Source organism: Gossypium hirsutum, chromosome D13 (assembly GCF_007990345.1).
Source record: "Gossypium hirsutum isolate 1008001.06 chromosome D13, Gossypium_hirsutum_v2.1, whole genome shotgun sequence".
Lineage (NCBI taxonomy): Eukaryota > Viridiplantae > Streptophyta > Magnoliopsida > Malvales > Malvaceae > Gossypium > Gossypium hirsutum.
In genome coordinates, this window is record NC_053449.1 from 15,523,877 (window position 1) to 15,595,000 (window position 71,124).

Below are 71,124 nucleotides of genomic sequence, written 5' to 3' on the forward strand. Positions count from 1 at the left end.
ATATTAAATTATTTTAGATTTATTATTTGAAATTTATGTTATTCAGAGACTGTATTGTTTTATTTTTTGAATTGTGGCATGGGACTTAGGTTTGGGGTTATATAGCATGCATGACATTTAATTTGACTTTAGGATATTGAAATACATATTTGAATTATTTAGGCATGAAATTTGGTTTTCATTAAAACTATGTTAGATATCAATTTTCCTCTGCATGACCATGTAAATGAAGTTTGAAAAATACATAAATATATATATAAATCTAGAATCCAACTTTTACAAAACAATCATTAAGGATCAACCAGCTTCCAAAATTAAAGCAAATGTTTTAAACAATTGTTTTTAAACTTTGGTAGTTATGTTAGGCCATCTCGGTGGCCAATATAATCTCCCGAATTTGATTTCAACGTTCAAGCCGGGTTGAGGAGGTTACAAAATTTTTTATTAAACTAAAACATAAATAAATAAATTTAAATTATTTTCACATAGAGATCATTATAGCAATAGAAAATTAATTTAAATTTATGTGGAAATAAATTAAAAAACATAATTTGAATTTATGTAGAAATATTAAATTTACTTATTCATTTTTTAATTTAGCAAAATGTCAATTAACAATTTCCACATTACTTCAAGGAAAATAGCATCACATAAATAATGTTGCTAAGTGTTATGTGAAAATTGAATCAAAATTAATTTTTCATGTATAAAATTGTACTAAATCAAAAGTTGTGCATGATATTACACATTGAATCAAAGTTTATATATACTTTTGAGATTTATCCCTTTATATATTTTTTCCTCCCTTTATTGTTTTTATGTATTTTTAATATTTCTTTTGATATTTTGGTAATTTTAAATTATTTTATATATTTTAATTTTTAAATAATTATAATTTTAGTTATTTTATAATAATTTTTATTTTTGTAATTATGTTTTTGAATTTTTAAAATTAAGACCAAATTGATAGAATTTGTAAATATTGAAGATTAAATTTATTTAAATTTTAAATTTATGACTAAATTGACAGAATGTGTAAAATATTAAATACTAAATTTATTATGCTAATAAAAAAATGTCACATTAACTTTTTATTTAATAACCAAATATATTTTAATTTAAGAATGCATAGAATTTAAAATTGACCTAACTGAAATTTAAAAAAAAAAAATTGGTGATGAAAATAAAAATACACTCCAACATGAGAAATGATAATTTTTCAAGACTTGGGAAAAGAAAAACTAACAGCACGTTTGGTTCGCTGTATTGGATTAGCGGTGTATTGGATTGGATTAGAGGTGTAATGGAATAGAGGTGTAATAGCAAATCAACTGTTTGGTTGAATGTAATGGAATAGAGGCGTAATAGTAAAACTGTGTTTGGTTGAATGTAATGGAGGTGTAATAGCATAATGGAGAAAAGTAAAATGACCAGAATACCCTTAGCATAAATTTGTTTTGGTAAATGATTATTGTTATTGTTATTTAAATTTTAATAAGATTATTTATTATCAAAATAAATAATTTAATCATATTTAAACATAATTATTATTTAATATATTTTAATTAAAATATATAATTTAATAAAATTCTTAATAATTAGCAGAAATTTGTTTTGGTAAATTATTTTATTTAAATTTTAATAAGATTAATATCAATAATAAATAATTTAATCATATTTAAACATAATTATTATAAATATATTTTAATTAAAATATATAATTTAATAAAATTCTTAATAATTAATATTCTTATATGAATTTACTCAAACCATATTATTAAATATGATACTGTAAAATATAAAATAACATAATTATTATTAAATATAATATAATTAAAATATATTATTTAATAAAATTCTTAATAATTAATATTCTTATATGAATTTACTCAAATTATAATATATGATTATAACTAATATGATTTAATTAAATATATGATTTAATAAAATTTAAAATTATTATAACTAATATGATTATAGTTTATGAATTTGTATAATTTAAAATAATAATTATTACATATAATTTAATAATAATATATAATTTCATAAAATTCTTGATAATAAAAATTTTCTTATATGAATTTATACAATTTAAAATAATTAATATTAATATAATTATATAGTGATATATAATTCCATAAAATTCTTAATAATAAAATGTTCTTATATGAATTTACTAAAATCAATATATAACTTGAGAATTATATTATGCATAAACATAATTAACTTATATTAAGAAAAGGTTAGATGAAAATGAAATTGTACATTAAAATCCATATGTTATATAGTTTTACAACATCAAAAAGTTTGAACATTGATATTTAATGGTAAGAAAGAAATCTCCTAACCCATTCCAATCGGGCAACTGAAGGTAAACTAAAGAAAACGATCATTTGAGTTGGATGGTCGGGAATTTTACTCAATGCATCATATCGTTGATCGTCGGTTAAACCTTCAATTGACCATAAGGCTGAATATAAATTTGAAGCTCTCTCTTCCATATGTTGTTCTGACTTCTGCTGAACTACCACCTCGGAGGCAAAACTCCTACTGATTTGATCGCCAACGGCCTGGATTTTCTCCCCGAACAAAGTGGCAGCCTCATTAAATGAAGAAAACATATTATCACGAGCATCAGATTTCTTCTTTCTCTTGTTTGAAGATGAGGAACCCCCTTGGTCTCGATCTCCTCGTGGATCCGTACCAGAAACATCCATGTCATCTAAAGAGACGTCAGCTTCGCAGTCATAGAATGTGTTTCTCTCTTCATTCATATCTGTAGTACGTTCATCATCAGCATGTATTTCTTCAAGAACATCAGCAGCTGTTTGAGCATCTCTCCCAGTTGCTCGATCTCTTGCGTATATGGTAGTAAGCTGGTCATAGTAAGGGAAAGTACGAAATCTGAATTGGGCGGCTTCTTTGTGACTCTAAAAAAATGAGGAAATCATATTAGTCGTAAGTTTGGTAAAAATAATATAATAACCAGGAAGAACATAAACAAATTGCATCTCAGGTGTACAAACACCTAGCATATTTGTTGCTATGTCACCTTTTCGCGTCCGATATCTAGGTTTATCAACTGTTGGAACCCTAATCTTGATGTGGGTTCCATCAAGAGCACCTAAGCAATTCTATATCACATGATATAAAACCTTGAGTTAGAATACTAATTTAAATCTAAATCAAGTAAATGTTGTTGAAGCTATATATAAAACTTAGTCCTATACCTTAAACCATTTCCACCTTGTGTCAGAAGAATCGGCTGTAATTGGCTCCGGGTTTTTAAATAACACATCTTGCAAGCGTATGACAGCATTTAAAACACTATGAAATGCTCTGCTAACAGTTTCCCCGGACCTTCTAAAGTGATGCTTGATAACTCGATTTTTCAGGTGATGGGAGATGATATGTAAAAACATTGCTACTTGCTCGTCAACAAGCATGAACCTTGTCGACTTCAATCCCCCTATCGATTCTAACATCTCACATAATTTAAAAAAGGCAGCTCTATTCATCCTAACTTGTTCAATACAGGTCTCGTCACTAGCATATACAAGCCTATTCACATAATCCCGTTTTGCATAAAAATCTACGGTATAGGACCTAATCCTTGGTCTATGTAGGCTAAGGCTGGCACCCATTCTAAATAAGAACCAAACCGCGATTCTACAGATTTCCAACCATATTGTCACAGCAATACTAATTCTTTTACGCCTCACACTTTGTGCAATTAAAGGCAGACGAGCCATTACTGCAACATTTTAAAATTAGAACACACTATCAAAGAATTGAAGTTGCAATTACACATTATCGAATAAAAATAAACAGCACAAATTTAGAACACACGAAGCAAAAAATTAGACGACTAAATGATATCGTTGCAACTTTAATTTCATTTCTTTATCAATCACCCAAATAATAATGAAAGAGTATATTTAATTACTGATGATTAGTTTAATTAAGGTTTTATAACTTTTATAACATTTTAAATGGTAATTTCATTTTGTAAAAATATAATTAACTTTGAAGAGGACTTATTTTTTACAAGAATTGTTACTTAGCTGTCTAGTATCAAGTTTAAAATACATGTTTAGCATTTTTTCATCAAAAAATTATTATTATTAAAATTTCAGAATTCTATAGAATTTATTAATTTAACAGCCAAATTTGACTTTTTAAGTAAAATTTGTATAATTTTATTTATCATAATATATATACGTTAATTTTAAAAACTTCCTTACACTTTCACAATTATAATTTATGTATTATAGGGAAATCATATTATGAATGAGGAATATTTTATGTATAATGTAATTGACTTAAAATCTAAGATAGAATTAGACAATAATAAATTTCAGTCCATTTATCCATTTTTATAATTAAGATAACATTATTTCCATTATAGGGGAAAAATAATGTTTGAATCAATTAACATTTGTTTTAAATAACATGTATTGCGTGCATAAAAGGTTAATTATAATCCATGAGCATTTAATTTCTTCAAAAACTTATATTAAATTTTAATATATTATGTATAATTGAGGTAAAATTAATTTTGTTTAATAATGAAATTGAAGTTTTAAAACTAGATAATAACATTTTAAATGGTAATATAATTTCATAAAAAATATATAACTTTTATCTCATTTACATGTACAAATTTATCTCATAAAAGATGTGTAGGCATAATGCTCTTTAAACAAAATGTTACCTAATAGTAAAAACATATAACTTGGCTGATAAATTCAAAAAGAACAATGGTCATGCAGCAATAACCATAACCATACAAACAAAAGCTTTAATGAGCATTACAAACATACAAACAAAACCATATTCATTTGGGAAACAACAGAACCTACTACATCAATACTAACTTGTAATGCTCAAATCTGGGACGACTGCGATGTGGAAGTGTTGGAAAAATGTTACCTGTAATGAGAAAAGTGCTCGGATCAACCTTTTTTTTTCGGGGAAAATATTTATGCCATAAACCAGCAAAAAAAAAAAGAACACCTTAAACAACTTAACCCAACTTTTAGGGGACAATAACAAAATCTAAATCGAAAAAGCCAACCAAAACAAAGAATCAGTGCACAAACCAACCAAACAATGCAGCAGCAAAACAGAACAATCCACTACTGTACAGAAAAAAACAAAGCAAAATCTGCAAACAGTTTCCTGTTTATTCTTTCTCCAACTCATAGCAAAGAATAACAAAAAATGGAAAGGGAGTGTCTTTTGTAAGCTTTCTTAATTTAAATGAAGTCCGCAAGGCAAAATTTCAATGTATATATGTATATAATATGGTATTAAAAAAAACATGAATACACAAATGTACCACAATCCATATAACAGAAATTATTTAAATGTTCAAATTTGTATACCTATAATACCTTAAAACACGAATATGACACGAAATCAATACGAATATGCAGATTGCCAAGCATAAAGTATACTATCCTGTTGTCTACCTAAAGACCCATGTCTCTCAATCTACACCGAAAAGAAAATATAAATATATATTTCTTCTCAATTCATCTCCTTAAATAGTCCTTCAAATAAGGAAGAGCAGATCTCCTTTGAAACCCAAATAAGAGTGAAACCATGTTGGACTCTGTGGAAGCAAACAACTTTGAGGCATTGCCACTTCTGTCATTGAATCATGTCTCATTGTTGTGTAGATCAGTCTGGGATTCAGTGCGGTTCTATGAAGATGTTTTCGGCTTTGTTTCCATCAAACGCCCTTCTTCTTTCAAGTTCAATGGAGCTTGGTAACCTTACTGCTCTACCCTTGTTTAGTAAAATCCAGTGTTGAATGAAACAGGATACTAACTGAACAACTGATGCAGGTTGTATAATTATGGCATTGGGATACACTTAATTGAGAATCCATCAATCGATGATTTCGACACTATCGTTGAACCTCGACCGATTAATCCAAAGGATAATCACATATCCTTCCAGGTATAGCAAAATGAAACCAAGTTGAATCTTTCAGAAACCAAGCAGCACTAACAAGTTTCTGTTTGAAATAGCAGTGTACTGATGTTGGCCTTGTCATGAGGAGGCTGCAAGACATGGGAATGAAGTATGTTACGGCGGTGGTCGAAGACCAAGGGAACAGGGTTGATCAGGTATTCTTTCATGATCCAGATGGTTACATGGTTGAGCTCTGCAACTGTGAGAACATTCCTATCATTCCTCTTTCTTCATGCTCATTCAAGCAAAGGCTAAGCAGTTTCTACAAGTCTGCACCGGCTAAATGCGGATTCATGGAAAACGCCATGATGGAGAGCTTAAGCATGGAAATATTGAACATTTCATTTTGAATCAGCACAAGGAAAAGAAAAACTGTAAGCAACTTTCATTTTTCTTTTTCCCTTCCTTACAGAAACCTAACATGATTGCCGTATACGTAATCACATTCGGCATCACCCCGTCTTTCAACATCTTCTTCAGAAATCCAACAACCTTCCCAACACTACCTTCCTTCGAAAACCCATCAATAAGGACAGTGTAGCTCACAGTATCAGGGTTTATTCCTCTTTCAACCATCTCTCTATATTTTCTCAAAGCCTCCATTAAACACCCATTTCTAAATTACCCTAAAATCCAACAGCTATAAAGAATAGCATCCAAAGCCAGCCCTTCCTTTTTCATACTATAAACCAACTCACAACCCTCATCAAATTTACCCAACAGATTAAAACTGCTTAAAAGAGCTGTATAAGTAACAACATTAGGCTTTAAAGCTCCTGAATTCATACAATTTTCGAAAAACCGAACTGCAACTTCAGGTTTCCCAATCTTACAAAAACCAACAATCACTGAACTACAAACAAAATTATCAAAAGGGTATCTAACATTATCACCTGTCATCAACTCCAACACCTCAATTGCTCTATCCATATTCCCTTGAGATACAAAACCATGAATCAACGAGCAAAAAGTAAAAGAAGAAGGCAATGTACCAGAATCACTCAAGCAATCCTTTAACAACAAAAGACCCTTCTCTGGGTTGTTTCGGATGACAGCAAAAAGAAATCAAACCCGTTAAAACCAAACCTGTTCTAACACTAAATTCACATTTTTTATCATCACTCATAAACATATATGAATAGAAAGTAAAGCAAAAATTAACAAAAAGATTCAATCAAACGCAGCATAAAATCCAGTAGGAAAAAAGAGAAAAGAAACTGTAAAAATAAAAATAAAACCCAGTAACATCAAAGCTATCCCAACACTAAATTCACTGTGTTTATAATCACATAAGCAAAATTAACAAAAAAAACAATGAAACAGAGAAGGAAGAAAAAAACGGAGGAAAAAAAAAAGCCAAAGGACTGAATGAAACAGAGGGTTAAAAAAACCCAAAAACAGTAGGAAAATAATTTGAGAATACCTTGATTGAGAGGATCAAAGAAGGGAAATTAGTGGTAGATCCTTCGATGTAATTCAATCCAGATGAAGAGAAAGGACGGCGAAAATGATTAGGGAGAGGGTCGGGTAGGGAGGGAGGGTAAAACAGGGAGATGGGGAGGGAGGCCGGAAGTAATAGCTAATACACCGAAAAGGGAAGGGATTGGAAAACACGGGAATTTGGGGATTAGGGGCGTAACCGATTACGCGCGTAATACCTATTACAGCGAACCAAACGCCGGAATAGGGGCGTAATGTAATACGCACGTAATCGGGGCGTAATGGATTGGGTAATACGGCGAACCAAACAAAGTGTAAAAGCCTGCCAAATATCACGAATAGAAAAGGAGGAACAATGCTGGCAGACTTTCATTATTAAAAGTGGGGATTGAGATGAGATGACCCTCCACTATACTTTGCTTTATAAGTTTGTCATTGGATTTGGTCTATTATTTAAATAAAACCATTTCTTATATTCTTCCATTTATTTTTTTGTTTATGTTGTTTCTATTTGGATATTTGATTGTACATATATGTTTTATTTTTATTTTTGCAATAGATGCTTCAAGCTAGCTATTTCCTAACTGCCTTTATGACATTAATAAAGATTGAATTTTTGAAGTAATATGGAAATGTATATTGTAGGGTAAATTTTGTTATTGGCCTCTACATTATTTGTAAGTTGTAATCTTATAGATTACTCATGAAATCAAATTCTTGGTGCAATAACAGAGGAGTTACATTAAAATAAAATTCCAGTTGACATCTAGATTGAGCCCTTAGTCACCTTTTAATATTGTACCTTATTCCCTTTATCCAAAAAGAAAAATATTTGTATATCACAATTCGAGTCGTTGTAAATTATAAAGGGTGATAATAGCTGTTTTGAACAAAAATTATTATTCGAATTTCACCAATTCAAATCGGTGAGAGGGAGAAAAAAGGAAGTTAAGTTTTCACCCATTTTGAAGAGGTTGGTGAGAGGGAGACATAAGCCTTTATTTATTTGTTGCTTCGGCACTTAATTACAGACAAAATCAGACGATTACTTAATATGGTTTGGTTTGCCTGCCCATCCTTTCTAAAACTCATACCTAAAACAGCTTTTTAGTTTACTTATTATTTCATAAAAAAAGAAGAAGCCAAATTGCATCCATTGATTGATACCATGTAATAAAATACATAAACAAAAACTGATTAAAAACCATTGAATTTCAACGTAAAAACATAATACCAATTTCAGTATGATGAAAGTAATTGCTTTTCATTTTCTTGTATTGTTAGTTTATGGGAAGCAAACTAAAAGTGAGGGTATAAATGTCACTATCTTTATAAACAAAATATAATTAAGGTTGGTCTTTTTCATGGAGTCCCCAAGTTAGCCAGCTGCCCACGCAACAAACCATAATGTGTTTTTTCTTTAATCCTTTTACCACACTATCCACTAACCTACTTATTTGAGTTAAGACTCAATTCACCTTTAATTTTAGAGTCTTTGATAAATCATCAAAATTTCCAGTTTATTGGAAAATAAAACTTTTAATTTCTACTTTTTTATGTGTTTGATAATGATATTAAATTTTTAGTTAATACTAAATTTTCTACCAAAAACACATGTTGAATAAGATAAGTAAAGCCTTGTTTGACAATTCAGTCAAAAAATTAAATAACTTAAAATTAATATTTACACACCTTAGTTCCTCTAATGAGTTCCCTTCATTTCGCATCCTGAAAAGACACGAGAGACCCTCCACACACTAGATAAAGTGGTAAGGAGACAATAGATCACCCTAACAAAGCTGAAGACCTAACATTCTTCGCATAGAGCCTAACCAATTTCACCCAATCTTCATGAAAACCCAAAGCTAACATTCTAGCTCTCAAAAGCCCCCAGTTAACTATAATAACCCACTTTTCAATAGTATCGAAAACGGTGGTTTTAAAATCCTATTTTTGATAAGTGAGTCTGTAAATATTATTATTTAATATTTACGAGGTTAGTATAAAGTTTAATTAAATTTTGGTTCTTTAATTTTGTTGATTAGATAGTTAATTGAGGTATAATGACTAAATTGTAAAAATTCCAAATTATAGCTTCATAATTGGCCAAAGAATTAGGGATTTATATAGTAATTAAACCAAGTCCTAAAATGGCAAATAAGTCATTTTAGACAATAGTGGACGGTTTGGTATAGTTTTAGTTAAAATAATGTTAAATTATAATATAATTATAATTAAAAGAATAAAATATGTATTATATCATGAAATTAAAAGGAAAAGAGGCCATTTTTCTTCTTTCATTCAAGCTTTGGTTCTTCAATTGGTAAGCAATTTCAAGTTCGTTTCTTGTAATTTTTATATTTTTGAAATCTCAGGTATTTGATTTAGTTGACCTGTGCACTATTTTGAAAAATTGTTAAAGTTTTCAAAAATTTTCATTGATGATTTCTTGAAGCTTTTGGTACTATACTGCTAGATTTTAAGCTTAGGAGTGAAAATGACTAATTTGTAAAGTAAAAATTGTTAGTTTTGAACATAGGGGCTAAAGTGTAAATATTTTAAATTTAGTATGAGATTTCTATAAGTATGGATATTATAGGGCTATAGAAGGATGAAATTGAGATCAATTTCGAAATCGAAGCTCAAATTTGAAAGTCATAGCAATTTTAATTTTAGGGACTAAATTGAATAAAATGTAAAACTTTAGGAAAATCTAAAAATGAAATTGAACTATCATATGCATAAAATAGAATGTTATAAAGAATTTGGAGTTGATAACTGAAATAAATTATTATTATAGATCAGGAATTGAAACAATCGAAAGATAATTGAAGAATGGGGAAAATTGCATATTAGTCCCTAACATCTTTTTATTGTAGTCTTTTATATTTAAGTTCATATAGTGTAGTTATGGGTAATTCTAATGTAAATATGTTTGAATTATGAATTTGTTTGTTTGTAAATGTGATTTTGAATTGGTTACAATTTGCAACAAAAAGGTGATGAATGAACTAAATTGTAAAGAAATGGTAATATGTTCCATATGTGCCTAAGAGGATACAAACTGTTTTATGACGAGATTATATGTATATATTGAAATTAAAGTGATTTAAATGTTACAAGTACAATATTAATGCCTACGTAAACTTAGCAAATGATTAGGATACGATTAACATGCCAATAGGGTTATTTATGCACTTGTACGGGTTTAGCACTTTTATGCTCTCTGTTCAACACTTTTGTGCTCTCTGTTTAACCTTCAATGCTCTCTGTTTAGCACTACGGTGCTCTCTAGTGTGGTGTAGTTACTCGCGTATCTGAGTTTATTTACTAGAGTTTATTAAGCTAATTAATTAATGGGAAGAGAAATGAAAATGGTAAGTTACGAGTTTGGTTCTCAAATGGTATATGATGATTTGATAATGTATATGGTATTGAATTCTGAAGTCTACGTGAAAGGTACTAAATTGAATAACATGTTAAATGTTGAATTATTATGTGACTCGGTTTATGAAGAACTCCCTATTTATTGTGAATATGATATGTCAGTTATATTGTGTCACATTATTTACTTTAATACGATTAATTATATATCGAGGTAAGTTATCTTTTATTACCTATCAACTTATTAAGCATTTGAAATGTTTAGTTGTTTTCCATTGCTATAGATTGTCGGTCTGTAGAACTCTTCATTTAGATCAGCTCGAAGATCACATTATCCCTCTACCAAATTGATAGCCTTTTACTCGTTGTAAGCTCGATATTGTGGCATGTACTTAGCTTATATATCTCATATCTTGTGAATGGATGGTTTGGTTGAAACCTTGTTTTATGCTTGAATTTTGGAGATCTAATGTCTATATATGCATAAATGTGATTTGGAAATATAATAGGCTTTTATGTGTGCCTTGTTGAATAGCTCATTTGAATGTAATAAGGTATGACTTGAGCTTAGAATTGGCATGGATGAATGTTACTTTGAATGGCTTGAAAGCATAGAAGTTTAGTTGGTGTTTTAGAGAGTTATTTGATGTGTTTTGGTGCCAAATTATGGCATGATGAATTGATTGATTTTGTTAAAGGTTAAATGATGAAATGATATACATCTTTAGTTAGTTTTATATAGGTTTCTAGTGTGCATAAATGCACCATTTGAATACATTTTAGATTGAGCATGAAATAGGGACCTTGTAAGCAAAATCGTAAAATGGTATCGATACTAGAAGTTGGTATTGATACTTGTAAAGGAGTATTGATACCATAATTCAAGTATTGATACCATAATTCAAGTATCGATACTTGGAGATTTAAGGACGAATTTTTCCAAACATTGAGACTAAATTTTTCCAAACATAATTCAAGTATCGGTACTTGTTCTGAATTTCATGTACAATTTAACAATTAATTTTTCATATGTTCGATTGAGTCACATGAAAGTTTATTGATTATATAATGACTGAAATTTTGAAATGTTTTATATGTTTGAATGGTTTAATTTTAATGTTTTCATCGAAAGTTGCTCCGGCAATGGCTGTAGCATCCCATAACTCAGATTTGACGATCAAATCGAGAAAAGGGTGTTACATTAATCCTATTATAATCCTTACTAATGTCAATTTTGGGCGTCACCTCAACCCTTAATCTAGCAGATGATCTATTCGTATGATGCAAGATCTCAAAAGCAACTAGAACATTATCCGTTATTCATCGACCAGGAACAAGTGCAAACTGATAATCTGAAATAATATGTGACAAAATTTATTAAAGTTTGTTTTCCAAAACATTAGAAACAATCTTATACAGAACATTACATAAATAAATTAGATGAAGATCTTTCAAAGTGTTCGAATTATTAACCTTAGGAATAAACACAATGAGAGTGTTTAAGTGATTCTAAAATGCACTTGTCTGAAGCCAACTCAAATAAGCCGCCACAATGTCGTCTCCAATAAGCCCCTAATAATTTTGGAAGAAAGCAAGATTCAAACCATCCAAACTCAGAGACTTATCAAGATGCATTTTAAAATCGCATTCCAAATTCCATGAGCTTGAAAAGGAGTCAATAAATCATCATTATATCTATTAGTGACTTTATGATCAACCAATCGAATAATCAGTTTAAAATTATCTTCATCTACACTAAATAAAGATTCAAAGTATTGGCGAATAACCTGATGCAAAGCAACATTCTCCTTTACTAGAACACCTATATCATCCCTTAGAGCTTCAATCATATTGTTTTTCTTTCGTTCGTTAGCAAAAGCATGGAAGTATTTTGAATTAGAACCACCCACTCGAGGCCAAAAAAGTTTTCCCTTGTTGCCTCTATTTAATTTCCTCCTGTTCAAGAATCACACTAAGCTTAGTCATTATCCTCCCCAGTTCCTCGCTTTCTGCCTCTAGATTATGACCCTTAGTTTGCAACACGTCAAGCCTTCAACAAATCTCTTTTTTCTTAGTGCTAACATCTGAGCCAAAGCTATTACCCCAAGCATCAAAATTCAAGCAACAATTGGTTTTCTTCTCTTAACCTTGTCATGCACCAAATATTCTTAACAACATCCACAATTCTCAGTTCCAACAACCACTTATTCTCAAATTTGAAACGATGCTTTCTCCATTTTTTGAATGTCACCTACGTGTCTAACAACACTGGCAAATGATTAGACATAGAGGCTGTCGCTACTCTTGCCTCAGTATTCGGGAAAGCATCAAATCAACTAGAAGTAGCCATTGCTCTATCTTACTTATCATAGACCCAATGTTTTGCACCACATCTTCTCTCCCAGGTGAAAATCTGCTTATACCATGCAACATCTTTTAAATCACAGATTGTTAGTGCTCCTTTAAAACTTTCAATTAAATAATGATGAACATCATCTCATTGCTTCTCTGAATTGCTCTCAATATCATTAAAATATCCCATGACAAGCCACGATTCATCGTTCGATCCAGCCAATTCTATTAACAAATCCCAAGAATCTCTCTTATGTGTATGTTTCAAATACCCATAGAAACACGATAACCTCTAACTAGCACCACTCATACTTTCAACACCAACTTCTATCAAGTTTTGTGAATACCTAACAATACGGATATTAGAAGAATCATTCCACAACAAAGCCAATCCTCCACTTTGACCCAATCGATCCACATTAAAACAACAATCAAATTTTAATTTAACCCTCACCTAAATATCACTTTAAAATTCCATAAAATGTGAATTGATGGTGTGCGTTTTTTGGCTAAAATCATGTAATGAGTTTGTTGATAGATAATAATTTTGAATTTAAATTTTATGTATGATTGTAACACCCCAAACCCGGCCTAGACGTTATGACTGAATTTAGCGATATCACATTAAAGTATTTTTCGAAAACATAGTTTCAATGAAAAAAACCGTTCCATATTAATTCTCGTTTATTAAAAAATCAAGTTGTTTTTAGCAGTTTTTTGAGATATTTAAAACATTTTTTGATGTGAAAGCTTTTACAGTATTTTACGAAAATATGGTGTCTTGAAAAGCATACATCTTTTGAAAATTCGCGTCCTACTATTATCAGTAAGATTTTAAATAATTAAAATCCCAAATTAAAAGTTAACAATTCAAAGAGGCCTTATTACAATCAAATACCCAAATTAAATTATTATCAGTAAAAATCCAATATAGAAGCAGGTGCAGTTGTGTGGCCACCTTTAAGTCTCTCGCAACACCGGGCCCTAAGACTGGGATTACTTATAAGATAAACAGAGGGGGTGAGTTTACGAAAACTCAGTGTGTAACCCCATATAAGAAAATTGGCCAAATAGGCCCTAGGCAAGTACAGTCTGGGCCTAAGCCCAATTCAATAACAGTTTAGTTCAGTTGGTCCTTAGCCCATTACAATATCAGTATCAGTGTGGGCCTTAGTCCATTACAGTGACAGTAGCAGTTCAGACATGCAATTAGAAATCCTACCCAACCAGCCTCTACACTCCACTCCATCCAGCCCAACACTCCATATGGGGATAAAATCACCCACCCATCCCTACACTCCAAAATTAGCACCGGTTGCGGCACTAAACAATATTTGCAGCAGAGCTGCCAGTACAGTAAACTTCCTCCAATCATAATAATCCCATTCCCATGCAAAATATCATACATGTATGCAACATATATATATCGTGGCATGTTCATATACAGTCATACATAACATAAAGCATACAGTCATTTTATAACATAGCGGCATAACAATCATTTTACAACATAGGGGCATAACAGTCATTTTACCACGTAGGGGCATAACAGTCATTTCATATCAGTTTGGGGGTCTAGGTCTACATACCAACCCATCAGTAGGTCCACAGTCGTCTTGGGAGAACCGTGCAACCTTAACAGTCAAATAGTGAAAGTGGGCCCAAGGCCCATCATGCGGGCCCATGTGGCCCAAAAATGGCCTAGGACCACGAAATCGTTCATGGTGGCTGCAACAGTCTAATGCCCACATTTTATGCGTTCAGTTTACCACACGAGCGAGCGCACGCTCGTGTAGTGTTAATTGCAATAATTTTCGGCTTTTGCCGATTTATGTTTTTAGCTTAAACTGCACTCCGAGTACTCCAAAAACCGATATCAACCGAAAACACACCCTCAGATTCTTGAAGATGCACCAACTAGGGGTGAGCAAAAATCGATTCGACTCGAAAAAATCGAAAAAAAAATCGAATTTCGAGTTAAACGAATCGAGTTATTCGAATCAACTCGAATTTTTTTTCAAATTTCGAGTTCGAATCGAGTTGAGTTTTCGAATTCGAATAACTCGAATAATTCGAATAATTCGAATATCAAACTATAATATTTTACATTTTTACCCTAAACTCCCAAACCTTTTTATTTTTCTCTCAAAACTTTTACTTTTTCCCACTTCCCCCAAAACTTTTACTCCCCTCCCCTCCCAACCCCCAATCTACCCAAAATCCATTTCCCACCAAATTTTACTCTCCCATTTACTTTTTTCTCAAAATTTTACTCCCAAAAACCCTCAAAACCTTTTATTTTCCCCCAAAATTTTACTCCCTCCCACTTTTCCCCTAAAACTTTTATTCTCTTCCCATCCCACCTCCCATCTACCCCAAACCCTCCCCCCTCCAATTTTTTTTTTAATATTTTCCCTCCAAATTTTTACTCCCCTATTTACTTTCCCTCAAACTTTTAGTCCCCAAAACTTTTTATTTTTCCCCTAAACTTTTACTTCTCACCCTTTACTCTAAAAGAAAAAATCAAAATTATCCAAAAAAAAATCACTAAGCATAAATAGTAATAATTTTATTTATATCTACTATTTATATTATTAAATTAAATTTCACATTTTATATTATTTATATTATTGAATTATTTAGTCATATTGAATATTTATATTAAAATTGAATTATTAATTATGCAATAAAATATTCATGTTAAAATTTTATATTGGTATCAATTTCACATTTTATTTTTAAAATAACTTTTATTAAAAAAATCATATTTTTACATTTAATATATTTTTTAATTCCAAAATACATAGTGACAAGAACCTGAAGATAATCGAAACAACTAAGCAAGCAAAGAAGCTAACCAGTATATAAAAAATTAATAAATAAATTATGAGGTGATGAAAGTAAATAAAAATTTGATTAAGGTGGTCAAATTTTATTACGATGGGTGACAATGGTTACAAGGACCCAAAATTATTTTTTAAAATTTAACTCGAACAAATATATTCGATTCGATTCGATTCGAATTCCATCTCACTCGACTCAATTCGAGAAAACTTCAAATAAATTTAAGATGATAAAACGAGATTCGAAAACTCGATTAACTCAAAAATTTTTGATTCGATTCGATTCGATTCAATCGAATGCTCACCCCTAGCACCAACCAACCCTTGGTCTCCACCTAAAACGAGTCTCAAAACCTTTTCGTTAAACCTTAAATCAAATTTCTCTATAACATTAATTAAACCATACTTATCGATCAACACAACCCTTCATTCAGTATCTTATAAAACGAGACAACAACACCCAAATCATTTATCAAACTGATGACAGTGTAGAGTGCAATTTGGCAATGCAAGAGGGAATGAATCGAGATGAGGAAACAAAAACTGAAAAGAGGCAAACAGAGGGGGTGACGGCAAGAATAGGAAAAAGATAACGATGGAAAAAGAAGTGCACAGCCGAAAGGGGACAGAAAATAAAGCAGAACTCACCTAGCAATATTCGGTCAAGGAGAGGAGCATGATAACGCACGGTCGACTTGAGGGGAAGGGAAACTAGCGTCACAATTTTGGAAACAGAAAGGGGAACTGAATTTTAAAAATAACAGCAGCAAGTGGAGGATTTTTTGCTGACAACAAAAAGGTGAAAAAGAAGAAAAAAAAAGATGGAGAGGGGAAGATTCGGCCAAGAAGAGGAGGGGGATGTTTGCTCACCTTTTTCTCTAAAGAATAGAAATTTTTGGAAAGCATAGGATCCTACTCAATCCCCACTTCCCCCTAAATCCCTCAATTAACTCTTCCTATCCCTAAATTCGCTCCCACACTTCCCCACACCCCTCAAACACTCCAAACCGTCCACACTCATCCCACTCTCTTCAGAATTCTGCCTCCACTCAAACACCTCCACGACATCTAGCAAAAATAAATCCAGCACAACTAACCCTCCACTTATCTACCAGACCAGCATGCCCATTTTGACATATTTTACCAACATATATTTATGAGCCTATTGATTAGAGATAGGGGTTTATTCATTTAAAACAAAAATTTTGCCCAAGCCAAGGCTTAAATCTAAGACTTCTCAAGCACTCCCAGAGCACATAACCACTGAAGCAGACATATATTTATGTTACAAATATACGAAAACAAATATATAAGGGATTTTTTGGGCGTTACAATGATCTATATTTATGTTGTATGAAAAAATAACATAATTCACAAAATCATTAACACATTATTGTGCCCTATCACAAAACAAATGAAATAAACGTCATTTTACTAATCATGAAAAAAGTATAAATAAAAAATTACACCAATTTTTGGAGATTAACAATTAAATGAGATACTCGTCACCATTCGAATTTTTATTGTGAAAATTTTACTTTTTAGTAGAAATATAGCTATCAATCATCATCAAAGTCAATCATTACAAACACTTAACTAAATAATTAATTCAAGAAAGTTTACACTAATTAAACTCAAATATAAAATCTCAAAATTTCCAAACTAGCTTCTAACATTTTCATTAAACCGAAACCTCATCAATGATGAATAAATATATCATTTTCCTTGTTTTGATTAAGTTCCTTAGGTAGTTAGGCCACTATAACTAGAACCATGTCTATGATTACTTAAAGAGACTATAGGAAAAATAATAGCAAATTTATGTACCCAAAAGCTCGGAGGTTGAAGAAATATTTATAAAAGATGAATCGTCTTGATTTGAATTATTATTTAACATTATTTTTATTTAAATTCAATTATATTAATTTATTTTTTAAATAATGAATTGATCTAAAGAATCGTTCAAAGAATCAGATTAAGAAAAAGTATATAAGTATAAAACCATTATTTAGTTAAAAACGATAGCTTGCCCAAATATTTATAGGTAATATTTAATGCCTTTTGCTTGTCTGCTAATAAGAACCTTTGGTTTATAGATAATGTTAGCGACATTAATTTTAAAATTATTACTCTTTCTTAAATAAGAATTTATTGGATTAAATGAATAGTTTCATTCGGTTCAATAGTCGAGAATGCATATATTAAATTTAAAAAGTTGAATTCGAAATGGTGCTCTCTCTTTTTAGTTTATATTATATTTTATTTAACTTTGATTTAATTTTTAATTAATTTATTTATGGATTGTTTTGTATTAGATTATAAATTCATAATATTTTTATTTTATTTTATTATGATTTTATATTTTAGTTTTTAATGAAAGGTTTACAATCTTGCGTTATATCCAATACAAAACAATCCATGAGGTGATGATAAGGAGGTTTAAGTCGAAAATGTAGAAAAACTGGAGAATTGGTAAGGCTCTAAGTCCTTTGGTACTCATAAATTTAAGAAACAAAGTTAAGAGTTTTCAAGAAACCCTGAGTGGTTTTGCATGTTTTTGAAAATATTAAGTTTAACTCGTAAATTTGGTTATACTACTTAGTTGCCATGAGAATGGAAGCTTTAGCTTTGGAAAAGCTAAGCTCAGGTGAGTTTCTATACTCTATTCTGGGATGATGTATGATCTCTGGCGTTGGAGAGTGCTAAATATGCACATAGTTGAGTAGGTAATTGAGTATCCATAAGCGTGTCGATATGCATAAAATGGTTGCAGTAACACATAGCTAAGTTTGGCGTACTCTATGTTATTATGCTTTCGTGCTCATATGTTTGTGTTTGCGTGTTTATAAATTGTGGAGTACGAAAAGAAAGTATTGATAGGGTAGATAAAGCTAGGATTTGAGAATGGGAACTTTCAGTTAGATACTGCCATACAAGGTTGCTGAGTGAAAATTGTGATGTGTAAAGATTATAATGTGTAAGACCATAGCTCGACTATGACAACCAATAGAATCTGTCAAGACAATAAACACGAGGATTATAGAATGTAAGACCATAGCTCGACTATGACAACCAATAGAGTCTGTCGGGACAGTAAATATGGGGAAGTCTGCTATGACGTTAAACATGGGGTTAGGTTGCGAAGGATAGCAGCTTAGCTATTGTAGAGTATAGTAGTCCGCTAGGACAATAAAAACGGGTAGTCCATCGGGATGTTAAAAACGGGATAATTTTCTGGGATGATAATTGGGGGAAATTATGCGGACGAAGGAAAAGAGGAATTGAAAGAAAAGTGTAAGTGTTGACAGGAGATAAATAGCCAGCAAGTTAAAGATGAATTCGTCGAACAAGGCAAAGAAATAGAAAAGGGAAACAGTCCACCAAAACAATAATAACGGAAGTTGGTAGGACATAGGGTGGGAACCCGACGAGAATCACTCATGAGAAATTAAGCACAAATAATGTCAGACGAATAGATCAATGAAAAGAGGTTTATCCGAGGACCGCAGTTAGGGATCTGCCACTAATGGTCGCCAAATGGTGTCTAACAAAATATTGTATGAGAGAAAGAGAAGTACCAAAAATGAGTACCCAAGCATCAGATATGTTTGTCAAAATTATGTCTTCTTAAGAGGAATCCATTTCTAGTGTATTCGCCATAGAGTCAGATCCATAAATAATCATCCTATAAGAGAGATAGGAAGCTCGAATGGTTGATTAGGAAACAATGTGTGGGATGCCAGAGATCAAAATAGTCCAATGTGGATGGATCTTTCTCATAGACAAAAGTAGGGATTTGTGAATAAGGCGGATTACAAGGGAGTAATCCAAATAATATTGCAACCCGAAAGTGAGGTAGAAGTAGAAAGAATGAAACAAGGTTAAGATCGTCAATACGACGTAACCCTTTTCTAGTAATTCTTATGAGTAGAATGTCAACTTATATGCCAGATTTAAGGCGGACAATGGGTGAGATGGGTGAGGTCAAGTGAAGATTCACTAGAATTAGTTGAATGGTCATAAGCAGACCAAGTAATGATCGCTTAGCGATCATTCCGCCATTAAAGAAAGGCAAAAGGCAAACAGGAGTCTGACACTCTAGATGAAAAGGGATCGTCTAAACGAGATAAAGAGTAGTGTGTGTTTAGTTCTTTTCTGATTGAACCCTTGCAAGATGGGGTCTATTTTCGTTTAATGCAGCAAAGAAACTCACTAAGTTCATTTGAACTTACAAGGGTTTTGACTTGTGATTGCAAGACTCGTGGGATAAGGAATCAAATAGGGACTAAACCAGGTTGTATTAGATCAATGATCACCGTCAGGGGGTGTTGTGCACATAGGAAGGAGGTGCCTTCAAAGGCTTAGCCTCAGAGTCAAATACATTGTAATTAAATAACTTCCTTAAAGTTCGACATTTTTTGAGTTAGCAACTTTATTAAATTTAAGGGTTCGATTTTAATAAGTTTTTTAACTCTGTCTTTAAGACTATTAAGTCTAAAAAATATGTGGCCAGGAAATTCGGTTAAGTTGTGACACTCCATTCCTGGATTCAGCAATTGGATCTGTAAAGGTGTTACAAATTGTTTGCTAAGTTGCAACTATCTTAGTCTTATTTAAGTATAATGACATTTTTTAATGTATTTTCAAATTGTTGGGAAATATTTATTTTAATGTTTTTTGTGTTTTTGATGTATTATATTTTTAAATTTATTTTAATATAAAAAATAATCTAAAAAATATTTAATACAGGCAGGTTCGATCGAGCTCAAGTTTAGCATTTTTAATTTGGATCGTGCTTGGACAGAATTTTAGACCCATTTTCAAGTCGGGCTTAAAAAATAGGCCTAAAATTTTACACTGGCTCAACCCATGATTAGGTCTAGTTTAATCTTAGCTCAAATCTAATGTCTAGGGACGAAGTCAGAAAAAAAATTTCACAGAAATAAATAAAAAAATTTAGGGAGGCAATGTGCAATTTGATTATTATACTAATTTTTGATTTCCTTAAAATTGAAAGGTTATATAGACAATTTTTTATTTTTAGGGCCAAGGCCATTGCCTACCCCTTTCCTTTTGCCCTTGCGAATGTGGAGCATATTTAAAACTTGTAGATCAAATTATAATCATGCATGTACTTACTTAATGGACAATTTGAATCCGACATATTTAAAAAAAGAAAAGAAAAAAACCATCACAATTTTATTAACATTGTGCTTTTTCAAGATGTCAAATATAAGTTATTCATGTGGTAGGTAAATGCATATTTACAATTTAATACATGTGTTTCAATACACTCTCGGTTAGACTTAAATTGGCATTTTAGTGCTTAAATCGATGGTTAGATTGGCAAAAGAACCTAATTGATACAAAATTGATGCTTTGAAAATTGAATAATAGCTATTTGAAGTTTAGGGACTGATTTAAAGTATGTGTGATGATTTGTGATGTTTGATAAAATTAACCCAATAATCATTATAATTACTAACTCCTTTTCTTTAGGATAATGCCACGTAGGATTAAGACAAAAGCGGTAAAGCCCGCGAAATCTCGGGCGAGAAAACAAAAAATTAAAAATAAAAATAGTAAAAGAAGAAATCAGACAGTAATTGAACGAAAGAAACAGAAAACAGAAACAGGACAAGAGGGGGGGATTTAAAAAGGGGACATTTGCAAATTAAGGACCCGCTTATAACGGAGGGTCTGTCTCAGATCCTTTCAATTTTATCTCCTCCATTTGTCTTCCTTTTCCAGTCTCTGTTTCTCGAGTATTTCTTGAGGGTTTTTTTTTTCTCTGGTCCAAATTAACCCCCCCCAAAAAAAAAACAGAGACCAAAGACAGAGACATAAGCAGGGAGAAAGAGAGACAGAGAGAGGAACAGAGACACACACAGAGAGAGAAGGGGTTTTAAAGTTCCGAAGTGAAGAAGGAACTGTTATGTTCTTCGTCCATGCCGGGATTTTAACCTTTCTCTCCTCAGGTTCTTACCTTTTATCCTTTTTTTCTTTTAACATTTTTTTCATGTATGGATGTATCATATGTATGTTTTGATTTCAGTTTGATGAAGCCTGATCCTTGGAGCATTTCAGCTTTGAGCCTGGTCCTTCTTGCACCGGTAGCAGCCTTGATAAAGAGATCCCCGGCAATATGGGTGGTTGCGCCTCGGTATACGGTCAAATGGCAATACCTAGACCACATAAACGACACTTCAGTTTCGGGAAGCGTCACGGAAAGATGTCGGGAAAGATTCCCCCTCCCATCCCTGAAGTACGTAGGAATATGAGCGATGCCAGCATGACCGATATCACCGTTAGTGAATACGTTCACGTAGACTACGAGAACGGGTCCGAGATGTCTAACAAAACATTTCATGTAACACAGCTACAATATAACCACAGTCAACTTTCTTCCAATGGTACTCTCCCTTCTATCCCATCATCCCATAGGCATATATGTTATTTTAATAGTAGCAATGATATTATGTTGCAGGGAAATGCCAAGATGAAGTATGGTTCGATTCGGTTAGTATTATGGAGTCCGAGTCGGACGAGGATTGCCATAGCGTATACGGAGGTAATTTCACTCCTTTCTCATCCCAGTTGGAACTGCATCATGTTATGTAGATATGAAACATTTTATGAATGTTACAAACTTTGAAGGCCTGAAAGATGGCACAGTTCATGAAACATGATAACCTCGTAAAGTTATCCCCGTGTCGGAGTTGAATTAAAATCCCGCACCGGCATGTTTTCGATGTGAACTAATAACGCACAATGAAACTCAACAGGTGGAGCCGAGCGGTACGTTTACCGTCCCCGAGCTGGAGTTCAAATCCCTTGTTCGGGAGAGAAGGCGACACCAGGAACGTGGTCAGAGATTTCACCTTCAGTTTTCAAGCTTCGCGGACTGAATTTCTTTAGGCAAGCCATTTTAGTTTATCCACCACAAATGTTAATGCAATGCTTTCTCGTACATTATCTTATCAAAATGTTGAAACTTGATATGATTTTGCAGAGATAAACAAAAGTCCCCAGCACCAGATTGTAGCCCATATGTACCAATAGGGGTTGATTTATTTATCTGCGCAACTAAAATGAACCACATTGCTGAGCACGTTCAATTGCCAAAAGTAAAACCACATGATAAAGTGCCTGCTCTTTTGATTGTTAACATACAGGTTCTTGTTTTTGTCTCTTTGAATCGCATTTTTTTTTTTGGCGGGGAGGGTGGGGGCATTATCTTACACAATTTAACAATGTCTCTTGATTTGGCGGTTTGTTGTTGCAGGTGCCAACTTATCCTGCCAATGTGTTCATTGGTGATGCCAATGGGGAAGGTTTGAGCCTTGTCTTGTATTTTAAGGTCTCAGATACTTTTGATAAAAATATATCCCCTCAATTCCAGGAAACCATCAAGGTATTCAGTCATTCCCTCACCAATTATACAACCTTACAATCAATGTTTGGTTCCTTTTTTTTCTTTGGATAAATTCTACCAAAGTTACGAGTTGAATTCTTAATCGGCCCCAAATTCAAAACATTTTAATTGAATCCTCAAGCTCGATAATTCAATAGAATATTTTGAAGTTCAGGGATGAATTTAAAATTGGAATTAACCCTTTAATTAATCTTTCATTCTCCCATGAAAATCATTATCATAATTTTTATATTTTTTTTTACTTCTGCTACAGAAATTTGTGGACGATGAAATGGAAAAGGTTAGAGGGTTTGCCAAGGAGTCCACCGTGCCTTTCAGAGAGAGGCTAAAAATTATGGCAGGCTTGGTTAACCCTGAAGACCTACAAATTGGTGCTACTGAAAAGAAACTTATTCAAGCTTATAACGATAAGCCAGTGCTTTCGCGCCCTCAACACTCTTTCTTTCAGGTAATTTAAGTTACAACTTATTCTTTTAAATAAATATATTTGTATTCAACACTAACCCCAATTCTTGTTTTAATATGATCCAGGGCGAGAATTACTTTGAGATCGATATAGATATACACCGGTTTAGCTACATATCTAGGAAAGGACTTGAATCATTTATAGACCGCATGGAGAATGGGATAATTAATCTGGGTTTAACCATTCAGGTAAATTCTTGCAATTTTCAGCTAAAATCAAGTTAGCCGTCGGTTAAAACAGGTTAAGTCGATCTATCAACTTAAATTTCAATACGAAAAACTTGACTGCGTTGCATGCTGGTAACGGTTTATGGCAGGCACAAAAACCAGAGGAGCTACCAGAGCAAGCATTGTGCTGTTTACGCTTGAATAAGATTGATTTTGTAAATCATGGCCAAATTCCCACCATTGTAACCTCCAAAGATGATTTAATTTGACAAACATACACCAGGCAGATTTCTTGCTTTCTTATAAATCCAATAAGGCAGGCATTTTTTTAATTTTTTTATTTACTTTTTTGTGAAAATGAAAGAGAATTTTTTGTTTTCATAAAAGAATATGTAAAAATTTTCAATTTTTTTTTTTTTTGTATTCAAGGGGGGAAAATGAAATTTGTTGGTAAATTCTAACTATCATCTAAAACGTATATACATACATCTTTATTCTTTGCATTCTTTTATTCTGATTTGGCTGCCACTATAATTTCTATATCCTCACAACTACCGTAGAATCCAAGGATTGTTCATTCAATGGGGAGTCCTTCTGAGATTTTCCCAATTTTGTTTTCAAAGTAATCTATTTTGTTTAATTATGATTTTAGTCCCTGTATTGTGCTAAAATCTGAAACCTAAAAATTATTGGTATAAGCCAACAATCATGTCAAGCAAACATTGATCGGGTATTTCCATGTACAAAAGAATGCATGGGACAGCAAATTTGAAACACAATATGATCACTAAACTAGCTAAAAACAAAGGCATTGCCCCCGAATTCAATCCCGATACTGATTTCATTCCGAATCGACTTCTTTCTTACGATTCTATTTTTCTTTCATATATCATATCAGTTAGGTGCATGGCCTCCATTAAAAGCATCAGCCATGAGTGTGAATTGAAACTTCGGAAAATGCAACAGATTTTACCTTCTGTAGTTGCGTTATGTTCTCTGCCCTTCTTTTAACAGTAAACATACTACGAGTTGTCGACTATTGTTCCCAAAATCTGCTCTGTTATTTACAGTATGCCTCTCATTCACTGCATTCTGCATTCTTGCTTGTGATGCTTTACTGTTGACGTGTTGTGGCTGCTGGTACGTTGTGATTATGTTTTCCCTCGTAAGTTGTTATAACAGCTTTGGGATCTGTCGCAGCTCTCTCAACATGCTTACGGACATTGCATCCCAGGGTTGTACATTTATAGTAGCTTCTGCAGAACCCAAAAGTGCATCAGCAATGCTCAAAATATTTTTTATATAGACATTAATAGCAAAAGCATTCAACATAGAGGTATTACCTTGGATAAGGATTGCCTTTGACAACTTTCTGTCCGTACTTGCGCCACCTATAGCCATCATCCAAGAGATCAACTTCGCTTGTTGTCTGCACAATAATTCTAGGTTCCGTAACAGTCCGATGTGAAGAAGCAGGCTCTGAGACCCTGATTTCTGTACTTCTGCATATAAAGAAAGAAACTTTGTTGAATATAGAGCATCCCATTGCTACTTCAACAGAGCACATAATACGAATATATAACTTTTTACACACCGTCTTTTGGGGTCAGGTTCGTCTTCATCTTTTTCATCTACACCAACTTCGTTCTCACCTGCTTCCTCACTGTCACTCGTCCCAGAAATATGTTCAGCAGTAGCTTGGCTAGATTCTTGGTCCTTCTTGGACATCAATATGTTCGAGCTGCCACACTGAAGTTGGGAAGCTGATTCGGAATTCCCCTGCTTACCCGGATTTCCATTTAAGCTTCCAGTATCTTTGGCATGCTTACTTGGCGGCGGAGGTTGATGGTTATGCTGCCCCTTGTAGATGATTTCGGTCACTTGGCCATCTATTGATCTCTCAACCTTCTTCTTCACCGGACAACCTGGACTAGTGCACTTATAATAACTTCTCGGAAACTCACTCCCTTTTACCTGTTTCTGCCCGTATTTTCGCCAGTTATACCCATCATCAACAGGCTTATCGACAATCAATGAAGCAGGTTGGGATCTATGATCAGATTGGCATGCATCCGATGGCTCATTCACAGTAACAGTCGAGCTGTGCAAAGATATTGGCATCTGCTGGTTCGTAGTCATATCAGCAGTAAAAGCTGAAACCGGTGCCAAAGACGCAGCTGCTGCTGAGGAACATTGCGCTTGGGCAGCCTGCGCGGTGACCTGCGCTAGTGCCTGCTGGTGCGTCATGCCGAAAGGTCCCTATAGGTTGAGGAAATTGGTTCATTATAGAAGCATGCCGCCATGGTTTCTAAGCTTCGAGTTCAATGCGCAAGCAAAATAGATTCCAAATCCGACATTGCATAAAAAAAAAACAACAATAAATGCTAAAAGCTTTAACTCCCCACTTAATTGGAATTAACACAATTGTTCATCGTCCCAAACAATGGTAAAGCAATCAAATTCAACAATAAATCAACAAGTAAATTAATGATTTTAAAAAAAAAAAAAGTTGTTCATTTCTTAACAAATTAAGCTTAGAAAATTTACCTGGGCAATAGGTGAAAACACGCTAAACCCAGGAGACTCCAACAAGCTCGCGGGGCTCAACCCAGTCGGCAGCGTAAACATTGGTGGCGGTTGCGCTATCGCCAAGCCGGCCGGTTTATTCTGCCTAAACCGCGACCCCGTGTCGTCACCTCCACCGCCAGAACCGCTTACACCACCCTGCCCTTCGGTGGTAGTAAGAGGAAAAAAATTGGGTATCTTCCCAGAAGTGGGCGAGGCCATAGCACCGGCCAGTAACTGAGAAAAGGACTTTAACTCGTCGGAGTCGGGAAATAAATTGGAAACAAGCGTCATGGGACCTGGACTAAAACCCATCATGCCAAGCCCACCGTTGAACAAGGCGTCCGTGAAAGGCCGTGGTGGGGGAGTAATCGTGGGCCGTGAAACCGCCACCGTTTTCGACGGCTGAGATGATGGCTTCTGCTCTTGGCTTTCACCCATTAAAACTCCAAGCAAAAACCAAAATGAAGAAAAAGAAAAAAAGAAATTAGCTGATTGGTTTTTGGGATTACGGATCTGAAACAAGAAACAAGAAAAAAGTGAGTGAAACAAAAAAGTGGACGCCGCAAATACTAAAAAGCTCTTCTTTTTTATTTTCAGTTCTCTTGTCTTTCTTTCTTCCGGGACTTGAACTGTGTCTTTTCTTTTCGTTTCTGTGTTTTCGTAAGATGTCTAATAGCGCCAACAGATATTGCCGATTTGTCCATGCAAATTTACTTTTATTTCCCCGACGACTTTTGTAACCACGGTTACGCCACTGAGATGACGGTGTAATAGTGACCTTAGACGTGTCACTTCCAGGTTTAAAATTTTAGATTATCATTTATTTAAATTTGAATCACATTTTTATTTTACTTCCACATGTTAATCAAATACAAATTTAGTTTGGTGGATCTCACATTTTGCTTAGCTAAAGAAGGAAAGCCTCAAAGTTAGTTGGTCACTGGGTTAGTCTTACCACTATATTATCCATCAACTCGGTCTTACCTTCCTTAAATCATTTATATAAATTTCTTTATATAATTAAAATGATTTATATTATTTGAGATAGTCTTTTTTATTTAAAAATTCTAATAAAAATATATATAGCGAGATTTAAACTCAAGCTAATTAAATTAGAAAAATTTTTAATTTACTACTCAACTCAAATTTTATTTTTATTTTTTTATTATGCACATTTTATTAGTTCCATCAATTATATATATATTATTTATTGAGTGTTTTACTAAGTTAATGTCACCCTCAATCGAATAGAAAAATTACAAAAACCCCCAATAATTAAAATAAGTTATACTATTTGAAAATATTTTAATTTGTTCATTTTTTTAAAAAATTAATAAAAATACACAATTTGTGAGATTTGAACCCAAAACAATTAGGTTACAAGAACATTTAATTTCTCACTAAATTAAAACTTTATTTTAATATTTTTATACATTTCATTTTTTTATTATACACACTTTATTACCTCCATCAATTATATATATGAAAATACTTTAATCTATTTTTTATTTTAACGATTTATTATTAATTAATTTCAAGTCATGCTGTTCCGTTTGCATATTAATTTTATATATATACGAGAAAAAGTTGAATTGATTGATAGCCCGAATGGCATCACCAACCTCAATTTTGAAGGGAAAAGAAAGAGATTGTGCACTTAGGTTTGGCCACATATCCAACACATTACATCCTCGGAGAAATGAGAGGACAAACTTGATTTTTCATCTACAATTTGGGCTCTACCAAAACCACTTGCATTTCATTTTTGATTTGTAAATGAATTGAGAGCTTTTTCTTATTCTATAAAATGGGATTGTGGCGGGACCAATGGCCAAAATCCTTGATAAAGATGACTCATTTCTATTGTTTGTGGATCTATTTGTGATTAGTGTAAAAATAGATGAGATTAAATACTGTAATAACATTATAGTATGATACAAAAAATAAGTTAAACCCACCGCATCGTCCATCAAAACCCCTAAATCTGATTTGTTGGGGGCTAAATCTTGATAATTTTTTCTATTAAAAGTGAATATAAATTTAAATATAAATTTTTTTTTTTAAAAAAAGAGAGAATAAATCCGACCCATTAACTCAAATTATACTTTTTGAGAAGCCATCATTTTGTCTGTAGGTATTATAACGTAGATTGCAAAGGCATTGGGCAGAAGGAGGGAAAGAGTGTTTTGGGAATTGGGTACAAACTCACTCACTCATTTCTTATTATTACTTCAATTATGAGTTTTAATTTTTAAAGTTAGTTATCCACTTCAACTCATAACCTTAACAAGATTCTAACTTTATCCCCACCAAATTTCTTGGCTCCGGGGAATTTTTTTATTTATTTTTATATTTTAAATTTATATGGATTTGAAAAGATATGATATTTTTAAATTGTTAAAAAAAATGAATATTTTTGTGTTTGTTGTCAATTCATCAAATTTAAAATAAGAAAACACTGAAAATAATTTTTTTTATTTCTTAATTTTTTTCATTTGTTTTAAAATTTTCAATAAAACAAACCAAACTAAGTCTTAGCCTTTCAGTTCATATTTTGATTGGAAAAACTGATAACATTTATCGTAATTAATTTTAAACTATAGTTTTTTTCATTAGAAAAAAATTGTATAAAGTAGAGTTGAATATAACTATATAAATTTATCCCGTGATAGATTTTAACATTAAGTTTGAGGGCTTATTAAATTTTATAAAAAAAAAATTTAAAAGTTTTAGAGGTTTAATGATCATTTATAAAAATTTTGGACAAACCCAATTAACATTTTTAAAAGTTGATTGAGAAATTTTAAAATATTGAAAGTTTTAAAAATAGGGGAGGTGGGGGTCGGCCGCCCTTAAACCCACCCTAATCAAAGAACCCATAGAGTGACTCTTAAAGAACTAGTTCGAAGGCTGCATAAACCAGAACATCACCTATTGGAAACAAAGCCAAAGCAGGCAACCCCTTTTGCATTTCACGCAAACTGCACAGAGATGAAGCGACACGACCTTGAAAAGGAAACAACTTTGTCTTGAGGAACCTATATGGCAGAGATTATAGGTGGAAGTTGGCACTTAATCACCAAGAATATGAGTGAGCAAGGAATCGGCCCCATAGGCAGAGGCGATGATGACTTGAGACAAGATTCCTCTCAACTGCGTGAAAATTCCCGGTCACACACTCAATTTCTCCCGGCTAGTCCTGTTTCTTTTTATCAGAAATAACAACCAAACCCCAACCCAATATAAAAAAGGGAAACAAAGAAAGAAAAACGAACCCCATCGAAGGGAGAACTGGCCCTATCAAAAGAGGTTGGTTGCTGCCTAGGCCCTCCACTCAAAAAATGTCTTAACTTGTGCAATAAGAAGATAACAGTGATGAGGAACAACAAAGCTTTTCCCTCTCCCATCCAAATAGTTGGAAGCAGAGAGGAGGGAGAAGGTGGCAAGTAGTAGGCGAAACTCAAAATGGAAATGGAGCAAAAAAGGAAAAAAAATACCAATGTTTATAGGCACATCCACCAAACATAAAGAGAGCATACCAAGATATATCGGCAATTTCTAAAGAAAGAAATTATCGCTGAAATTATGATTTTGTATTGTATTAAATTCAGTTTATAGATTTAGCCACTATTATTTAATTTAGCATAATTTGATTATCTTACCTATGTTAATGTCATGTTTTAGTTCAAATTACTATCATATTTAAAATTTTATGTTGGTTTTTGTTAGCTCGTAAGGATCAATTCGAGAACACTGATAGAGAAGTTGAATTGGCCTTTAAGATGTTGTGGTGGGAGTAGGGGTGTGCGAAATTCGGGTAAAACCAAAAAAATTCGGTTAATCGGTCGGTTAATCGAATTTTTTCAGTCGGGAGTCGGTTAATAGTTAATTCGGTTCTAAACCGGTCGGTTAATCAATTTTTTCGGTTTAACTGAAAAATTTAATAAATAAAATTATAATATATAAATAGGCCCACTATTCACCTAAACCTAATCCAAACCCAAGTATCCAACCCAACCCAACCCAATCATAAAAATTACAAATAATTTAATAAATAAAAATAAAAATTTTATTCTTGTTAACTTATAATCTATTCGTTTGTTTATATTATTTGATTTTTTTTAAATGCGTATATTTCTATTATATGCTAAATTTTTGCACATGTTTTTTTTTTTGTAGGTTTAATGCAAATGGAGATCTTTTGGAGAGAAGAAATGGATACAAATGGAGAATATTAAAGGCTCACATTTCAATTATGTGTTAATTTCAAGACTTATGTAATGTTAGTGATTCAAAGACTTATGTAATGCTTTTAATTATGTAGTGATTCAATTCGGTTAATTCGGGTAATTCGGTTAATTCAGGTGATTCGGGTAATTCGATTAACTAACCGAATTAACCGAAAAAATTTCGATTATAGTGCAATTTTAAAGGCAAAAATTTATTAACATTACAAAAAAAATAAAAAAATTATATTGAGGGAAAGAGGCACATGTTAAGAGAATTCTCTTGATGCACATTAGCAGGCTTCTGGCACGCGAGAATTCTCTTTGTTTCTCGTTGTTTTATAGGTTTTCTAGCTTGATTTTTCTTCAATTTTCTTGTTGATTTTGTGTTTTTTTTTTGCTGCTTTTCAGCTTTGATTTTGTGTAATGTCCTCTTTGCAAGCTCTAGATTAGAGGAAGCTTTTTTATTCGTCATCTGAGCAAACTTTGGAGTTTTTTCCGCTGAAAGTTCATGGTGGTTCTGTTATTGTCAAACATCCAGCCGAGGTGTTTGACGAAGGGATTCGGAAGTGGCAACACTCGTTGGTGGCTCAATTTCTTAGGTGGCCTCCCAATTTTGGATCTCTATAGAAGTTGGTTGATATGATTTTGTGTAAACGGGGGTTGTTGAAATCAAGATAACAGGTAGCAATCTGTTTGTCTTTGAATTTTTTTCTTCTATTGCATGAGATTGGATATTGGATCATGGCCCTTGGCACATTCAGAACAAATCGATGGTCTATAGGAAGTGCGAGTCCAATCTCCAAAGATTGGATTTCTCATTTGATAGCATGTCGATTTGGGTTCAATTAAGCTGAGCCCCTTTGGAGCTTTTTACTTAAAAGGGGCTTAGCTACACTGCAAGTACTCTTAGTACTCCACTTTACATGGATAATATCACAACTTTGCAACAACGTCTTGCCTATGCAAAGGTGTGTGTTGAGATTTCTGTTGATTTTGAACTCCCTCGTTTTATTAATGTTGAATTGTGTGATGGTTCCTTCGTTTATATTGGAGTTGAAGTGCCATGGATATCGATGCATTGTTTACAGTGTTGGTCTTTCATTTATTTTGGTAAGCTTTGTCCTAAGAAGAATGGGGAGAAAGTTTGGAGAGTTAAGCAAGATGGTGTAGGCACTGCTCAGGCTTCTGTTCCTGAAAATTTTGCTGTAATTCGAAATGAGAGTGTCACATCCGTATTTCATTAAGGTCCAGAATTAGGACGATGTAAAAGTTAATTATAAGGAACCGCTAGTTTGGCGAACTCAATTGTGAGAATTTGGAAATTTCAGTGGTTGGTTAGCAATTAATTGGTTTTGATTCTGGTTTGGTTACAATAAATTCGGTTGGTTACTTAGTGGGAGACACAATGATTGCCAATGTATGGTGTCTATGTTTAACGCCCCGAAATTGTGGTTAGAATTATTTAGGTTAGTTGGTTGGGTTAGTAGTTCGGTGGGACTGTTAAGTTGATTTTTGCGTTTTAGTGTCAGAATGAGCCTAGCCTTTGGTCTGGAGTTTGAGTTCACATGTGTGCAATGTGGGAATTATTCTTTTTAAGCATTTTTTTTGTTTGAATTCTTTAAAAATGTATGTATTTAAATCCTGAAAGGTTTTAACAAATTAGATATTATTTATTTTTTTGGAATTTATTTTTTTAAAAATAAATAATAAAATAGAATTTCCAAAATTGTCTTCACATTTTTTTTCAATTTACTTTCTTTCTCTCATGTCCCCATCTTTCTCTCACATTTGTTTTCTTCTTCAAAATTTTCTATTTCAATTTTTAATTTGTTTTTCTTCTTTCTTAGTGTTTTTATTCTTTCGTTCTTTGGTTATCCGTGCGTCATTATTAGAGTATCAAGGTTCTGTAGTTTTTTGTCATTTTGGTCGTGCATTAAAGTCTTGGTGTCGGTCGCTTCATTAGAGGATTTGTGTGTTCAATTGTTAAGTGCGGAATAGAGTAAGTATTAGTATTGCTTTATTGCTTTTCTCTAAGTTTTAGGTTAATTGTTTTAGTTGATTCATCAGTACCAATTTGGATGAATGCTTATAAATTATTATATTGTTTAATAAGTTTTCAGAATCGATGGAATTGAGACGTTCCAATCATTCGTTGGTGCTTGGAATCACAATTTCAAGTGTGTTTCTGAAATTAAAGTGGTTAGGGATTGATTTGATTGTAAATTTCACGATTTTCAGTTTATTTTAGTGTGGTTCCGGGGCCACACGGGCAGCCAACAGGCGTGTACCACACATAGACGATTCACACAGTTGTGTACTGCTGTAGGAATTAGGTTACTTTTGTGTCACACAGTCTAGAGTGGGTTACACGGGTTAACCATATGGCCGTGTGACCTCTGTTTGAGGAATTTTTCATTTTTCACACGAGCGTGTACCTTAGTCGTACGGCTGTATTTCTCAACCACACGGGCGTGTACCTCAGTCACACGGTCGTGTTTCTCAACCACAAGGGTGTGTGGCTTAGTCACACGATCGTGACTTTCCTACTTCCTTAATGGGAATTTTTGGTCACACGGGTTAGCTTGAGCAACATTGAAAGTTAAAGTGAAAGTGAAAGTCCTTGCTTGTTGCTATACTCAAGCTTTCTTGGAATGCATATTTGTATGTGATATGGATACAGAGGAACAAGAGGTATTTTGGTGCATCTTTCTTGACTGAAGATTCTGTCTTGGTGCAAATTAAAGAGATTGTGCAGGCTCGTTTAGGAGAAAGACCAATCAATAGAGCTGGCCTTGTTAATGCTTTAGTTTGTGCTTCTTGAGGTATCATTAGTTAATTTGTTGTATAGCTTAAAGTTACTGTACAGTGATTTTTTCTTCTTTTGTAGCAGTTTAATTGCTTCTCGAATTAATAGATTTCATCATTCGTCAAAAAAAAAACTTTACAAAAAAAAAATCATTTTAATCCTATTTAATTTTTCACCTCTTTTAATCTTTAATCTTACATTATTTATTAAATGACTCAAATACCTTAAATTCATTATTTTGCTTTAAGTAACCATCTTCTGCAGCTAATACAGTATTTATAATTTTATATTGGGTTTACAACTTTGAATTTTTGGTCACTGCCTCGAGAGATTTTGTACATTGATCTTGCGTGAAAAATGGGCATCTGCAAGCGGGTTCCTACCTATATCACGACAAAAAAAAGTAGAATACATAAATATTGTGGATATAAAATCTAGTAATTGTTAAAATAAAAAAAATGTTTAAAAAATATATCAAATAAAAAAAATGATATTATTAAATTAACTCTAATAGAGTACTAAACAATATAAAAGTTAAGTACTGAAAATTTATATAAAATTTTAATTTAATATTTTTCTCCAAAACAAAAATAAAATTACTTCAACTTTAAAATAATTTTATTATACGTGAATAGTATTTTATATGACACTTAATAAAATCTCATGTTTGAATTACATGAATGGAGAAAATTGTGTTCGGAAAATGTTGCCCCTTCTTTAAAGTTTAATCTAGTTAAACTCTAAATTTAATTGAGATTCAATATAAATACCAAATATGATTTTTTTTTTGTTTAAAACGGTTGAAAAATATAGACATTACATATATAATAATAATAATAATAATAAGAGTAATTACATGTTATTATTTACTATCATAAAAGAATAACCCAAATTAAAAGTGATCTAATTTAGTTAAGGTTTATTGGGTTATGGATCAAATATGTGTAGATACCCTAGTAACTAATTTCTAATTTCTAATTGGTTTATTAGAAATTAGGATTAATATGCAGAAGTTATGTATTAGGGTTATAATCCCAAATTATACATAAGTAACTTTTCTAATATCTCATCTTTAGAAAAGAGAGAGTCACCGTTTCTATATTACTTGTGTGCTAATTTGGAAGATTAAAACCGCAAGATTCGTAGATTTCAAGAAATCAATTAATTCAGGTACGCTTTCGTATCTAGTTTGGTTCTTGATTTATTTAACATGACAGATTCTGATTTATTAAGTTTTATTTCACGATTCCATCATGTTGAATCATTGAGAACGAATTAGCTCTCTATTATTTTTAAGTTAGTTTTTTTTAAAAAAAGTTGTATGAGTTTAATATATGAATTTGGTGTTTCAATCATACATGCATTAAAATCTTTTTGGTTCAAAATTTTAGGGTTTATATTTTATTTTATTGTTTAATTTGGGTGATTTTAAATTTTCATGCTTCAATTGAAACTCAACATTCTTAAATTCAGAATTCAATATAAATTCTAATATATTTGAACCGATTTCTTTGCTTTCTTGCTAATAATGACAATAATGAACATATATTTGCACGTTGTTTATTTATTATATATATATATATTATGATTTTTGTGATAATTGTAATTGAGGAGGAAATAAACTATACAGCCTTTTCAATGTATAGCTATTACATAGTTTAGTTAAAAACCAAAATTGATGATATCAAACTCGCACCTTGCTTTATTCATATATACGTTTCGATTTAAACATGCTTTGATTGGTTGAATATGTGAGCTACATTTGTGTATTAATCTTTAATAATGGTATGGTTTGAAGGTAGTCAATGTTTAGTTAAAAATTACTTCTTTAATAGCGACATCATAAGAATTTTTTGGTCTCAACATCAGTGCTTGAATTTTAATTCCCTAAAATAATTCAAATTAAAATTTGAAATTTGGAACTAAAATAAAAAACTATAACATTAAATTAATCTTCTTTCTTTGATGTTTTCCATGTTCTTGTTCAAATATTTTTCTTACTAAAATTATTCATTTATTTTTCTTCAAATTATTAGTTTTGAGATTTTCAAAGCTTTTACATAAGTCTTCTTTTATTTTTTGTTTGTTTTTTTTTTACTTTTAAAAATTATGCAACAACATTCTCTTTATTTAAAATTTTTATTTTAAATTTAGCTACATTAGATTTGATGTATCATTTAATGGTTAAATTAATAGTTTTAATAATGAAGGATCTGATTACGTAATATTAATAATTTAAAGTTTAGGGACCAATTTAAAATGATGTTCATAGTTTGAGGCTGTCCTACACAATTAACTCAATAAATTATAATATTGTATGTGGTCGGACACCACAAATTCAGTTGGAGAGAAATGAAAGAAAGTCGATGAATCGATCGTGGAAGAAAGCTTTTGTATGCAATCTATCTAAGCATAACAAAACCCATTCCTTGTGCTTCCAGTGAATGGGTAGATGGAGAGCAGCTGCTTCGCTTCTCTTCACCCACTTAACCAAAACCTCCTTCCCTTCTCTTCCTCCCAAACCTCTTTTCTTATCCCTTTCTTCAAGCCCTGCTTTCTGTTTTCTTCTTGCAAGACCATTCTCAGCTCTCCCATCTCAACTTCCCATTTATCCTAGCGATTCTGAAAATGGGTCTCCTTATTTTTCCCAACAAAATCATGGGTTTGTTTCACAAGAAGAAGAAGAAGAGGAAATTGGCAAGATTCCCATCAAAGCTTATTTCCTTTGTACCAGGTTTGCTTTATGATATTCCATGTTTCAAATTTGATTCGAAGATAAGATTTTTAATTTTTAATTTTTGATATATCGTTTGCCTTTTTTCTTGTTACAATTTGGTTTTGGTTTTGGCAGTATCGATTTGAAGAGTATGCAAGCTGAGAATTTAAGCAACATCGTACCTCCTTCTTCTCGTTCATCAAACTATATTGCTCTCAGATATTGTGATTTCCCTCCAGGCGTTACTGTAAGATGTTTAACAAGTTAATTTAGTTCTTCAACTTCAATTTAACTTGTTCGTACCTAGTTAATTTTGCTGGGCACCATTTTCTTGATCTTTGAGGAAATTATTAGAAGGAACAGTTTGTAGCACTAGCAATGATTAAGTCGAATTTGATAAGGAACTTCCTTTTCATTGTATAGGCTTGTGACAGTATTTCTTTTCCTTGTTGAGATATAAGTTTGATTATGGTTCTTATTTTAGCATCCTAAGTTCATTCCTCGGGCTACCGTTTATCTTTAGTGTCAAGCACATGTTAAGAATGTTTTGAGTTGAGTAACATGTTGAGTTGTACTATTTTTGTATTAAACTGCCAATTCTGCGAATGCCCTTTGTCTTTGTTGTTCGATTGTACTTCTTTTCTCTAACACCTCTATGGTTTAGGCACTTGGAATGAATGACAAAGTCAGTAGCTGCCGTTACATGGTCATTTTTCAGTATGGTTCTGCTGTCTTGTTTAACATTGAGGACCGTGAAGTTGAGAGCTACCTCGAAATAGTTCAGAGACATGCTTCTGGATTGCTTCCAGAAATGACGAGAGATGGTAAATTCCTTTTTGTGGGGGTGGGGTTACATTTAGTATCATATAAATTTTCATATGCCTCGAAATTTCTTTCCCTTGTATTTATATCATTAGCAATGGAGGCTCATGTCCATAAACAATCAAGGTTAGTGTTACCGAAAGTAAAGGTGGACTGTTGGGCGTATTTTTAAGTACTTTGGTTCAAGTTGCTCAAGTGACACCTAAACTATCTGCTATAGGATATTACTACTGTATGCTAATCTAGCAAACCACATGAAGTTTTTGAGTAAAAACTGTGTTCATATATAAGGGATTTGTCCTCTTTCTGCCCTATATAACTTTTCTCACAACTAGGGTTATGAATTTAGATTATCCTGTAGTTTGCATGCTGATCACAAACTAATATGATGTCTGTTTGATCTTTTGGATTAGATTACTGTGTAAAAGAGCAGTCACTCTTGGCTAAGGATATGCAGGGAGGACCAGACTACATTGTTGTCAAAACTTTGGACACTGATAGTATCCGCATTATTGGAAGTGTTCTTGGTCAAAGCATAACATTGGATTATTTTGTTTCACAGGTATTTCAATTAATTTGCATGAAGCATTTATAGTCAGGAAAGAAGGTATTTATTTAAATTTTGACTACAATACTGCTTGTTCCAAATTCAAGGCTTTAAAAGCTGTGATAGTGCAAGTTATTTTCTATGGGGACCTGAATATAGTCTCTCTACACGTACCTCAGGTTGATGGTATGGTTGAAGAGTTTGCCAATATAAATCGTGCAATGGAAAAGACAGGAACTTTCACAATGGATAGGACAAAGCTCATTAAACTTGTTGGAAAAGCTAATTCAAATTTGGCTGATGTAATTCTTAAAGTTGGTCTTTTCGAGAGGTAAGACCTCTGGCACCTGTACTTGTTTTACACAATGCTTTATTGTGTGACAAGATATTTTCTATACTTTACATTCCAAGTCGGGAGTTTGCTCTCTGTTTCTTTTCTTTATTATTTTATTTAATGTTTTAGATGAATCATTGCACTGTATTTGCTTTGCAGTCATTAAAGGGTGATGTGAGAAATCTAGCTACTAAGTTGATTGTTTTATTAGGTGTCTATGTTTATGCGAACTATTTCCCAGTTTTTTCCCCTCTCCTTCCCTTTTCTTTTCTCCTTCGGAAAGGTGGTGGGAACACAAAGGAGATATTTGTGGATTGTTTATCCTTGATCATTCAACTGTTTTTATGAAGCATCTCGAACGTTGGTTATATATCTTCTTATTTATAAAAAAGTTTCTCAGAGAACCTTTATTGCATGATTTCAGCAAGGTGAATACACTTGAATAATGAAATGAATACAGGCAACATTCATTTCTTGTTAAACATTGAATGACTGAGCATTAGATGCATGAGTTAGATTTGTGAGCACCTGATATTCGATATTTTTGTGATTCTTCCCATTGTCCAGATCAGAAATTGCTTGGAGAGAAGCAAAGTATGCTCAAATATATGAGTACCTTCGGGAGGAGTATGAGGTGACACAACGCTTAGGGAATCTAGATTTCAAGCTAAAATTTGTAGAGGTAACCATGTGTTCCAATAACACTCATAGTAATTCAGTTCCAGGTTGAATTTCAAAGAGAATATTTTTCATACTAAGAAATGATGGGTTATAAGTTATAGGCATATAGATAAAGAAACTAGATTGTTCCCCAGGAAACAAAATGTATAGGTATGACTGAGAAAACAACTGAATTTTCTTTGAATTCAAAGTTAGATAAACCGAAATATTTAAGGGTTTAGATGCTGAATTATAATATATTCTTATACAAAAAAAAGAGAGTAAGGAATTATAATTTATTCAATAGGCTGAAGTGCTCAAAGGTGCGGCTCCCTCCACAACTATCTGTCTAGAGCTTTGTGTGACCTTGAAGCTTTTATTTTCAAAATAATTTTTCGTATATTAAAGTTTTGGAACTGATTGCCACTTTGATTTAGCGGTTATTGCATTACATGTGATAGTCTTGTGTGGTAAAATGATGGTGCATTTTCTTCCCTATATGTAACAATCTTTAGGAGTCTAAACTGAAGCTTTTTATTTTGTTTATTGCAGCACAATATTCATTTCCTTCAGGAAGTTATCCAAAATAGACGGTCGGATCTCTTGGAATGGTGTATCATTTTCTTGTTGGCTATCGAGAACATAATAGCAATATACGAGATTGTCCGCGAATCAACCGGAGTTTCTTTGTGATTTCGTGAGGTATGGGCAAATTCATCATAGTAGCAAAAGATCAAACGTTGAATTCATATTTAACATGTATTCTTTCTCCGCTAATTTGGCACATCAATCATTTAAAATAAATTCATTTATCAGTAGGCAATAGGCAACCAAGTTTTTATGTATCAGAAACCAAAGCTTATAGCTATTGAATTATTGAAGCCATAGCAGCTTTTACTGGCAATGGGGACATCCGTGGTGAAAACCCTTTCCATGTATCCGTTTTAGGTCTTCAAATATGAGAATCAGAAAGGTCAAATTATGATTTTGATCCCTATACCATGCTAAAATTTGAGATTAATGTCATTAAAATGCTTAAATGTGTTTTTTTTGGGATAAATTAACATTTAGTTTCTGAATTTGGTAACTTTTTCTAACTTCGTCCTTAAATTTTGGTTCACGTTAGATTCGGAATTTCATAGTTTTTTCTTTTAATTAGGGCTTTGAAGTTGAATTTCGTTAAGGTATGATGATGTGGCACTTTGAAACTTTAAAAAAAAATTTAGAAAATCTTTTAAAAAAACTATTATAATATTATAATGAATTTTTAAATATTTTTTTAAAATTTTGAGTAACATGTTATAATCTTAATAGTGTTATGTAATCATACTATAATGTAATTAAGTTCAAGGGCTAAATTGAAAAAAACTTGTCAAATCCTAAGATTGATGTGGACTAAAAAAAAAAACCAAGTTTAGAGGCTAAATATTACTATATTTTTTTAAAAGAAGAATCCTTGTTAACTCAAATTATGTCAAATTAAAGAAACTAAATCATAGTAAAAGGACTATAACTAGAATTTGAGCAGTTAGAAATAACAGCCAACTTGTTTGAGCAGAGACTAGATGAATGAAATTGGTTTCGTTTGAAGCAAAATGAAAAAGGAGTCCTTTGAAACATTACTAGTAAACCATCCAAAGCTATTTAAGCAGTAAACCCAAAATTATAAATATAATAGTTGTGCCCTATACCCCCTCCAAATAAATAAGCAGTGATGAATAATATGTGCTCAAAATTCTTCAACTCTAACAGCATCCCTGGGTGTTTCATAAGCATCTTTTGGCCTTGACTTCTTAACTCCAGCAGTAAACCACACCTTGTCTGATTTATAGCCTTCAACCGCCACACTTGTCACTTTAACCCAAACTAGGACCTTTGTCTTCATTCCCTCGATGCCTGTCAGCTTTCCCCGAAGGAGAGTCCCCTTCACACGTGTTGCGTATCTTATGACCGAGGAATCCTTGAAGCTGACCTCACACGGAGAGGACATGTAAACAATCAGCTTCGCCTTGGTTTCATCGAATTCGTAACAGATAACATTCTGGGGAAAGAGGCCCGGCGGTAAGTTGTACTCTTGAAGGAGATCTGGCAAGCTTTTCGTTGGCTTTCCTGTAGGAAAGAACTAGTTATTTCGTGCAATATATTCAGGAAAGCAAGCAGAACAAAGTCATGCATAATATTGTTCTTGAACGAAATATTCAATCAATAACACATCATGCAAAAGAAAGGCCACTGACAGAAATTTCTTTTTCATATTGAAGAACAAGGAGCTGAAGCAAGCCGGAGGAGGATTTTAACCACAAACTGAACATCACAGGAGTGGAGATAATGCAACTATTTGACAGTTGACTACCACACTAGATTTGTTCATATTTCTCATATCAGTGTTCATGAAGGGGTTAGGAACTGAAATTTTCAAGACATGGTGATTTTCGACGGCAAACCCTTTCTTTTTTCCCTTATAATAGCTGAATGGGAGGGAAGGACTCATGCTCGGAATCTCCTTTAATGAAGCAAGGTAGGGGCCAGAAATAGTAGGCATTGCAAAGCATTTGAAGACCACAAAAAAGTAAGTATCTGCCACTCTCCTTAACTGAAAAATACGCACTTACTCGCTACTCAGTCTATGCTTCGTCACGCTGACTAATACAAGCAAAAAATGAGTACGCATATAAAATAATTCTGTACCTTTCAGTTTGTTGAAAACCCATTTTGCCTTCTCTTCAACGGTGTTTGAGAAAGTCTGCAGAAATTAACATTTCAGAGAAACTGAAAGGTAAAGGAGCATGAACTATAAATATACAAATGGACATTCGAAATCATGTTTCAATGTCTATTAGCATTAGTACTCTTCTTTAAAAGTTGAACTCAGTGGTGGCTTTTCCCAACTATATACTGATAAGATAAAACTAATTTAAACATCAGGTCTAAGGTGGTCTTTTGGTACTAGATAACTACAGTAATGCTAATGCAATGAAAGGACGATACTTAAAAACATCCATTGTTGAACCAAACCTTTGTCCTAAAACTCTAGAATCAATTTGAAATGTTTCCACATGTATAAGACAAACATATATGATAATTTGAAATCGGGGGGAATCCCACAGAAGTACAAGAAATTAAGCAAAAATCAAATCACTTGCAATACTATCTTCCAAGACAAAATGCAATCTTTATCATCTGAAATGAAGAAATGAATGTCCTACACATAAATCTTATCACAAAAATACATTTTCATCTCAGCCAAACATTTTATTTTTTTACAAATACGTTCATGTTTAGTTCATAACCCCATCTCTGAAATCAGTACTTTTTTGCTTAAAAGTAAAACCCCACAGATCTTGCATTACCTAACAATTCCATATACTATCAAAAGGTTATCCTTTTATCAACCCACATTACAAAATCCATAAACCAAAATACTAATACAAAGAAGAAAAAAGCAAAAAAAGAAACCCAAAAAAGAAGATTACTTTACTTACAGTCAGATCTGCAGTGATGTTAGAGAACTCTTCCTTAGCTTTCTTTGAGATCCATAACCCACCAACTTTCAAGCTCCCGACTTTAGTTAATGCTTTCTCCATTTTCTCCTTGTCTCTGCCTCTCACCAAAAGAGCAAAGCTTTCCCTCTTTTGCTCAGTGAGTTAAACGAAAGAAAAGCTAAAGGTGAAGGAACAAATCCCAAAAGCAACAGACAAATATTCATATGCTAGCTGTACATTGAAGAAGATGAAACAAAAAAGCGGCTGTCTTCTGGGTTGGGATTCTCGACCATTTAAATTTTTGTCAAGGGTGTTTATGTCATTTGAAAAATGACGGTGACAGTGCTAATCTGTTGTCTTTTTCCAGATTTTCTTCTATTTGAAAAATTTTCTGTTAATTTGTACCAATTATCCCATTTAAAAAATATTTTTTTTCTATTTCTGGAGATAATCTATTAAAATTACAGAACTGTCCTTAAATGAATTTATTTTGTGGGACACGAACACTTCAAAGTCACTACTTCAGTCACTTCTCTCAGCAGCCAAAAAGGTTGAAAATTGGAAAGAAAAAAAGGAAAGATGACAGTGTGATTGACAGAAGATTGTAAAAGTTCTCCAATTTTAATCTTTTTTATGTGCAAGAAGCTTAATAATTATGCTCTAATATTATAATATAATTAAGCTATGATTAAAACATGAGAGCTGCACATGGTAGGATCAAGATTCATTCATTTTCCAGCTCAAAAGTTGACAATGACAACCATTGTTTTAGAAGAAAGTTTTAAACACTATGTAAATCAAACTAAAATGAGTTTACAAAAAAGAAAAGCTGCCCTTCCTGAACTCAAATGAACGTATTACTAACACAAGCTTGAAGCTCACATTGCTGTTAGATGATCACATAGGAGGGACGAGTTCTTTTTCCGGATTCGAACCCTTCGCCTTCTTGATGAAGAACATTACTGGGTATTTGGAAAGCTGTGCTATAAATTAGAAAACTGAAATTCTGTAGTTTAACATGTAAAAGGTAGTGATGTTCATACACCCTTTGGTTTCCCCTTCCCTTGGTCAGTTGTGAGGGAAACTTTACATTAGTCCAACCGTCGCAACAAGTATTCAACTTGAACTTCCTTTGTTAAGGGCATGATCCAATCTCCGTAGAGATCAGCTACTAAACTTGGCTCGATTTTGTACACAGGATCTGGAACTGCTGCAACACCATTCAGTTGAAAGTTTAGCTCTTGACCATATGTTTTCGTTTTCATATCTACTCTCTTTTTCACTGCTGTTTCCACTGTTTCGTATGTTAGCAACTCCATCAATCGAGACCGGTCCTGTTAGGTGCAGTTCCGTAGGCAAAGAGGAAAGGAAGAAAATCTGTTAATTACGAATATGAAGCAGCCTAAACAAAAAGGATGAAGTAGGATAAATGTGAAAGGAACTTCACCTTTGCTCTAATGGCATCCTCATAAGTTTTAGGTGATTCTCGAAATTTCGCCTCTGCTACAAATTTTCCATAGTGAATTCTTTTTGAAAGCGCCTGTAAGGGGAAAAGTTGAAAAATAACCAAGGTTTCCAAAACAAAATTCCTTTAACATGTAAAGATAAATAGAAGCCTCCCTGGGAGGAAATAAAAGGGGCTAAAATTATAATAGGAACAAAGTAAACAAAGGAGACTTATGATGAAAACTAAAGGAAATTCTAAACTATTCCACCCTCCCTAAGAGGAAAGAGAAAGGAGGTTACAATAAAATATCCCATCTTCTATACTGTTTGAATGTTATCGATGAACAATGATTCACAATTTAAATCCAGGTAAGAGCAGCTAAGAATTGATGAAAGGAACAATTGCTTAAAGGCATACCTGCAAGCACATTGTATCACATACAGCAGTAGACCCACAATTACCATCATCTCCAGCTTCTACCAATCTTGGTAGAAGCTCTGCAAAATACATATTCCAAACCTTATTGTTTATGTTAATTGAAGCAGCACAGTGATGCAAAACCTAGTATCAAACAAAAGAAATGTCCAATGGTTAACGATATGTCCTGCAACACAACCTTGACAGTCAATAAGGTATCAAGATATTTAAAAGATCCAATGGCAGCTCAGTATGTTGAATCAGTTAAGATTTTTAATGTAGGACTAGTTTATTAGTGTAATTCAAGCTTAGGCAAAAGTTATGAATAGAAATACTCATCAAAGTGATGATATCAGTCAAGGATTTAGTGAGGCACGATATGCTGGCATTAGGCGATGAAACATTGAACTGAAACAAAAACATTACTTCTCATCAAGTTCTAAACCATGATGCACAATTAACAATGTATACAGAGCAGAATTTCCTGTATAATTAGCATGCTCATGGGAAACATGTGTTGCTGATTTTGCTAGATAAAATGTTTGATGCACGATACTATATTGTTGGCTGTAGTTTACCAAATCCACAATGCTAACTTTTATGAAGCGTTTACTTCTTATGAACCAAATTGTGAATTCCAGTACCCCAGTCATGTAAAAATAAATTACAGCATATTGTAAATGCAAGGCTGGTTAAGTAACGGCTTGCAAAACTTAGTGGGATCACAAGAGATGGGAAGTGCAAGGATGAAATATGAGTGTTAACCGGAACCTATCAAACTAAAGTTTTAGGTCATATGGTTGACTATCATGGAATATCAAACTTTGGCATTTGTTTATTGTTTTACATAACTTTAAGCATACCCACAGCTTAAGAGTAGATCATTGATGAAAAAGAAACAAGAGTCGCTTCCAATTAATTATATGTTAAATATTAGTGTTAACATGAACCTATCAAACTAAAGCTTCAAGTCATATGGTTGGCTAACATGGAATATCAAACTTTGGCTTTTTTTCTTTTGTTGTTTTACATACTTTAAGCATGCCCACACCTTAAAAGTAGGAAGTATTATAAAGTAGGATCATTACTGATTAAGAAATCGTGAGTCACTTCCAATTATTCATATGTTAACATCTAAAAGTCTGACCTTTGGATATTGCAAAGGTGGAAGCATTGGCTCGGGTAGATATGATGGGAAGAAAGGGTGTTCATCAGGACTTTTATATCTGCCAACCTATTCACATAGAAAAATCATCAGAATGTTGTATACATGATTTAATCTGTTTACCTAACATCTTCTCCACATAGAGAACACTACCTGAGCATGGAGCCTTTCGGTTTCCCGAACCATGAACTCAACCAAAGACAAAGACCCATGAAATCCATCCATGGAGAATGAATCTTGCTTATATGTGTCTGGGTTATAACAGTACTGAGCTCTCTCCAAAAGGCTAAATATTATGCTATCTTCTTGTCGAATTAAGGACTGTCTTATACTGTTGAGAGTAAGGTTCTCACTCTCATCCACCCTTGGCTTCTTTGAAAATCTGTATGAAAAGAATGCAAGCATATGCATTACAAGTAACCATAGTATCCCAAAGAAAATTTTACTATCTTCAGCTAAATTTACCTCGTTTTATCTCTAATTGATATACAAACAAACAAATAAAGTAATTCTAAACCATAAATTTTAGGATTTATTTCCAATGTAACAAAAAAAAATTACTTTTAACTTAATCAAACACTGGATGCAACAAAAAGGAATGAACAATCACAAAGCTCTCCCTTATGCAATATGTTCATATGGATTTCCCAAACTTCAAAGTACAAATTTCAACGGACAAAGGGCAGTCTTTGCTTGGGATAAAGGGGGAAAAGATGGAAAAATCTTTTGATCGAATAATAAGTTTCAAAAACCACCTTAAATTTCATTTTTCCATAACATTTGGATTAAGCAATTTTCATCTCTATCTTCCCTAAGCAAAAAAAAAATAATAATAATAATAATGATAGAAGCTTAAATGGACTCCTTTTAAGATCTTTACCATTGCCTTCAACAATATCCACCCTCCACTTACCACTTCCTTATTAGCTAAACTTAATCAACAAATTCCATAACGAATGAACAAAATCATATACCCAAGAAAGAAAAACAAGTACCCAGATTTCAAAAGAAAAAAAAAACATGTATATATTTGATGTTCTGACCTTATGTTTGAAGAAGAAGAATGGGAAATTCCAAGAGAGCGATAAACATTTGCACCGAAACTCGTTGCCATAACTTTGAAAGCATTTCTAGGTGTAAAATGAGAAATGGGTGAGGAAGATTTTGCAGCATTTTGGTTGAAAATGGAAGAAAATGGCAGCTCAAGTAGCTTGGACTCCATCGATACAAACGAGAAAAAAGAGGCTGACAATCTGGTTTTCACGGTTTCAATTTTTTGTAACGAAAGTGTCAAAGCCCAGAAACCTGCTATTTTATTTATGTATGGCCAAATTCTGGTTTTAGTCCTTCTATTATGCTAAAATTTTATATTTAGTCATTGTATTTTTAATTTACGTAATTTAATCTTTGTATTTTTATATTGTTATGATTTAGTACAATTTGTTAATACCATTAATTATTTTCAATAAAATGCTAATGTGAAGTTTTTAAACAACATTTTACATGAGTCGAATGCTTAAATGTGTTTTAAAATATTCTAGCAAAACAACTTAAATCAATAAAAGAAATTACATGTCAACTTAACGGGCCAAAAATTTATATTAATTAATAAGATTAAATTATGTCAATTTAATGTATAAAGATTAAATTTTAATTTTAGTAAGAATCAAAATGTTAATTTGACATATGTATTTTCCTTCCGGTCCTATTTTTGATGTAATTCGATTCAATGCTAAATTAATTAACGGTGTCAACAATTTATAATTAAATTATATCAAATCAAAATTTAGGAATTAATCTCAAGTGTAGGGACCAAAATTATAATTTAACACTATATATATCATTTTACCTCCACGTTTTTGGTGTCATTTGATTTGGATGCTATAGTAGTTATCAAATTTACAAATGATATTATTATTCGGGATAAAATAACATTTAACCCTTAAACTTAGTAATTTTTCTTGGTCAATTTACAATTAGTATTGCTTTTTGGAATAAATCAACTAATATTGTTTTTGGGATAAATTAACATTTAGTCCCTAGGCTTAGTAACATTTCCTGCATTAGTCCTTGAACTTTTTTTGTTCACATTAGTTCAAGAACTTGATAGTTTTTCCCCACTTTAGTCACTAACTTGAATTTTTTTTAATGTTTGATGCGACATTCTGAGATTGTGTCACATCATCACCTATTTTTTTTTAATTTTTTTATATCTTATTTTATTTTTTTAAGTTCTTTGCATTTATGTATATATATATTTAAAAATTAGGTATTGTTGTGACAAAATCTCATAAAGCCATGTGAAAACATCTTAACAAAATCTAAGTTTTGTGATCAAGTAGGGCGAAGCTAGAAATATTTTGGGGCCAAAGTTAAATTATAGGTTTTATGAGAGCTAAAATATAATTATTTTCATTGTCTTAGTTTATAATTTTATTGTTTTTTTTATAAAGGACTATATCATAATTTTATTATTCTTAAGAGTCAAAGTATAAGTTTACCATATATGAACTGAAATTTTATAAATTTTTGAGGGATTAAAGAGAAAATTTCCCATTTCTAAGGGGGCAACGCCCTGAACAAATTGCCAAGTTTTGGGACTCATGAAAAAAGAAAAAAGAAAAAAAAATCAAGAATCTTTAGAGACTAAATATCGCTTCTTCTTCTTCTTCTTCTTTTTCATAACATTCAAATCTATTAATTAAATTTCACTTACTTTTGAATTGGTGAAGTTTTATTATTAATAGTATGGTTCTTGACCCACACCTTGTGGGTGGATTAATTATTTTTGGGTTAAATTATATAGTTAAAATTTAAAGGTTAAAACATGTTTCAAGTTTTTATATTCTTTGTATATTTGAAATTTAGTTCTCATGCTTTTATTTTCAAGAATTTGTTCTCTTTACTTTTTTGAATTTAAAAATCTAGATCTAATTGTTAACACTTTATAGTTTTTCTGTTAAATTTGCTCGTTTGACTTTCTATTTTTTTTAAATTCTCAGTTGGTAGCCATGTGACAAAAAAATGACATTATAATGAACTTAAAATTTTTTTTAATAGTAGTAACAATTCTTAAAATTTGTATCATCATTTTAATCAAAATAAAGTATTTAGATTAACTAATGACATTATAAGCGTTGTTATAGCAAAAAATTAAAATATAAATAGCAAATCTAAAATTTAAGCATAATATAGGATTTGAAATTGAAATTTGATTATTTTTATATTAAAAAAACGTGGCCACTTGTCATAAAAAAGAAGGCTTATATATAATTATAATAAAATATTTAGACTAACTAATAATATTATAAATTTTGAAATGTTAAAATTTTGTTAAAAATTAAAGTATAAAGGTTAAATCTCAAATTTGAACATATTATAATAATCAGTATTAAAATTTGACAGTTTTATATAATCTAATAAAATAAAGGGACCGCCATTGAAATTTAATATTTTGTTAATAATTTGAAGCCCTTAATAAATACTTTCTTTTTTTTTAAAAGTAAATGTTTTCCTTTTATGTACATAGCAGTGTAGATATTTTGATATGCTAAAAATAGTTAAGAATTCAATTATGTTAGTTTCTCTTAGGTTAACTTTTACAATTCTTGATTTTTTTACTAATTTTTTTATTAGAATTAAATTTGTAAAATATATTGAAGTAAAATATTTATTTTTTTGAAAAAAGATTTAGGGTGGGTTTGGATGGGCGATTGGGTGCAGTGCGGTGCGGTACGTTTAGCTTATGTTTTGTCTCACGCTATAGTATCACTACAGTATCTAATCTCATCGCCACTGCTGTTTTTACACTAACCGCAGGTAAACGCATTGTACATCTAAATTCACCCTTAGATAGTCCTCGAATTATTTCAAAAAATAATAATTAAACTCTCGTAATTTTTTACACTCAATCAAGTGTTTTTATATTTCATTTAAAATGCTCTTTAATAATCTTTCAGCGTTATCTTACTGACGTGGCTGTAAATAATGTTGACGTGGACAGTTGATGATGTGACAGCATCACAACAACTGCCACATTAGCCAAAAAAATCATTTTAAAAAAAATATCTTTTTTTTTTGGAATGAGCTTAGATAGTGTCTAGGTTGAAACGTAGTTTTTTTTTTAATTATAAAAAGATTTATTTTAAAAAATATATATAAAGTTTTAAAACATTATTAAAATTTATAAAAATATTTAATAAAATTCAAAACAATTAATAGTTAACAAAAATCATTTTAAGGTTAAGTTTAGAAAGAATTTGGATATATAATTAGATGAATTTGAACAAAATTCATTTAATACAATATAATATTTTAATTGAACTTTGTATAATTTAGAAAATTTGTGTTGACAAAGAGGTTAAAAAGAACTAAATTGAACTATTTAACAAAGAGATTAAAAGAATAAAATTAAAAGGGGACTAAATTTATAATTATACATTTTAACCAAAAAATAAAAACCCATCCTTGCCCGTATCAATAATTCAATAATGATACATAGGTACTCAAATAGTCACCCGAGTTTATCCGTGTTCCTATTTTGATCACCCATTTTAAAAATTTATTATTTTAGTCACTCTAGTTAGTTGAATTTCATGTTTTAGTCACTTCTATTTGTTAAATTTCTTGTTTTAGCCACTCCTCATTAAAATACCTTTAGTCACCAAATGAAATGTTGATGTAGCCTTATTTGATTGGTATTATAATAGTTTTAGCCCTTAACAATTTACGTAATATGTCAATTGGGTCCTATTCTAAAAAGTTCAACAAATTTCCCCTTCAATGTTTACATTTTTTGTCAATTTGGTTATAATCTTAAAAATTAAAAAAAAAAGACATAAAATTTCAAAATAAAAACGGAAGCATATACAAGCTGTCGTCAATGAACGCAAAATTAACACAAATTGAGATCAAAATACAAACTTTGCATATAAACACAAATGGTGTTCTCCTATAATTGGATCTCTATGATAAAAGAATGAACTATCTTTCCTTATGCATAAACTTCTTTGCCATTAAATAAGCACTCTTCAAGCTTTTTCTAAACCTTACCAAATCAAGCTTCACATTTTGTTGCTTCAAATAAATGTCCATTATCTCAGTTGGCCACCCTTTCTTTTGAACTGCTGATGGATCTTTTAACAACACATTATCTTTCCCATACTTTTCCATTAAGCTACTTTCTTCGACCCTTATTTTATATTCCAAGTAATTCACATTTAACCCTTTAGCTATTCTCCCGTAAAACGCATCTGCTGCCCATTCAGTCCCGATCGGTACCACTTGCATGAACACTGACCTTGGCCGAAGGAACAATGCATGCGTGAGGGCCGCGCCGTGCACTCCAACCATCACGTGACTTGAATTCAACATTGCATATGCCTCGCTAAGGGATGTGTAACGGTTTGGTTGGAACACGATAACGTCGAACCCTATTTCTTTCATTACTTGAATCACTTCATCTTGATTTAGTATCCTTCGTGATGACACATCGTTGCCTCGACATGTTAAAACGAGGCGTGGCCGGCGTTCGGGTTTTGGATCAAGGGGAGGAGAGGGTAGAATAGGATTTTGGGTATAGGCTTTTTCTAGGAGATCCCGGAAATGCATCAGTGTTTTTGAGGTTGGGATTAGCGTTGGGTCTATAGTCATGAAACCATGTGCTATGAGCCCTAGAGTGGCTGAAGGAAAACAGTGAGTGGCGTTATCCTTTTCGAGGGCAACAATCGGGTGTTTGCTAAGAACCTTAAGTATTTCTGCATACTTACTTTGCCACCAATCATGGAACTCCGAGACCACGATGATGAAATCACCGTCAGGGTAGAAGGAGCTTGCGGTGATGAAGAGGGGGATCAATCCATCATTGAAAGCATGGAATAAGTTTCCAGTGTACCCTCCCGCACTGAATACAATGGCCGGAGACTCGTGCCGGATCGTGCATTGTGGGCTTGATGGGCCCGATACTAGATTAAGCTCTTTGATTTGGCCCATGATGTAGTCTTCGTATTTTCTTGGGTAGGGCCTGATTTTCTCCACGTGGACGGGGCTAGTGGGGTCCATGGTAAAGAATGTAGAGGTTGTGGGGTCCAAGACAGTCAAGCCGTCGATCGTGCAGAGATCATAGCGAAGATAGGTACGGTTGCAGCTGAATTGGTAACTCATTGGAAGAACGCCATGTGGAAGAAGTTGGTGGTTCTGCTGACTTGCCACAGTTCGTATTTGAACACGTGTTTCTGTTGCGAAGGAATAAAGAGTTGACGAATAATACAAATAAAAAAATAATTTGTATTAGTAAAATGCAAATATGTTGGCCAATGATATGTTATTAGTAACAAAAAATATTCTTTAACAAGTACTTGCCAACTACATTTTTTTATTGAAATTTTAAATTAATTAAATTACAAATTTTCCCAAGCTTGAAACCATTAACCCATATTTATTACTTGATTTTGATCTTGTAAATTTGAAAAGTTATGGGCTAGTAAATTTTATACTAGGGTTATTTATGAGACGGGGTTAAACCATAATATTATAGATTAATTTTAAAAAATTTTAAGTTTGGATTCGTTCTAATCCAGCCAAATAGAGGTGTTATGGGTTGAGTCAGTGCACGATATTAACATACTTTATATTTGCTCAAGTTTGGTCTGTTCTGAAATATTAGCTTAAAATTTTGCCCAAACTCACTTATATTTGTAAATGGCTAATTCCAACCCATTTTAAGTCTGCCCATATTATTTTTAAAAATTTCATTTTTTATTAAAATTTTATATATAGTCACCTTAACAATTTTTAATGTTTATGTCATACTAGTATTATGTACTACTCTAGATTTAATTTTTGTATTATAAATTACATAATATATAAAAATAACATAACATATTTAAAAACGGACCAGGCTCGGGCCTCAAATATTTGAGCCCGATTCCAACCCACATTTTAAGCGATGCCTTATTTTTTTTCCCAAATATATTTTTCGGGCCTAATATTTTTGTGTAAACTCTCTTAAATTTTGAGCAGACTTTTGGGTTTGGGCAACTAACCTAACCCATGAATAATGCATTTTACTGTTTAGAAAATAATTTTATGTTTTATCTAAAATGTTAATTTATTAAAAAAATAACAGCATAAATTTAAATTGTTATAAATACTTGATTAATGAGTGTAATAAAAAGGTATGTTTGGAGATTAAAATCAAAAGTAGTTTTGTAAATGGATGTGGGCAGTTGTTAGTGATATATTAAGCATCCCAACAAACAGAGCATAAATTAATGCAATAATGCAAAGAGGTGAAGAGGTCAAAGGATATGGAAGCTTGTGCGGTTGGTAGAACTAGAAACAGCAATCCAGCCAGGCATCAAATATAATGGAGTTTGAATGGTGATCAACTCGGTTAAATTTCATTATCTAACCTTCAAACCAATTTTGAACTCCTACACTTCCGCTTACTTAACCTTGGCTTATATCATCGGTATTTTTAAGGGGTAAATATCAATATGTATTTTCTTCATACAGCTCTCAATCCCTAAACTCTAACACAATAATAATTTTATCAAAAATATTAAAACATTTGATTTTAGCTTATTCACCAAATTGAATTCAAACTCATTTTCAAATCAAACTTGAATCGCTCAGAAATTTCATTTACATTTCTCAACAAGGATTATGAAGTTTTAATTTTATGGTACCTTGATTATTGTTGAAGGTATCGGTGGGGGAGGACGTGGCTGCAATGATGTTGTTTATCCTGGAAATCGACGACATGCTGAGGCTCATCGTATGAAACCACAACAACAGTAAGCAAAAAAGGGTGGTCGCAATGGCGGCTCTCGAGCTCCCAAGTATCTTCTTCATCGCCCTAACCAAAAAGCGCCAAAATCCTTTCAATGCAATGCCATAAAAATATTCAACCTATATATATAAGTGGTGAAGAAAACTGTACCTATGTTAGTGTTTGAAAAGAAATGAAAGAATGGAAGAAATGATTTGGGTTTATTTAAGGTGTAATCGATGCCTTGTATTTGGGAACTTGTTTTACGATGAAGGGAGGGAATCTTAAATAAGCCCATCAATTTTGGACTTAGTTACCTACCTTTTTTTTTATTTTTAATTATTTGAATTTATATATTATTTATTATGGCATGCCACACACTCATTCAATTATGAGTATATATAGTATATATTTCCTCTATTATGATTGGAAAATAAAGAAGTTAATATTTAATACATATTAATGGATTTTGAAAAATCTCGTCATTGATGAATGAAATTGGGTTGAATCAAGTTAACGATATTTTAATTCAGTTTGAAATTTTGGTAGTGATTAGTATGTAGAGGGCCATCCGCTTTCCCATGCATCCCTTGTCTTGTGAAATTTATTTAAAAATAAAAAATTTAGGGACTGTATTAAAAAGCATAAATTTAATTAAAAAAATTAGATTGGATGTTTTAATTAGGTAAGATGTAAGTATGCATATATAAACGGCCTGCTACATTTTCAATTGACCTTCTTATGAGCCCATATACTTCTCAATTGGGCAATGTCCATTCAACTATGGGCTATTTGACAGTACCTCAAAAGCAATCATCTATGAAGAACCTAAGATAAAGACATTTGTGGCAAAACTACTAGATATAAAATGAAGCCAAATATGAATCTCCACTATTGGTTGATTGCCTCCAATTCTCAATGTGTTGAAAATGACCAAGACACCAAGTTGGCCAGTCTAAAAGCCAATTTTTTCTCCTTTTGTCTGACATAGAATAACTATAATTTATTACATTTCTTTTATAGTAAGGTCACATCATAGTGGGATGCTTTCAATTTTCATGGCCTAACTTAGTCATGTAATGTTACGTTTGATTAAAGTATTAAATTTTTTCACATATTTTAATTATTATTTAGCTACAAACTAATTATAACTTGTAATTTTTAATCATTCACAAAGAGGGAAAATTTTCCCCTTATCTTACTTTTTGTGATTGTTTTTACTTATTTTAATCACATATTTTAATTTTATAATAATTATTCTTTATTTATTTTATGTCAGAACATAAATGTTCTGAATTTTTTCTTATATTATTACATTATATTATTACATTAATAATCAAGTTAAAAGTCAAAAATACAACACTTCAATTAAAATTAATGTAACACACTTACTTGAATAGTTATTAAATCTAGGGGTGAGTCTTCGGTCGAATCGAATCGAATGAAAAAATTTTGAATTAATTGAGTTGGCAAATCTTATTTTATCATCCTAACTCGATTTGAAATTTTCTCGAATCGAGTCCAGTGAGATGGAATTCCAATCGAATCGAATCAAATATATTTGTTCGAGTTAAATTAAAAAAAAAAGATTTTGGGTCCTTGTAATTACTGACGCCCACCATAATCAAATTTGTTATTAATTTTCATCCCCCATAATTTATTTATTAATCTTTTATATACGGGTTAGCTTCTTTGCTTACTTAGTTGCTTCAATTATCTTCTTATTCTTGTCACTATGTATTTTGAAATTAAAAAATATATTAAATGTAAAAAATGTGATTTTTTAATAAAAGTTATCTTAAAGATAAAATGTCAAATTAATACCAACATAAAAATTTAACACGAATATTTTATGGCATCATCAATAATTCAATTTTAACAAAAATTTATAAAGCTTCAATATGATTAAACAATTCAATAATATAAATAGTCTAAAATGCGAAATTTAATTTAATAATATAAATTGTAGATAGAAATAAAATTATTACTGTTTAGGTTTAGAGATTTTGTTGGATGGTTTTAATTTTTGATTTGAGGGTAAAGGGTGAGAAGTAAAAGTTTAGAGAAAAAAAAAGTTTTGGGGGTTGAATGAGTAAAATTTTGGGGGAAGTAAACGAGGGAGTAAAATTTGGGGGATATATTAAAAAAAAGGGGGAGGGGGATGAGAGGAGAGTAAAAGGTTTGGAGGAAAAGTGAGAGGGAGTAAAAGTTTTGAATGGAAAGTAAAGAGGTTTGGGAGTTTGGGGTAAAAATCAAACTTGATTAATTCGATTTATTCAAATTATTCGAAGTCAAAAATCAAACTTGATACGACCTCGAAATTCGAAAAAATTCAAGTTAACTCAAACAACTCGATTAATTCGAATAACTCGGTTTGTTTAGGTGATTTTTTTATTCTCATAATATTATAAAAAAAGAAGAAGAAAAGGGGTATTTTTCATTTTCTTGGGTTTTATGTATTCTTTGAATAGCATCGTATCGAATAAATCTCTAATTTTCAATTGAAATGATTTGGACAGTCCATTCAATTCAATTTTACATCATTAAAATTATTCTTTTATTGTGACAAGAAAAATTTAAGTTTGCAAATAATTATGATATTTTATATTAAAGAGGAATGTTGATTATACTTAACTTTATTCTTACTTAATAATGGATGTCTAATAATTTTAAGTTGTGGTTTATTAGTATGCTTGTTTCTCTTTTTGGGAATAGTTTGAATTTGAATCATTGTTGTACTAAAAAAATTAATGAATATCTAAATTTTGCTTGAAATCCATAGCTTTCAAAAGTTTAGAACAATGTTGGGGATATAAACAATAAGATAGTAAAAATGAAGAAGAATGAGTACAAATATTCTACGTGGAAGGCCCTCAAGGAGGGAAAAACCACGAGAAAAAGAGGTATTGTCTTTTCACTAAATAAGAGTACAATATGGAGAAAATAAACTTAAATGTACAATACGTAATACCCAAACCTTGAAAATAAAACCCTAACTTAGGAACAAAATTCTCTCCATAGTTAACACCAAAACACCATATACGACTATATCTTGTCGCGCTTAAAGAAAAGCCCTAGCTGATCGGCGTCACAAAATAGGGATATAATGACCCCTTTAAATAGGCTTAGATTAGAGTTCTAATCATATTAAAATATCCCTGGAATAATCAGAGTTCAACTGGGAGAAAAAGTCATGCTTGGAGTTTAAAACGTGGCTACATTAGGTGAGATATCATCGCGACGCCACGACTCTTCTCATGATGACATCACCCCTGCTCCTGCCTCAAGAGATCGTCACCTCCTCCCGATGTCCCGACGCCCCTTGTCGTGACGTCGCTCCTTGCTCGTTGCGTCGTCACAACATCACATATCTCTTCATTGTGATATCGTGTGTCTGTTTTTGATAAGTGCCTGCAAAACGTTCGATAAATGCAAGGCACATCCCACAAATAATATTAATGTCGATAAGTGTTATAGGATTTATATCAGTAATCGAAATTGTCAAATTATCGATTCTCAGTTCATCTGATTCAATCATGAAAAATTTTAAAAATAAAAAATAAAAATAAGAATATAAACATTTATTTTAGAAACTATAATAACAAAATTAAATATTTTAACTGATTTCTTTTAACGATTCAATTTACCTTTTACTAACTCAACCTTTCTTCGATTTTATGATACCGAATGAATTACTAATTCAACTTATCGATTCGATAAAGTTTTAACAATAAAAATACTAATCGAATTAATACAAAATTGAAAACAACACTCAAAATCAAAATGAAAGAATTTTTTCAAGGGTAGGACACATAGGAGATGATATATATAAAATTACATTTCCTCATGGCTACACCTTTTTCAGACATGGAATTTTGAAAAGGGGTTTATCATGATGCCTCTATTTGCCAACAAATACATATAAATTATTAATTGCAACTATGATAAACACATCATTCATGGTTGTGACTTTTTCTTTTATTAGGTGGCTGAGATCTCAACAATTGGACAAAGTTTAAAGAGTCAAATTTTGTGTGATTAAACCCATGTTCATGTTATCAAAGTATAATAAAAATATCACCACACCTTTAATAGGAAACAATAAATTTGCCTATTAATGACAATTTGTGCAAACAAAAGATATGGCCACATCAATTTGGGGACCATATAGCCCACACAATTTCCACCATATACTCAAAATAAATTAAAAATTGAAAGTTTCACTACATTCAAATCCAAATCTTTACCTTTATGTAAAAAGAAAAAGAAAAACCCAAACTCTCTTATATTATTATTATTTTTTGAAAGAAAGCTTGTATTTAAGAATTTAAAAATAAATCTAATGAAGCATTATATTTTAGGTATAAGAGTTTATTAATCTCATTTTTCTCTCTCAATTAATATATATAACAAATATTATAATCATTTTTTATTAATAAATAAAATTATAAATTACCATAAAAATAGAAATTTAAATTGATTGAATGTCATTCTATTAAAAAATTGAATGAATCAACTAAATTGAATCTCGATAATATGCATATCTATATCATTGATAAAAAAGTGAGTTAATATGACGTGACAAGTTAACCCAACACAATTTAATTAAAAAAATATTGAGAAAAAATATTTTGAAAGTTATATGAGAGAACCACCTTTAGTTTTTAAAAATAAATTATTCACAGAAAATAAGTTTTTTATTAAAAAACTTTCTTGTTAAAAAAATATTAAAATCATATATTGTTAAATTTTTTATTTATAAATATTTTTAATTGAAATATGCTCCAAGCACATATATATTTTATACATTTTAAATTTAGTCTCATTATTTTTATTTTAAAGAATTTAGTTCTTATACTTTTTAGATTTCAAAATTCAAGTTCAATTGTTAATGTTGTTAAAATTATTTCGTTAATTGATTTGTGCGTCATTTTGAAATTAAAAAAAAAACTCATTTGATAGCCATGTAACAAAAAATGACCTTTTTGCAATGAACTTGAATTTAACAAAGGAATTTTAATAGTATTAAAAAATGAACTTACATTTTTAAATTTGAAAAAAGTATAGGGGCTAAATTTCTTAAAATAAAAGTAGGGGCCTAAATTATTATTAGGCTAAAAAATACCAAAAAAGGTTGAATTGAAATTTTGAAAACTTATACAAACTTTTCTAAATTAAAAACAAATGGAAGAAAAGCATACATGGATCAATTTGTAGTGGTTTGATCTCAATTTTCTACCTCCACTATAATGGTATAGCTTAATAAAATATTTTACGAATTCACTTTATTGAATTGATACCTTTCATAGGTAAAATATAACCTTTACCATCTCTATTTTTATCACAATACTTAGATAAAACATTACCCTTAATTTTTATAGCTCAACTAAAACCTTATAGCTCTTATAAAGGCTCAAATAGAATCCTCTCAATTATCTTTAAGGTTTTCTACTCAAAAACCTTAAACAATCTCTTTAATTACAAAGAGAAAATGAGCAAATCAATGATCAACCTCTAATAGTTAAGTGTTTGCAAGGTTAAGCTCACTAGTACAATGAAATAAGAATAACCAAAAATATTACAATAAGTTCCAAGAGATATGTACAAGAGAAAATGAAGAATTAAAAATTTGGAGACTTTTCTCCTGACCTTTTAGCCTGTATTAGCTTTTTTGTGTCTTGTGTTTTTTTACTTGTATTTATATCAATGAAATGAAATTTAACCGTTATGAATGAATTAGAGTCGTTGCAAGCATTAATTTCATGCTAAAAAAATGGCCTTATAAACCAAATATTGATACCCACAAATAGGTTATCAACATTTACTATGAAATGCAACTATTACTAATCGTTATGACACCTAGGTTATCAATACATGCCTGCATGAATCGATGCATTTAGGCTGAGTATCAATATCTACGAGGTATGTACTGATACATTGCCTCTCAATTTGATTTTGAAGCTACTGACATGCAATGTATGCAATGCATCAATACGTGGACCCTAGTATCGATATTTAGCTACCAGAATGCCTTAAAAATATTTTAAACATATTGAAACACTTTTGTAGTAACTCAAAAACATTTGATACAAATTGAAACACATTTAGAATATGTTTTTGAATATTTTGAAAGTCTTTGAAAATATTTAGACTCTAACAACATGTTTGGTTGGACGAAATAAAAGTCATTCTATCACTATTAAATGTGCTATAGTAATTCACTTATTTGGTTCACCGTTTGAGTGCTTTCGCAGAATTCTAATTCACCTCTATTCCCTCAAGTCCCGTAATAGGGATTTAGTGGTTAAGTGATAAGAATAGGGTAATCTTTTGAATTTTATTGATAGACCTTAAGGGTATATATATACAGTAGTAGCTACGTAGAAATCAAATTCCTAAAAGATAATATCCATTAGGAATCAAATTGCTAAGAGATAATATCATATAATATTCCATTAGGAATCAAATTGCTAAAGGATAATATACCATAATAATATCCTAACATCCTCTCAAGTTGGAGCATGCAGAGATCATAAATGCCCAACTTGCTTAGAAGATATTCAAATTGCGGTTTGCCAAGCGCTTTTATAAAAATGTTAGCCAATTGAACGGAGGGTGGAACATAAAAAAAATCAACCCATCCTAGGTTGCATCCCTACCAAAGTGACAATTCACTTCAGTATGTTTAGTATGCTCGTGGAATACAAGATTCTATGCAATATACAACACAACTTGACTATCACAAAATAAAAGAATTATTTTAGGATGATGAACACCTAAGCTCAATAGCAAGACCTTCAACCACTTGAGCTCACAAGTGAGGGAAGCCATAGACTTATACTCAGCCTCAGCGGAAGAATGGGAAACAATATATTGTGTCTTAGTTTTCTAGGAAATAGGAGATTGTCCTAGAAAGACAAGCCAGCTAGTAAGCAAATATCGAGTTAATGGACAAGTAGCCCAATCTGAACCACAACACCATTTCAAGGACAAATCACTATTAGATCTAAAAAGAATTTCTTGGTCAGGAAAGCCTTTCAAGTACCAGACAACATGTAGAGTCGCGCCCCAATGCTCTTGGCTTGGCTCATGCATAAATTGGGATAATATATGAATCGAGTATGACACATCAGGTCTAGTCACTGCCAAATAAATCAAATGACTTATTAACCGCCTGTATGACTCAGGATCAGACAAAATCATCCCTGTAGCATGCTCTAATTTATGATTTTGCTCTATAAGTGATCCTACGGGCTTTGCTTCTAGAAGACCCGCCTCTAGTATAATATCGAATGCATATTTCTTTTGACAAAGAAATAAACCTAAAGAGCTACGAGCTACCTCTATCCCCAAAAAATATTTCAAAACGTCAAGATCCTTCATATGAAAGCAAGAACTGAGATACCCTTTAAAATTTTTCAAACTAGCAGAATCGTTCCCAGAACTAAGCAAATCATCAACATAAACTAGCACATTAATGTTTACAGATCCTTTAGTGTATGTAAAGAAAGAATGATCAGAATATGATTGAAGAAATCCATACCCTTTTAGTGCAGTAACAAGCGCAAACCAACATTGAGAAGCCTGTTTCAACCTATACAAATACTTGCGCAAATGAAAAACCATTCCAGACTTATCAGGAGCAAAAACTAGAGGAAGGGTCATGTAAAATTTTCCACTAAAATCACCATGCAAGAAGGCATTATGGACATACATATGATTAACTCCTAATTTTTCGAACCTGCAATAGCTAAGAAAGTATGAACAATCACCATTTTCACCACATGTGTGAAAGTTTCATTAAAGTCAATATCTTTTACCCGGTGATTGCGAAAACAATAAGATGAGCTTTAATTTTCTCAATACTTCCATTAGGATTATATTTAATCTTGTACGCCCACTTACTGCCTAATGTTTTCTTTCTAGGAGGAAGTGTTTCCATAGACCACTTGTCATTATCCTCCAAAGCACAAATCTCCTTTTGTATAACGTCACGCCATTTTACATCCTTCACAGCCTTTTTAAAAGATTATGGCTTGACCCCTACAGTAATAGCTACAAGAAAATTTTGGTGTTTCACAATAAATTTGTCACAATTAACATAATGCGCTATAGGAAATGGAGTACCTGAAGAAGGCTCTAAAGTAAGTGAGGTGAGAGATAGACTTTTCTTTATGTTGGTATGAGTAAAAAAATCTCAAAGCTTTACAAAGGGCAATTTCTCCCTATGCCCTTGTCCCAATTCAGGCGCATCATTACCCAAAGCCCCTTGTATCACGGTGTCATTGGAGGAAGAAGAAGATAGCACAGGTGTCAGAGAACTCATAAGTGGCAAACTCACAGGCTGCAAAATAGCAAGTGGAGGAACTTCCGTAGGTTGCAACACCTCTGGCTCACCAAAATATGTATCAAAAATTGTGTCTACACTCCCATATGGTAGGGCAACATTGTCAGGCCCTAATAGTTTCAGCATTCTCATCCAAATAAGGAAAAATATCCTCAAAAAATTTAACATCACGGGACACAAAAAACATATTAAAATCTAGATCTATGAATATCGACCCTTTTTTGCTAAAAAGATACAAAAAAAAAACACTTTTGACTTCGACTAACAGATTTTTCACCTTTAAAACGTTGATTATGAGCAAAAACATAAGACCAAACACACGAAGATCATCAAACAAGATATAAGCAAAAAGATATAAGCAAATTTCTCTAGTCAGATAATTTCGACTGTTCGTAGGGTTATCCCGAAGCCACTTATGGCCGTTAGTTAGGTTAGAGCCGTAAGGCTGAGCACGAACAAAGCATCAAATATATAATCACAAATATACAGCCATAACATTCGAGTCTCATACTCGTTTCGACTTGCTTATCATTCTGGCTAAAATATTAACTAATGAAATATGGCAGTTTGCTTCCTTGACATTCTGACCTTTGCTTATTCAAAAATTAATAACTCTTAATATATAGCTCTAAATTGAGCAACGTTTGTTTGAAACGAAACTAGACTTCCATACAGTTATAGAGATTTAAGGCTCACTTTCTATTTTATCTTGTGAAATATTTGGTAATTTTTTTTCAAAGTTACGGTTATAGAGACTACCATTGCTCAGTGGTAAAACTAGGAAGTGTCACCCCCTGACACTTGTGTTGCCTATTGCATCCCAAAACTCAGGCTATTAGAATTGAGTTTGTGAACTAAGAGTGGTCACGCCCAAGTTTTTAAGGATATCTTTGTGCATTTGTTAATGAGTGAGTTATTAGCTTGATGGTTAAGAGTTAGTGAGTTCATCCTTGAAACTAAAGTTCGAATCTCTTCCCTTGCATTATTTTCATTTTTTGCAATATTGCTTCAAATCCTAGAGTTGCCACGCCCCATTTAAATTTAGTTATCTTTAATTCATGAACAAGTGTAAGTTTTGGCCTAGTGGCTAAGAGCAAGCTAAGTTCCGCTTGTGACCCAAGTTCAATTCCCTTCTCCTATTTTATTTTTTAAATTTCAACCCAAAACACCCTTGGTTAACCCATTTTTCGCCCATATTTGTTACCATACAAGGGGGATTCTTTCCTCCCTTATCTTTCTCTTTCTTCCATTCTTGTTCCCCCTCCTTTCCTTTTCTTCACCTAGTTTCACTGCTTGCCTTTTTCCCTTCTTCTATCGACCCATTGTCGTTCCATGCACCTAGAAAAAACAACATTGTTTGTTTTCACTTTTACTCTCTCATCTCATCTTTTTCTCTCCACTTCTTATTGTAACCACCTTTTCACATTTTTACCACCATATCACCACCTTCAGCCACCATTAGAACACCAAACCACCACCTCTGCACCACCATATCTTCTCTCTCGTCGTCTTCTTACTGCCGTCACACCACAGCTAGACCACCATCGTCACCACCTCCTGTTTTTCTTTAATTTTTTTACCTCTCTTCATTTCTTTGGTCATAATTGAATGTATATCGCTTTTTCTTCTATTTTTATTAATTTTTAAATATTATTCTTACTCACGTTTCTTATTTTGAATTATCCATAGCCACTACTCCTCCGTTTACTCAAAATTCCTAGTGAAACATTAACTTTTCCGATCTAGCCTGATTTAATGTAAGTGATAATTAGTTATTATAATCTTAATTCTTCTATTTTATTTAGATGGGCCAAATCTAATATATAGTTACATGCTTATGTTTTTGTAAAGAATCCAACCTGGACCACTTGATTTTGCCTTAGTGCAAAAGAAATTCTTAAATCTTTGTCGTTGATTAATAGAGTAAGCCTTTCAAAACGATTACATTAGAGAATTATTTTGGAATAAAATCGAAACTAACGAGTGAACCTTTGGTGTTGTACCATTATTATTCAATCAGATCAAGCGAGATCTGACTAGATCGGTATCGTGGTATTGTGGTAGAGTAGATCTAGGGATAAGGTCGTATTTTAGGTATGTGTTTCAACCTACCAAAGTTGTATATGTTGTTCATAAAACTATTCTATTTTTTATTAAAAATGATAATATTAATTGTATTAATCTTCTTCAAAATAATGGTTAATTGAATATGATAAGTATTCTCAGTGAAAATAAATCCTTTATCAAGGTTAAAGCCAAGTAAGTACCTTTGATCTGTTGGATATGTGATACCATATGTGTATATGTGTAATCATATGACTCGGTGATATTCTTCATATTATGTGTTATTAAAACATGTTACTGATTTACTATTGAGACTAACTACATGATAGATCATGTATATTATTACTGAAATTTTTGTCATATGTTAAAAATATGATTTATGTTACAAGAAACACTGAAAGCATCATTAAATGTGCTACTATACTATTTTACCGAATGCATGATAATTCATGCCACTAATTTTTTATTGATCGCATGTCTAAATCATGCCTACTGATTCTACTACTAATTACATGTTTTAATCATGCTTACTGTTCTGTAATGTTCTACTATGTTATCATTAAAAACATTTCATATTACATTGGGTTGGGACAATTTCGTAAAAAGGAAGTACTAACAGCTTGTTTGCAATTTAGGTGGCTTGTCCATAATACTAGTAGTTGTCTGCGTTATTGACAGTTTATCTGCATCACTGGTGGCTTGTCCACATTACTGGTAGCTTGTCTGTAATATTCGTGGCTTGTCCACATTTCTGGCAGTTTATCTACATTATTGGTGGTTTGTCCATAAGCTGGTGTGTTATTGGCTAGATGAGTTGGGGGAACTCTTATTATGGTGTGTAGCGGAGTTGGATAGGACCTTTTTCTGAAAACACTGCATTACCTTTTTCTAAAAACATTGCATTGACATGATCATGGATGGCATAAACTATGAATTATGTATTGTTTATGATATTCTGTATATTTATTGGCTTGAGTGGTATGTTTACTGTTTATTACCTGTTTACTAAAGTTAAGACTCACACTGAGCTTTTTAACTCACCTCCTTAATCTTTTGTTTTTACAGATAACCCCCAAGGTTAGGACTTGGACATGGCTATCAGAGGATCTTCTCGAATGTTTTTACTTTTTAAGTACTTTAAACTTAATTTAATAATTGTTTCGGGACTATATTAATTTTAATTTGGGTTGTGGCATGACACTTTATTTTGGGGATTATTATTTTGATTTACAAGACATTAAGTTTAAAAAAAAATGCATAAATTGGTATTTGATAAGATTACGTATGAAATTTGTTTTTTAATAAAATTTGACAAAGCCACTCTTTCCCGCTACGACAATGAAACTAAGTTTAGGATAAAATACAGTTTAATTTTTAAAATGAATGATCTTTACAAAGGAAATTCTAAAGATACTTGATTTTTGAAATTAACATGTTTTCTCAAAACAAAGGCAAATAACCACGATCACTAGTTTTTGAATAAAAGGGCAAAATGGTTTTAAAGTATGATTTAAAATACAAAAGTTTTTCTATGCCATTCAGGTGGCCAATACAGTCTTCAGAATTTGGCCATAATGTGTAGGCCAGGTTTGCGAGGTTACACTGTCTCTGTTGTGTTTTGTGTTGGCATTACTCCATGGGTTGGTTCCTACACTGCCTTTTCCTTCAGAAACTTGTTGCGTAGAAGATATGACACCTGTCTTGCCACTACGATCATCGCTTTTCATCTCCGACTTCCCTTTCTTTTCAACCCACCAATTCGGACGGCTATGCAAGTCAAAACAAGTAGCCATCTCATGCCCCTTGCAATGGCAATAAGCTCATACTAAGGTTAACTTTTCAATACGACCAGCCCGACCTTTGTTACAACCCTTCATGCGCATCGTAAAGCCTAAAATTTTGGGCTTCTCTTTCTTGACCTGTGTAATGTCACGTATGCGTTCCTCCTAAGTAATTTTTTGGAATGCCCGACTCAAGGAAGGAAAAGGATATTGAGAGAGCAATGTAGACCTAATCTGGGCATAATAATCAGAATATAGGCCAAAAAGAAATTAATGAAGCTTATCATGATTACGACGTTGTTCATGTGCCTTCCTTAATTTACATAAATATTGTCCACACTTACAACAAATCAAATGTTCATAATTATCTAATTAATCTCATAAAACATTTAATTTATTAAAATAAATTGCAACACTTATAGTCTTGGTTTACTTACAATGACTAATATCTACTTTTAATTGTTGAATACGTGGATCGTTGACAATGGAAAACGTTCATATAAATCATCCCACAAAATTTTTTGCATTATTATAATTGGAAAGCATTGATCTTACCTTTGAATCGATAGTATTGAGAATCTAGGACAGAAGCATACAATCGATGGTAACCCAATCATCCTTCTAGTAAAAGGGAAAAAGATCTGTAATGTTACTGTCAAGAAATCCAAATTTACGTCGAGAAGATAGAGCTACATGAATAGTATAAGCCCAATCATAAAAAATGTTGAGCTTTAATCAAATAGAAGTAATAAAGCCACTGAGTCTGTACCACCTTATAGCTGGCCCGATCACCAAGCCCGAATTCTAAGACACTACACCATCGTCTCGCATCATGTTAATCTCAAATCACCACGTTATTACGCATGCCTCTTTTTATCGATAAATTTGCTTTTTATCGATACAATATGTCAAGAATTAATTAAATAAACATAAAATAAGTACTAAACTTGCATTAGGACCACTTAGCAAAATATCCGAAAACTATTACATAGGTATCAATGCTGAAAACATGGTATCGGTAATTCTCTCAAGTGGTATCGTTACCGTTTTGAAAATCGATACCAAACTAGCTTACTATTTCTCATTTAAAAAACCCAACAATCGAAAAATACTGGTACTACAGAAGAGGTATCGATAATTTCACCCTGAGTATCGATTCTCATGATAAAATATCAATACCATCTAGCAAAACTGACTTCTTGAACTTTAAAAATTTTAGAGGTATCATTTTTAAAACTTGAATATCGATACCTCTGTTCTAGACCTTAAAAAAACATATATCAGCACATAAATCATGCCAAAATGGTTCTAAACGTCATGCATCAATTACCTCATAAAATAAATACCAAAATGTCCCAAATAGCAGTCCGAAAGATCATATTTTAAGTCAACAAACCATCAAGCTTAATAGGTATGCAATCAACTAAAGATCATAGCAAATTCAACACAAAATCTACCATATTATCTTTATTCCCAAAAATAGAAATAATAAAAGAACACCTACTAATAGCAACTAAAACTCTGGCTTGGATCACCCCCCGAGACCACAGCATTCACACTGGCACTACTTACCTGCAATAGTTAAAGAGGAGTGGGTAAGCTTAACAAGCTCAGTGAATGCTCAGAACAACCACTACGTAAACAAGTCACCATGCATCGACGAAGCAGACATGTAACATATTCACAACATCTTTAACTCTAGTATCATATTTCACACATTTAATCATATTCCTTTTATACCATTACACATTTATCCCTTTAACCACATGATTATTTAAGCATATACCATAGCACATATAAACCATATTTAATCATATTCAATCATATTATAAGATAGTTTGGCTCTTGAGGTTATGAAAATAATATGGACTCTATCACCACACATCGGATACACGGATCTCCAACACACCAATAATGACTCACGGAGTCGTAAATGTCCTATAAGTGAAGCGTATAACTAACACTCTCCAACACACCAAACACACATATCCTGGTGAATGGATTTTAGTTCACATCCCCTTATCTCTCCCAAAACTGTCCCTGAGCCTCAACGCTCCATAAACACATCACAAGGGTGAGTACTTACAATCCTATGACATGCCAACTATATCCAACGATCTCATAATAACACAAGGCCAAAATATCCACATTTTATCACATATTTACTTATCGACTTTCCGTACATATTCATTACATATTCACATTAGTAGCATAATATAATCTCTGTCACATGGCATGAATAACATACCCACATATTCACTGCCACATGACATGAACAACACACCCTCATTTACACTTTCACATCAGTCATCATAAGCTTATAACATATGTCATAGCATCTCATATATGTTCATAATTTCACAAGCATACACATATCACATTTAGTCATAGGTGTGAGAATATTTACTCTCGGAATTTAGAGTAGGGGTTTAGGCTACCTCTAAATTCCCAATTACACAATGAATCATCTACGAGCAGCGATTCCAAAACACTCACCAGAAATATACTTTCACCGAAAAGGCGAAAGCTTTGACAAGCTTTTCTTTGCCTTTGCCTCTACTCATTGAAGGTTCTATTGACTCCTAAACTTCAACAAGACAAACCACACAAACACACAATCAACAATCAGTCATTAACTCATCTTAAACAAAAAAAAATAGTCTAAGTTACGTTCACTATTAACTGAAACCTTAAACATGGAAAACTTTAAATTCGAATATATCAACCTACACTTAATATTTCACATGAAATGAATTTAATTCATCTACATGTTCATATATGACTAATTATCAACCTTTAAACTACACAAAACTACATGTTTCAAGGTATCGACATTTTTTGACAAGTTTTGGTCATTATGACGAAAATTTATTAAAACTCGAGAAATTCTTAATAAAACTTTGTAGTGACTTTAGAAAACTTTTAATCATGTTAAAACAAGTTGAAAAACACTTTGAAACCATATTTTAATCCACAATCTCAAAATTCACCATTAAAAACCAAATTTTCGGGTTTGATTTAAAACATGCCTTTTAATGGCTAATAATTCAAGTTAAAGAACTAAATAAAATTTAAAAATATTAGAAAGATGAATGGTTACCTTGAATGCAAGAAAAACAAGCTTTGATGCAAATCCTAGAAAACTCACTCTTGAAGAAGAATAAGAAATTAAATAAAAACGAGCTTTGAAGCAAATCCTAGAAAACTCACTCTTAAAGAAGAGAAGAAATTAAATAGATTTTTGGGTGTTTTCTTGGTTTAAATGGAGATTTATAGTTCAAAGGATGTTAGAAATCTAGAGAAATTAGAATTTGAAAGTAGAATTGATTGGGAGAGTTGGGAGAATGGAAGGGACGAAACAAGCAATAAGAGGGGCTAGCTTTAGTGAAAACAAACTGGAGATGGATGTTTTAGGTTGATTTTAAAAGTCTGGGTAAATTACTTCAAAAAAGCTTCTAGTTTTAACTCTTTTACAAATCAATCATATTTTCAAAATTAAAGGTATTTAAACCTCATTTTTAAAAATTGACTTAATTTCCTAATACTTATTGTCGGAATTATTAATTACCAATCTTGTGAAATTTTGAGCACTTATAAGCTAAAAATCCTAAAATTCTCTCAAAACTTTTATGCCCAATTTTGGGGTGTTATAGAGTCGATCTTAATGACACAAGAAAAATGGAGAGTTAGGTTCAATTTTGGTGATGGTAATAGTGGTGATGGTAATAATGGTGGTGGTGGTGGTGGTGGTGGAGGAGGAGGAGGAGGAGGAGGAGGAGGACAAGTCTCGTCGCAAGTCATTTAGAATGATAAAAGAGAAAAAAATTGTGTCAAAAACCTTGCTCATATGCCATGACAAGAATAGGGTAATCTCTTGAGTTTTATTTATAGATATCAAGATTATATATATATAAATTAGTGGTTAAGTAGGAATTAAATTGCTAAGTGATAATATACCATAATAATATCCTAACATGAAGGCTCGGAATAGATATTCAAACCTTCATTGTACAAAAAAAATGTCACGCCCTAAAATATAGAGGTGAATTGAAATAATTAACCAAGAAATGACTTAGGCTTGATGGTTAAGTAGTTAATGCACTCCCTAGAGGTCCTAGGTTCAAGTCACCTATTCCCTTTTATTTTCGACAACAAGGGTAAAATACCATACAACCCCCTAAAGTTTGAAAACCTTAGGTATTTAGCTCTATTCCTATTTACATTAGAATTTTTGCTTTCTTTTTCAGATCTAAACAGAATTTTGCTCCATGTTCCTATTTTTTCCCTTTTTTTTTCATCTTTTTTGCATCATATTTTCTCTTCAATTGTTGAAATTATTTTTACCTCTCAAATCAAAATCAATTTTCGTGTGAATCATTTTTCTACCGGTAGTCAATTTTTCCATTGAAAACATCTGTTTCTTTTCATCCAAGATCGGTAAGTATCCCTCGTTTCAATGATCAAACCTTATAAATTCAGTAGAGTAATGAATGATGTAAATATTTTTTCAATCAAATAATCTTTTGTAGATTATTGCCTAAATCTTGAGTAAATCTTGTCAATCTTGAAATCAATAGTTTACTGGTGTATAAATGTATTTTGAAGGACCTATTCTAGGTACATCAGACCAGATTTAACTGTGAGGGGCGTCGTTTAGGCTTCTGGTGAAAGGTGTGTAATTTTACAAGCGAATCTACACAAACTATGCTTAGGATTAGGGCCACATGGTTTGCCACATGGGCATGTACCTCTGAAACCCTAGGATAGTTCGAATCTCACACAGCCCAAAAGCTTCCACACGGTCGTGTCTCCTCTGTAACTTCATTTTGAATTTTCACAAGGCCATAGTCTATTACATGGCCTAGACACATGACTGTGTAACCTTTCTACACGGTCTATAACACCTCACACGACCTAGCCACATGGTCGTGTGTCCCATTTTTTTACAGTTTTTCCCTGAAATTTATGTTATGTGCAGTTTAGTCCTTAGTTATTCCCGAAACTATTTTTAGTGTTTTAGTTTATTCAATACAGTCCCTGATAATATGAACCATGTTAAAATCCATTATTTGATTGACTGTATTATTATATATATGCATGATATGTGAGTAAAATATATGTCTATTCCATCTGTATTTCTGATTATACGTTCACACATGTCGTAGATATTGTTAAAACAAATCCATGAAAATCATATATTTTTCTACTGTATTAATTAGTTAAAAGCATACCTATTGTTGTTATATTCATATGTTATAATTATTTTATTCGCTACCCTTTTGATTTGTTAAAAACATGTCATATTACATTGCATGGGGTAGGACACTTTGAAATAAGGAAGTTCTGGCAAATTAATAATCTACAAAACTCTGGTGGTTCATCCACAGATTATCTAGCAGCTTTTATCCACAACTATTTTGTACATTCACAACCATCTAGCAGTGTATTAACCTGCAACACTGGTGGTTCATCCACCTATTTTCTGGTAGCTTTTATCTGCAACTATGTTGTGCATTATCAACCATCTGGGAGCGTATTAACCTGCAACACTAGTGGTTCATCCACCCATATTCTAGCAGTTCTCATATGCAAAAATGTTGTTTATTCACAACCATCTAGCAACATATTAACATGTAACTTTGTGGTTTATCCACAACCTAGTGTGTAGAGATGGATGAGTTTTGGGAAACTCTTGGTATGGTGTGTAGCAGCAGTGTAGTATCTTTTCTGCTAAACCAAAACTATATTACATTCATAAAGCATGTGCATACAATACTATGATTTCTGTGATGGTATATATATTATTGAGTTGATCTGAAATACCGATATTCTGAAATTGTTATGGTGAATTATACTATGTGTCATGATTTTGTATGCTTAATCGTTTGCACCGATTTTC

General features: G+C 32.2%; 7 protein-coding genes across 11 annotated transcripts; 3 read left to right on the forward strand and 4 right to left on the reverse strand.

The window, feature by feature from the left end:
- The first annotated feature begins 5,580 nt into the window (after positions 1-5,580).
- LOC107917056 (uncharacterized) lies at positions 5,581-6,375 on the forward strand. The gene is made up of 3 exons (XM_016846447.2): positions 5,581-5,774; positions 5,853-5,967; positions 6,042-6,375. The coding sequence occupies exons 1-3, from the start codon at positions 5,608-5,610 to the stop codon at positions 6,330-6,332; spliced, it is 573 nt and encodes a 190-aa protein (XP_016701936.2). The 5' UTR covers positions 5,581-5,607; the 3' UTR covers positions 6,333-6,375.
- Positions 6,376-21,672: 15,297 nt separating this feature from the next.
- LOC107919336 (uncharacterized) lies at positions 21,673-24,572 on the forward strand. Its single transcript, XM_016848813.2, has 9 exons — positions 21,673-21,979; positions 22,057-22,414; positions 22,489-22,572; positions 22,787-22,919; positions 23,014-23,176; positions 23,287-23,415; positions 23,690-23,884; positions 23,968-24,090; positions 24,219-24,572. The coding sequence occupies exons 2-9, from the start codon at positions 22,147-22,149 to the stop codon at positions 24,336-24,338; spliced, it is 1,215 nt and encodes a 404-aa protein (XP_016704302.2). The 5' UTR covers positions 21,673-21,979; positions 22,057-22,146; the 3' UTR covers positions 24,339-24,572.
- Positions 24,573-24,742: 170 nt separating this feature from the next.
- On the reverse strand, positions 24,743-27,448 carry LOC107919867 (probable WRKY transcription factor 4). 2 transcript variants are annotated; one of them, XM_016849271.2, is made up of 4 exons: positions 26,617-27,448; positions 25,664-26,328; positions 25,413-25,571; positions 24,743-25,325 (listed from the first exon to the last, which is right to left on the reverse strand). In XM_016849271.2, the coding sequence occupies exons 1-4, from the start codon at positions 27,073-27,075 to the stop codon at positions 25,184-25,186; spliced, it is 1,425 nt and encodes a 474-aa protein (XP_016704760.1). In that variant the 5' UTR covers positions 27,076-27,448; the 3' UTR covers positions 24,743-25,183. The 2 variants fall into 2 exon arrangements, with proteins under 2 accessions (XP_016704760.1, XP_040964715.1); XM_041108781.1 differs by having other exon boundaries at positions 25,664-26,377; positions 26,617-26,758.
- Positions 27,449-36,002: 8,554 nt separating this feature from the next.
- On the forward strand, positions 36,003-41,573 carry LOC107919863 (protein RETARDED ROOT GROWTH, mitochondrial). 4 transcript variants are annotated; one of them, XM_016849265.2, is made up of 8 exons: positions 36,003-36,406; positions 36,524-36,635; positions 37,053-37,212; positions 37,624-37,772; positions 37,937-38,088; positions 38,659-38,773; positions 39,304-39,453; positions 41,013-41,573. In XM_016849265.2, exons 1-7 carry the CDS (start codon positions 36,117-36,119, stop codon positions 39,442-39,444), a joined length of 1,119 nt encoding a protein of 372 aa, XP_016704754.1. In that variant the 5' UTR covers positions 36,003-36,116; the 3' UTR covers positions 39,445-39,453; positions 41,013-41,573. The 4 variants fall into 4 exon arrangements, 3 of the variants coding, with proteins under 3 accessions (XP_016704754.1, XP_016704755.1, XP_016704753.1); XR_001690468.2 differs by lacking the exon at positions 38,659-38,773; XM_016849264.2 differs by lacking the exon at positions 41,013-41,573 and having other exon boundaries at positions 36,004-36,406; positions 39,304-39,745.
- Positions 40,318-42,492, reverse strand: LOC107919866 (uncharacterized protein At5g01610). Its single transcript, XM_016849269.2, has 3 exons — positions 42,234-42,492; positions 41,440-41,494; positions 40,318-40,860 (listed from the first exon to the last, which is right to left on the reverse strand). The coding sequence occupies exons 1-3, from the start codon at positions 42,333-42,335 to the stop codon at positions 40,481-40,483; spliced, it is 537 nt and encodes a 178-aa protein (XP_016704758.1). The 5' UTR covers positions 42,336-42,492; the 3' UTR covers positions 40,318-40,480.
- A 453-nt stretch (positions 42,493-42,945) lies between these two features.
- On the reverse strand, positions 42,946-46,560 carry LOC107919865 (chorismate mutase 3, chloroplastic). Its single transcript, XM_016849268.2, has 6 exons — positions 46,306-46,560; positions 45,416-45,644; positions 45,245-45,331; positions 44,098-44,241; positions 43,681-43,773; positions 42,946-43,567 (listed from the first exon to the last, which is right to left on the reverse strand). The coding sequence occupies exons 1-6, from the start codon at positions 46,482-46,484 to the stop codon at positions 43,325-43,327; spliced, it is 975 nt and encodes a 324-aa protein (XP_016704757.2). The 5' UTR covers positions 46,485-46,560; the 3' UTR covers positions 42,946-43,324.
- Positions 46,561-50,136: 3,576 nt separating this feature from the next.
- On the reverse strand, positions 50,137-53,288 carry LOC107919046 (xylan glycosyltransferase MUCI21). The gene is made up of 3 exons (XM_016848577.2): positions 53,205-53,288; positions 52,951-53,120; positions 50,137-51,495 (listed from the first exon to the last, which is right to left on the reverse strand). The coding sequence occupies exons 2-3, from the start codon at positions 53,114-53,116 to the stop codon at positions 50,246-50,248; spliced, it is 1,416 nt and encodes a 471-aa protein (XP_016704066.1). The 5' UTR covers positions 53,117-53,120; positions 53,205-53,288; the 3' UTR covers positions 50,137-50,245.
- Between the last annotated feature and the right edge of the window lie 17,836 nt (positions 53,289-71,124).

What these genes read in the sequence shown, in the direction of transcription:
- LOC107919867 (XM_016849271.2), bottom strand. Translation starts at nt 27,075, where the DNA reads ATGGGTGAAAGCCAAGAGCAGAAGCCATCATCTCAGCCGTCGAAAACG. An exon ending in GAACCTGACCCCAAAAGACG is followed by an intron (nt 25,572 to 25,663) that starts GTGTGTAAAAAG and finishes CTTTATATGCAG; the next exon opens with AAGTACAGAAATCAGGGTCT. An exon ending in AAAGGCAATCCTTATCCAAG is followed by an intron (nt 25,326 to 25,412) that starts GTAATACCTCTA and finishes TGGGTTCTGCAG; the next exon opens with AAGCTACTATAAATGTACAA.
- LOC107919865 (XM_016849268.2), bottom strand. Translation starts at nt 46,484, where the DNA reads ATGGAGTCCAAGCTACTTGAGCTGCCATTTTCTTCCATTTTCAACCAA. An exon ending in GTGATACAATGTGCTTGCAG is followed by an intron (nt 43,774 to 44,097) that starts GTATGCCTTTAA and finishes TTCCCCTTACAG; the next exon opens with GCGCTTTCAAAAAGAATTCA. An exon ending in AGGATGCCATTAGAGCAAAG is followed by an intron (nt 43,568 to 43,680) that starts GTGAAGTTCCTT and finishes TGCACCTAACAG; the next exon opens with GACCGGTCTCGATTGATGGA.
- LOC107919866 (XM_016849269.2), bottom strand. Translation starts at nt 42,335, where the DNA reads ATGGAGAAAGCATTAACTAAAGTCGGGAGCTTGAAAGTTGGTGGGTTA. An exon ending in ACATCACTGCAGATCTGACT is followed by an intron (nt 41,495 to 42,233) that starts GTAAGTAAAGTA and finishes TAATTTCTGCAG; the next exon opens with ACTTTCTCAAACACCGTTGA. An exon ending in GGTTTTCAACAAACTGAAAG is followed by an intron (nt 40,861 to 41,439) that starts GTACAGAATTAT and finishes TCTTTCCTACAG; the next exon opens with GAAAGCCAACGAAAAGCTTG.
- LOC107917056 (XM_016846447.2), top strand. Translation starts at nt 5,608, where the DNA reads ATGTTGGACTCTGTGGAAGCAAACAACTTTGAGGCATTGCCACTTCTG. An exon ending in TTCAAGTTCAATGGAGCTTG is followed by an intron (nt 5,775 to 5,852) that starts GTAACCTTACTG and finishes CAACTGATGCAG; the next exon opens with GTTGTATAATTATGGCATTG. An exon ending in ATAATCACATATCCTTCCAG is followed by an intron (nt 5,968 to 6,041) that starts GTATAGCAAAAT and finishes TTGAAATAGCAG; the next exon opens with TGTACTGATGTTGGCCTTGT.
- LOC107919046 (XM_016848577.2), bottom strand. Translation starts at nt 53,116, where the DNA reads ATGAAGAAGATACTTGGGAGCTCGAGAGCCGCCATTGCGACCACCCTT. An exon ending in TACCTTCAACAATAATCAAG is followed by an intron (nt 51,496 to 52,950) that starts GTACCATAAAAT and finishes CCTTCGCAACAG; the next exon opens with AAACACGTGTTCAAATACGA.
- LOC107919336 (XM_016848813.2), top strand. Translation starts at nt 22,147, where the DNA reads ATGGGTGGTTGCGCCTCGGTATACGGTCAAATGGCAATACCTAGACCA. An exon ending in TTTTGATTGTTAACATACAG is followed by an intron (nt 23,177 to 23,286) that starts GTTCTTGTTTTT and finishes TTGTTGTTGCAG; the next exon opens with GTGCCAACTTATCCTGCCAA. An exon ending in ATCTGGGTTTAACCATTCAG is followed by an intron (nt 24,091 to 24,218) that starts GTAAATTCTTGC and finishes GGTTTATGGCAG; the next exon opens with GCACAAAAACCAGAGGAGCT.
- LOC107919863 (XM_016849265.2), top strand. Translation starts at nt 36,117, where the DNA reads ATGGGTAGATGGAGAGCAGCTGCTTCGCTTCTCTTCACCCACTTAACC. An exon ending in GCTTATTTCCTTTGTACCAG is followed by an intron (nt 36,407 to 36,523) that starts GTTTGCTTTATG and finishes TGGTTTTGGCAG; the next exon opens with TATCGATTTGAAGAGTATGC. An exon ending in TCAAGCTAAAATTTGTAGAG is followed by an intron (nt 38,774 to 39,303) that starts GTAACCATGTGT and finishes TGTTTATTGCAG; the next exon opens with CACAATATTCATTTCCTTCA.